General features: G+C 40.6%; 1 protein-coding gene across 1 annotated transcript; it reads left to right on the top strand.

The window, feature by feature from the left end:
- Positions 1-11,305: 11,305 nt before the first annotated feature.
- On the top strand, positions 11,306-50,389 carry LRFN2 (leucine rich repeat and fibronectin type III domain containing 2; the record flags this gene model as incomplete). The annotated part of the gene is made up of 2 exons (XM_082307723.1): positions 11,306-12,678; positions 49,471-50,389. 2 exons carry the CDS (start codon positions 11,306-11,308, stop codon positions 50,387-50,389), a joined length of 2,292 nt encoding a protein of 763 aa, XP_082163849.1.
- Between the last annotated feature and the right edge of the window lie 21,700 nt (positions 50,390-72,089).

The raw sequence follows: 72,089 nt of genomic DNA on the forward strand, positions 1-72,089 counted from the left end.
CACTATATACGAACTTAGTACTGGTGAAAGCTGACACTCTGAGCTATGGTTAAGTCATTGAAGTAGAAGGATGTGAGATGTCAGGAAAGCGGGCAAAGCTTCTTTTAGGAGCTTCTGTGCTGCACATACTTGGGGCAGCAGACGGGGCACCTGGGACTAGAGTCACTTCAGCTGTGCACAGACATCCACTGCCTCTGACTTCTGTTGACTGCCAGCCATGGGATAATAATGAACCAGTGACTGAGCTAGAGAAAGGGCTGTAAAAGCTGTCTTTTATCTGCAATCTACCTTTCAGTGCCGTGACAACAGACTTCCACATAAACTGTCTTTACACACACCCACGGTCTCCAGGTACCTTGCAAACAACTGATTAGTAGAAGTCAATAGATATATTTACCCTTATCTTACAGGGGAGAAAGAAAAGTTAAGTGAAGCTCATCCAAGGCTATGCATCAAGACAGTGGTAAAGTAATCCAGGAGTTAGCATTAAGGCCAGATATCTTCCCCAGAGACGCAGGGTCATAGTGTCTCCTTTCAATGTAATTACACAAACACTGTCCATGACACTAGATTTGTATTAACAAATTGTACAGTGACATCTTATGTGTGGAAACATCACTGTGCAAAGAGAAGGTATGAGAGTTGAGAGAGCTGGGTTTTGCAGGAGGGACTTGATGAGTAACCTTGGGCAAGATATTTGAGCCAGATTGTTTCTTTTCTTACTCACCTGTAAAAACGAGCTAGTAGTAGTAGTAATCTCTTCTGTAAAGTGCATTAAGAACCTGATACGAAAGAACAGGTATTATTACCAAAAGTCCATGCCTCCTTTCTCTTTTCTGTCCAGTGACACAGTAGTTTGGAAATATATAACTGTATAACCAGATGTGAAATGGTCTACAACTTTAAAACCCCAATATTCACACAGTAGAAATAATGGAAATATTAAGTCCTCCAGAGAAACAGTGAATTATCCTCCTGCATGGGAATCAGAAATTGAGAGTGACTAGAAAGAGATTTAACTGACAAATCTATTTCTGTCCAAACTAAGGGACAAGAAATTACAGTAAAAAGTTTACCAGGCTGAAGAAAGAGTCCGGAGGCTGCGGAGACCGTGTGTTGTGTCATGCAACAGCATAGCAGGGGTCACAGGTTTCCTTCTCAGACCTCTGCTGATTTCTTACCAAACCATAAGCCAACCACAACAACAAACCACTGGGGTTGTATTCCCTGTAACAGGGGACCTCTGCTACCAAATGCCCATGCTAACATGCTTAGGAATCCTAATCTGGGACATTCAGAAATTTTGGGTTTTTTGGGTGGACTTCGGTTTGCTTTGTCCATGTTTCATAACATCTCCAAATCTTTGCCTGTGACTTTCTGCGCCCAAATAAATTTATGAGAAACATCAGAAAAAGATCTTTTTGTATGTATGCCTTGTTTTTCCTACCAGTGCCTCTTTGAGTGTAGGAAAGGAAAACTGCAGTCCGTATTGCAAATAAAGAATATGTCCTAAGGGGTACTGGACAAAGTTTGTCTCTAGGGCTAAATGAAGTGTCAATTAAAAAAAAAAAGGTAACAAACCCAGATAAAGAAGAGAGTCCCAATTATAATTATCCCCTTTTTACTTTGATGTGGAAGGAAATAAGAATATATAAAGGTTTTTATAAGAATTAAGGTAAGCTAGGGATAAAGAGCTACCTGAGGAACTGCTGTTATGGCTCAGAGATGAGGGGAATTTGGATTCAGATAAGAACAGGCCTTCAATTGTATTTGCAGAAAGCAATAGGGTCTGTTGATGGACATTTATGTTTTACACCGTAGGCAATATCTCTGAGAGAGCTGTATCTGTGCAGCTTCCCTATGTGTTCAAAATGAGTAAGAGATGGAATAACTGGTAACTTCTCTATTGTGCTGATAAAGCAAAATGCAGGATTGCTGTAAAGAACCAGATAAATAAATGAAGTGGATGGCTAAAAATAGCAAAGGGGCTCAGCTCAGCTGACTCAGGAATTTGTAGGTGAAATCTGATGGATACTGGCACACAGCATTAAAATAGGAGGCAAAGGTAAATGTTGGAGGGCATTAAATGAACAAACAAAACTGAATGGACCTGCAAATGGTCTGGGGGAAAGAAAAAAAAAAAAACAAAAAAACAACCCAAGCCATTTCTAATTAATGCTGTTGAAAATGCTGTTCTGTGTTTCCTGTGTCCCTCTCATTGGGAAATCACCATCCTCCACAGATGTGGTTGCACTGGAAAGCTCTAAGAAACAGATCAAATAGACCTGTTGTTGATGCAACACATGCCCATGCCTGGGGAACGGATTATTTATTCCCCTGGGCAGGAGCCACCAGGTAACTGCTCAGCTGCTTTGGGGCTTCTCTTACCCCCCACCTGCAGCTTCTCATCAGTTGACTCAGGCAATTCAGGGACAGTGTCTTGCCCCTGAAGAAAAGCAACATTGCATGCAGCTGAAGTAAACACAGATGCACATGCACCTATCAAGTGGTGTTACCTAAGTCTATCTGTTTACTGAATGCCTACACTTGGATTTTCTAAACGGACTCATTCTCTTCAGTTTGTTTTTGTATGCTTACAAGTAACTGTCTGCATGTTTAAATTTTGTGCACATTCAAAAAACACGCAGGTAGCTAAGCAGTTTTTTTTCCCAACAAATCAGACAGTTAAAGCCTGTTCTTTCCAGTCAGTAGAAGATAGAATAATGAAAGTGCAGCTATTTTCACAGGTAAAATCACAGTTGTCAACAAAATCTGACTATGATTATTAAAGTTATAATGTACCACTGTCATGGCTTAACCCCAGCTGGCAACTAAGTACCACACAGCCGCTCACTCACTTCCCCCCGGTGAGATGGGGCAGAGAATTGGAAGAGTAAAAGTGATAAAACTCGTGGGTTGAGATAAAGACAGTTTAATAGGTAAAGCAAAAGCTGCATATGCAAGCAAAGCAAAACAAGGAATTCATTCACTATTTCCCATCGGCAGGCTGGTGTTCAGCCATCTCCAGGAAAGCAGGGCTCCATCATGTATAATGGTTACTTGGGAAGACAAATGCCATAACACCAAACATCCCCCCTTTCCTTCTTCTTCCCTCAGCTTTGTATGCTGAGCATGATGTCATATGGTGTGGAATATCCCTTTGGTCAGTTGGGGTCAGCTGTCCCAGCTGTGTCCCCTCGCAACTTCTTGTGCACCCCCAGCCTGCTCGCTGGTGGGGTGGTGTGAGAAGCAGAAAAGGCCTTGATGCTGTGTACGCACTGCTCAGCAGTAACTAAAAGATCTCTGTATTATCAACACTGTTTTCAGCACAAATCTAAAACATAGCCCCATACTAGATGCCATGAAGAAAATTAACTCTATCCCAGCCAAAACCAGCACAGCCACTCACAAGTCCTGGCTAGAACCAGGTAATTTTTTTGATTTGGCCGGAAGTTTTACCCACTGATATGTGTCAGTCCATGTTGACAAAACCTATTTGTGAGATTGTTCAGGTTTCATGAGACCACTTTAAAAAAAGGTATTAAATGAAGCATTCAAAATATTTGTTTCTGAGATATAATGTTTTCATTTTGAAATGATGTGTTTTGTGTAGGTATTTCCATAAAGTAGCATGACTTTTAATGAATTAGTAAATCAAACATGCCTATTGGATTCAAGCTACAGGACTGAATTAATTTAGTTACCACAATCAGCATTCAGGAATTAAAAATTGAACCATAAGCTTCAGGACAGATACAAATGAAACTTACCTTGGCATTGAAGGTAAACATTCTAGAGTAAAAATTTCCATCTTCTGCAGAACAAGAGACTCAGGCTAATTGCTACATGGAATTTTCAGCCCATGTTTCTTTTGCTCTGTTCTCTGTGTTTGCATGAAGGCTTTTCAGTCCAAGCTTCAAGCGGCATGATGCCAGATCAGACAAGGTCTAGAGATTAGTTGTAATGAAGTAGTGTCACCTGTACCCTTTGGGTGTAAACTCTCTTATTTTGTTGACTAGATCACTAAATAATACTCAGATTTGCATGGTGTGTTTGCAGAAACAGCAGTTTACCCCCACTATAACAACGGTGTAGCTATTTCCACAGAATGGTGTTACGGTCTAGTGCCAGTTCTTTAAAAAACATCTCAGGAACATGGACCTTCAAGGTGCATTGAAGTGAACCGGAATGTGGCATCCAGGTTCCCTGAATAGTTTTCCAGGTCTGCATCCTCATCAGCATTTACATCTCTGAGCTGTCCGGAATGCACTTTCCTGTGGAAACTAGTAGAAAGTCTGGCTTCCAAAGGATGTGTGTCCCTGACTGACCTATTCCTGGATTATATTAAGACTGCAGAGTGAGTTTACTGCTTATTAGACACTGGAGAACCTGTACAGCTCAGACCACCTTAACAGCAGAGTGGACTGCCTCTTGTCTAAAAAGGCTGAACGCGGGTTAAAGCCTTTTCAGCAGCCAGGATATTAATAATGTCTGTCTTCCATGTGGATTCTCTGATGCCCAACAAGAGGTGGACTCACAATGCATTATTTCCTTTGCAGAAGTCTAGTAAAGCTAATGAAGTGTCTCTCCTCTGTTTTCATAAAACTTACTCTATATTCTTGAAATGTGTGAGTAGTAAATATTTCTGAGACTTCTGTACTTCAGATTTTATCTGAAGTGATGAAAATGTCCCAAATGTATTGTGGGGAAGTGCTAGACAGGCAGATGCTCAGAAGTACACAGAATGTGTTCAGTAAGTTTTATTTTCTCACAAAATAAATCAAAAGCTTGACTAATTTTGCCCATTTCTTAAAACTGAATGGCTTATAATGATGTCTTCATCTCAGCAAAGTGCTAGTAAAAGTGAGGTGGGATCTAACAGACTTACACCTGGTTTCCTCTTGACTTAAGATTTCTTGCTGCATTTTCTAGGAACTAGAATGTAAGCACATCCTAGGATGTATGTGCTCTAGGGGCACTAAGACTATTAGATGCACATACTGTCCAGGAGCCAGGCGTCCATATCTTCAGCAGAGAAGCTACAAATATATTATGTTTCTCCTGGAGCAAAACCACAGTGAAAAATGTAAGTCTTCATGTATGCCACATAGGTGAGCACATACACTTTTCCATTAGTGCTTAAAATGCCCTTTCCAGGTGATATCTATATACTGCAAGAAAGAGACTCTAGGAAGGGAATTTGTGCCATGTATTTCAAGAGCTCACCTAAGCAGCACTTGCTAGTAGTTTAACTATGTCAAACAGAAACAAGATGCTGATATTTTTGACTGACTCTGAAATTTGTCTGATAAGATTTGGGGTTACTATTGTCCTTAAAATATTACAGATGTTAAACCTTCTTAGAAATGTCTAAGGTTCTTTTTTTTTTTTGCCTAAATAACCTGAAATGTGAAGAGGTGACTAATTGCAGGGGTTAACTGTGCTGGAACATTAGCATATGGATTTGTTCTTTTAGGGTGTATGGAAAGTACTGCTTTTAATGGAAGAAATGAGATCCCTTAGTGAATTATGAGAAATGAAAGGATGAAAACATCTATCTGCATTAAAGCCTTGAGGCTCCTGTGCCAGACAGCATCAGTGTTATAGCCCTGTACTTCAGCAGAAAAGCTGCTGTGAGGTCAGAGCTTCCCCTACCAAAATCCCGCAGTGAACAGAGGTTTGCAGTGTGCAAAGCAGTGTGTGTTCCACCATGCTCATAGCCTGGTGATGCAAGGATGCTCAGGTTGTAAGTGAATTACATCTGACCTAGCTCTGCACCTAAATAGCTACATTGATAATTTGGGCTTTTGATAAATGAATTGCTTCAGCCTTGGGAATGGTAAAGAAATTGGGTAAAGTTAATACTTAAAAAAGGAAATAACATGACTAGTGTCAGGGAAATATCAGGAAAGAATTATGAAAAATAAAGAAAAGCTTCCCAAAAATGCACACATAGACACAAGTTTTGCCAATGAAAGACTGAAAGAGACCGATATCTTCCTGTGTGTGATAGCCCTGCCTAAGAAAATATTGGGTTATTTCCTTGGGGATCTGTTGGATGGATTAAATCAGCCCTCAGACTGAGCCCTCTTGAAAATTGCCTTTTATGGATTATCCTTACTTCTGTTCTGGATCCAGTTACAACCAGTTTTTTAAAGACTGCAAGCATAACAGAAATGTTCTTACATTTAAGACCATCATATGAGTCAATTTCATTTGAAAGCATACACTTCTTTAGCATAGCTCTTCCTAAATACTACCAAACTAACACTTCTTCCAGGGCTGGGGAGCACAGGGCAGGTAGGATAGACCCCCAGCTGTTTGGAAAGGTGAAAACAAGGGAACAGCACTCAAATGAAGCAAACTGCATAAATGAACCTCATGCTGGTACTGGGGTAGTAAAATATTTTTCATTTCAACCTTGTTATGACTGCAGTATTCAAGAAAAAGTTGTACAAAGGGCAATAAATTTGTTACAGTTCACCCAGAGTTCCTTTTTTTCTGTTACTATGGAAGTAATATTGGTCAAATTAATGTGAGTGGATCTTAGTAGAGGAGGCCACAAATTCCAGAAGAAGTGTGTGCTTGTAAATGTTCCCCCTCTGTGATTTATAAAATGTAAGGTGGCTGGAGAAACCAAGCACTTCACATGTTAGAGCTATTAATTCTTTTCAATAAAACTAGCTCCTAAAGAGGCCTAGCCAAAATCTAAGTTGCATTGTACATATACACACCTGATGATAAACTCCTTTACCCCCAAGGAGTGCAGCAACCTAGGCAAACACAAAAGACAAAAGCTATATGAAAGTAGTGTTAGTTATCTTGAGTTTGGGCCTGTAAACACATAGGTACATAACAGACTTTAAACACCTGAACGGTCTCACAGATACTCACAAAGCTAGCAGTGGCTTAATACCCAACCCATGTTTCAATGTATGTAGTACTGAGGACAGATTCAGATGCTGTTGTCATCCCTTGGTGAGTTAGGCATAAACTACCTGCACAGATCAGGGAGTACACGAGACCTACCTTTCCCACACAGTTTTTGGCAATGCAAGGGATTGAGGAGTAATTTTTGTCCTGATAGGCTCCCACCCCCTTTTGCATATTGTAGATTAAACTGCTTCAGAGAATATGCATGGAACTTCACCCATCGCTGCAGTCCTTCAAGCTTTGTAGCTGGGGGATAGATTTCCTAGTCACACAGGTTCACTGAAAATGGAGGTAATAGAAGGCTAAGAAAAATGAAAAGTGCAGCTCACAGAAAAGAAAATCCAATTCCTCCACAGCACCTACAAAGCTGAAGAAAAGTATGTGAACTCACCCATACAGTCCCTGGAATCTGGGTCCCAGGGCACTTGGAGACAGTAGAATCAGAGCTGCTATCCATCCATCTCTGCTTTTTTTTGTCTGTCATTTTTTTCCCAGCCTGTATGCTGCAGCTATAGCTTATTTGTCTGACAGTTACCTTGTACTTGGTGCTGTGGTACGCAAAGGTTATTGGAATTTATATGCAAAGCTCAATGAATATAGAATTAAAAAATGCCTCAGAGACATTCCTGAAATGAGATGCCAAATCTCAGAAGTTGTATCTTTATGAGGAAAATTTGAATACAAAACACCAAGGTTTATGACTCTTGCACATATTAATTCATACCAATCCATGTTATAGGAGGACTAAAGGGGCTATTTTTCATCTTGGGCTGAGACAGGAACTCTGCCAGATTTACTGACTTGCTGTGAGAAATCTACTTTATCTGGCTGATAGATACCTTCAAAATGTAAATCAGAATGGTGAGCTTATCACAAGGCTACCATTAGTAGCCCATAAAATGCTTAGTGTTGCAGGTCACAAGAGATTTTGGGGACCAGGTGAGCAAACTGGTCAGTAAAAACAGACCCTAAACTTAACACTTTATTTTCTGTCTTATATGAAAGTTACTAGAACTGAAGTCAAAACAGTTTTTATTATACATCCATCCCCTTGGCAACTAGCAATTACCATAACTTTGTATGAAAGTCTAGATTTTAGAAGATACTATTATAATTGTGCAGACTCACAACTTCTTACCTCATCTGTGGCCTAGGTGTTTTGTCTGTCTGGAGAGAAAAAGGAAAACCAGATGCCCTATGAAACCCCCAGATGTTCTCCTTAAGGAGCCCTGCCCATCTCTGTTCTCTCCAATGTCCTGTAGGTAGCCCTTTGGGTTTGTACGATATTTGCTGTGTTGTGAACTGGTCACTTCAGGACTGCCTTGTAGAGAAACCCAAGGCTCAGAAGCTTGAAGTACTGATGCTGGCAACAGATCACAAAGGCTAGAATTTTCCTCTGCAGACAATTAATATTTACGTTAATACTTTCAAATGCGTTCAATAACTGGAATGACAGCAGCCATAGTTATTTCCATCCTAGCATGGCTGTTACTGATTTGTCCTCCTGCTGGTAAAAGCACATATTGCACTTGCTGTGTCTTTTTCATGCACACATGCAAGCACACACAAGCAGATGATGCGCTTTCAAGCCATCTGCAGATGGTTTCCCCGTCAGGGCTTACTTTGCCATTTAGATCTCCTGCTTCACAGCCTCCTCTCGGTGTTGCAGTCCTTATTTTCTGTAATTAACTTCTGTTCCTCCCCCCATTTTTTTTACAAACGCTTTTCACTCTGATGCTTAGAGTCAACCGTCTCCCCAAAGCACTGTGATATTTAACAGCATCCGGAAAAAATGTGGTTAGAGAATTGGGACACTTAAAGGAGACACTGCTCTCGTAAGTGTGCATTCACATTTTTGAATAGATATTCAGAGGGTGGGAATGTAGATGAGGGAGAAGCTATGAAAGGGCTTATTACTAATTAACTGTATCTATTTCTCCCCCTTTTAAACTGCTTTTTGTTTATCATTTCAGCTGGTAGGGTAATACACTAAATTAAAGCTGCAGAACACAATTATAATTAAGATTCAAAAAGCCAATTGCCTGTTAGTAAACTACCAATTGATAATAATGTAAGGGATATTTATAGCTCTTTGCTAAGTATGCTGCAGATTTGCATCAATAACATACTTGCTAATCTCTAAACATTTTATTCGGTAGCCTTTTATTTACTATTGAAGGTAAGATTACTCTTCTTGAGCCATCCTTTCTAAAAGTATATCGCTTTCATCTTGTTTGCAGAGTTCAGCAAACACAGATGCTTCAATCCTTTCCTCTCCTATGAAATAGTATTAACGGTGTATAATTACTAACATCACACCATGCAGAAAACCTTGCCATAAAGAACATGCTATACATAGTTCAGCACTCATGACATCTTGCATTTCTACAGCTCCTTCTTTCTGAGTCTTCTCACATATTCTATAAAGGGGAAACCAAACCACCTTACAGAGGAGAGGAATTGGCCACCTTTGGACAGAGCCCCAAACATAGTTCATTCCTTTCACAAAGAGGTGGAGCAAGACTTGTTTAAAGAGTTAAAAAAAGATTTACTGAAGTGATAGTGTTTGGTGTGTGTTACTGGGGGATTAATAACTAACCTTTATGATTTCTTTTAATTACTATAAAACATCTGCGTAACTGTTATTTCAGCTGTGTGATGAAGTGTAAATAATTGTGATGTGTGAAATATGTTTCTTGCATCATATGTTTGCTAAGGTTTGAGTGGCCTCGCAGTACTACTTGTTGGAGTAATTATGAGACACTGTGTATTATCCCATCCTGTGTACAGCAGTAAGAGAACCAGCTTAGGTACAGGTGACTGTCTGCCATCCACTGTGTAGGCACTGGAGGGGCAATTGATGAAGCATGAGCGCGTCTCATCTCTTACCATGTCATAACTGTTCTTGAAACACGGGTGCCAAAAGCTGCTAAGCATATGAGCACCTGGGTGATTGAAAAGGGATATGGTGTCTACCAAGGACAGGGATGCAAAGTTACATGGTGGGGTGATGTAGGTTAAATTGAGGCAAAATGGCCACATTGGAAATTATAGCCTGAATTGTTCCTGTAGCTACCGCCACAAGTGAGGGGCTTGGAGACTAGGGCACACCATCTTGGCAAAAAAGCCTGGCAGACCTTTCACAAAAATATAGCTCTTTGTCAGCCTGCCCCTTTCCTCAAAGGGAGAACGAGGGTTAGAAATTAATGATCTGCACATTCCTTGGCCCTCCTTAATAGCAGGGTCTGGGCAAGGGAGAAACAGAAAGAAAACAATTTTACCTATACTCTGCATGTGTGGGAAGAAGGTCAGCGAACCTATGTAAGAAGATATTCCCAAACCTGAAGCAGGGCTACAACTTCTCCCAGCCACAACTGGCCCTCTGAGTCAGCCTGTAATTACATTTTGTTTATTCTTCAAAGACACATACCTTACAGCTCAAGCTGGAAAAGCATGTGAGAGCTGGAAAAAAAAAAAAGGGAGATAATGGTGCAAAGAGAAATAGGCAGGATGCAAGGGAGGACTGTGGACGCAGGTGAGAACCCCGCTGTCACTACAACAGAGAGGATTGCAACATGTGAGCATGGGGGCATCAGAAAGCTTGCCAGGAGCCTAAGGTAGCATGGGTTTCCCCTGCATCTCTTCTCTTTGGAGCTGGACGATGCCATCCTTCTCATAGGTTGACTGAGCATAGAGTGAATCCAGGTGACAATTATGCAAGTGATTTCTGCTTCCTATGCTGCCTATCATGAATTTTATTATGGGTGGGCAAGTGAACTGACTCGCCCCAGGACTGGCCAGATAATTACATGGTCATTACTAACCACATTACTGAAGGGTAAATATGCAGTTATTTTTATCCATAAAATCAGCTCTTTCAACCCTAAGACTAATTCCACATTATTATGCAGCAGTATGTAATTACTATAAGACAGCTTCTACCCTCAAAGAAGCAGGCACTATTCCAAATGAAATCTTTCAGGGTTTTAAGTAAGCCATGCAATCTGACAGCAGGATTGGTCCTCTACCAGCTACCCAATAAAAATTATAAAGCTGCAATGAGAAAATAGGTAGTCACAAGACACTATTACCAGGCGTAAGCACTAACAATTCCTACCCCATTCAGATTTGGAACAAAACCCACTTTTTTTAGAAAGAAATGCATTATGTGGGGAAACATGTTGCTATAACACTTAACGTTCCCATGCCAGAATGCTGATCGCTTTAGGTGTGACTCCTGAGAGGAGGTACTGCGAAGTCTCTCTGGAGATAGATGTTAGGTAAAATGTGAGAGGAAAGGTATCTATATCATAACTGCTGATGTTTCTTGTAACTCTCTTCATTTTTTGCAGGTACTGTCGCTTGATTTACCATGGAAAAATTGCTCTGCAGCATCCTGGTGTTTGGAATGGCTGTCATGGTCAACGCTTGTCCCAAATATTGTGTCTGTCAGAACCTGTCTGAGTCACTGGGAACTTTGTGTCCCTCCAAGGGTCTCCTATTTGTACCGCTAGACATAGATAGAAGGACTGTTGAACTCCGACTTGGGGGAAACTTTATTATTAATATAAGCCGACAGGATTTTGCCAATATGTCTGGACTTGTTGACCTTACTTTGTCCAGAAACACCATCAGTTACATACAGCCCTACTCTTTCACTGACTTGGAGAGCCTTCGGTCTTTACATCTGGACAGCAACAGGCTGCCTGACATTGGAGAGGATATTTTGAGAGGCTTAATTAACCTTCAGCATTTGATTTTAAACAACAACCAGCTACGCAGCATCTCTGATGAAGCCTTTGAGGATTTTTTGCTGACATTGGAAGACTTAGACCTTTCCTACAATAACCTTCGAAGCATTCCGTGGGAATCTATACGGAAGATGATAAACTTGCACCAGCTCAGTCTGGATCATAACCTCATAGATTATATTACAGAGGGGACGTTTGCAGATCTTCAGAAATTGGCCAGATTGGATCTAACATCCAACAGACTTCAGAAGCTCCCCCCCGACCCTATATTTGCCAGATCTCAAGTAATTCCATTAGCCGTTACCCCATTTTCTCCACCTTTGTCTCTCAGCTTTGGGGGCAACCCACTGCATTGCAATTGCGAGCTACTGTGGTTAAGGCGACTTGACAGAGATGACGATATGGAAACTTGTGCTTCTCCTCCAGGTCTAAAGGGAAGGTACTTCTGGTATGTACGGGAGGAAGAATTTGTTTGTGAGCCTCCTCTTATTACACAACATACTCACAAGTTGCTGGTTTTAGAAGGGCAAACTGCAACATTGAAATGCAAAGCCATTGGGGATCCCACTCCCATCATTCACTGGGTGGCCCCCGATGACCGTCTCATCGGGAACTCTTCAAGGACAGCTGTTTATGACAATGGTACCTTAGATATCCTTATCACCACCTCCAAGGATTACGGGACTTTCACATGCATAGCAGCCAATGCTGCTGGAGAGTCCACAGCAACAATTGAGCTCTCAATTGTTCAGCTCCCCCATCTCAGCAATGGCACAGGCCGAGCAGCCCCACCGAAATCCAGGCTCTCGGACATCACCAGCTCCAGCAAGTCTAATCGAGGTGAAACAAAAGGCCCACCAGAAAGAGCTGTCCTGGTGTCAGATGTGACCACTACCTCAGCTTTGGTCAAGTGGACGGTGAGCAAGTCGGCCCCTCGGGTAAAAATGTATCAGCTGCAGTATAATTGCTCGGATGATGAAGTCCTGATCTACAGGTAAATGCAATTGCTGTTTTGTCCTCTGATGGTGGCAGGGGGAGGAAAGCAATCTTTTACTCTTAGGTCACTGATTTGACTTTGAACTGAGGTAGCACTACCACTGCTACCGGTAGCATTAGCATTGTCTTGATGTATCAATTTGCATTGTGTCTGTCAGTTTATCTGTTGGTCTGTTAATCACTTTTCTGTCTAAGTCATATGTTACAAATCTTTGTAGTATTCATTCTCTAACAACAGCTGTTTTCAGTAAAATTTCCAATTTAGGAAAAAATAGTACCACAGTTGGTAGCCTCCTTACTAGGCTTAACAAAGAAAGAAAAACTTGACAGGCTAGAAGTCAGAAGTTTTCCTTTCCGCCTCCTGTAGGTGGGACTGAAACATACTACTGAGAGAGGAAGCGAACGTGGGAGGAAGTTTGTGCTGTCTACCCATAACACAGGCTCCAATTATTCTGTGATTCAAGATTCAGGGTTGTTAGCAAGAGATTTTTCACCTATATGAAAGAGCTCGTTTCTTACTTCACTAACATCTGTTTTACACAACTGTAATGGCTGACAACTTTGGAGCATTTAATGTTTTATAGCATAGTAAATGCAAGAAGAGATAGAGATAATTTCAAAAACAAGCCCTGAATGTTCATTATGCTCCTCCAGTTCCACAATTCCTCCAACTTTTAATGATGTAAAAAAAGAGTCGTTCTTGCAGTGATCTTAACTATGAAAAAGAAAGAAGCAATACATTTTAGGGATTAAAATTGGGTAGGAAGCTGCTTAACAGAACAGGAAAACAGTGTTACTGCTATTTTCTCTATCTTGGAATAATGATTGATGTAGTAGGTTCATGCTAATGATGAATCCCTAGAAACTGCCCTTTCCTGCTTTTTTATTGCAGAGAATTAATTTTTTTTATTGCTTATTATTTATTTATTATTTTATTGCATCTCTCTTTGGATATATGTGAGCTACCAGCAGAAGTTAGAATCTCAGGGCAAAGTAGAACCAAACACATAAACCCCTATAAGCATCCTGAAGCCAGTGAAGAAAAATTGGATCTGGTAGAGGAATAATGGGGTTTGGGTTTTGACTATAATTTGAGAGCAATCTCTGGCCAGAACATAGTCAAAGCCACTGATGTCCTCGGTAGTCTTGGGGTTACTATCTGCTGGCCTGCAAACTACTCTGTCCTTTTCCTACTGCCTGCAGTTAGAGCTGAAGCACCAGTCAAGTGATGGTACTCAGCCTCTAGATCCCAGAACAGACCTTTCTAGTTTCTTCTTTACCATAGCGTAGTTTTCTTTAACCTGAGAAAGTCAAAATGAGAGGTAGTAAATGCTCATGTGATGTTTTTCACTCATCTTTGTCCTACAATGAAATCTAATTTTGAAGTTGTTTTCAGAACTGAATGTTTAGTTGACATGGACAAAATTTGGTACCAGAAATACTTTTATCTCTATCAGTTGTAGAACAGAAATAATAAAAAGTGATTTATTTAACTGCTCCAAACTTAGCTGCTCTTTGCCAAAAGAAGAAATACTGACAAGCAAGTCCAAAGAACATTTTTTTAAAAGGATTTTTATTTAAATACTGGAAAAATCTGAGGAATTTCAGTTCTGTTCACTTCCATTCCTCAATTATAAAAATATGTTGAAATAAATCAATTAGCAGGTGCAAATTATTTGCCTTGTTCTGGCTAACGTACTGTGGAATTGGTGTATTAGCTTTGGGACTCGCAACTATGTGGAGTTAAGTAAAATGAAAGGATAAGATAAAACTAAGTAATGATAGAGTAATAGGAATAGAATGAAAGAAAATACGCTAGTGTCAGTTTTTCCTGAGGCAAAGCTTTTGGCAAAAAACTCAACCAATTTAAGATCTTGAGCCCGGTGGAAGTCTGAAAAAATACTCTGAAGGATGTCATATGACACCATATAGTGAATTTGGCCCAGTGATAAGGAATATCCCTGCAGCCAGAAAGAGATGTTTGTGGAGGCTGTCAAGTGTTGGAAGTGATTGGACGTGTTGATTTGCTGAGGAGGAGGATGGCCAGGGTAAATAAAACAAAAAATGCGGAAGCAATGACATGAAATCTAGTAGCTGGAGGGGTGAGAATCGGGTGGCATGGGCAGAAAGGAGTGAAAGATGCCATCTTGCCAGCCTGGCCTGGAGGAACAAGTGGCTGTCAAGGTGTTAGGCAACGCTAAATTCTTATCCTGTCCCCACTGTTGCTTCTCAGTGAGGTTTTGGCCCTTTGTTGCTTTACTTGGTTGTGGCTCAGTTTTCCAGAAGCACAGTGAGGACAGTGCTATTTCCATAAATCTCCCATTGGGGCTTTTTGAGGATTCATTGATGATGTGTAGCTCTTTTCATTCACAGCTCTCAAAAGCACTTCACCAAAGAAAACAAATTTTATTTCTCTACATTTTGCACCAGGGAAAAATGAAGCATAGGAAGATGAAGTGAATTGTCCAGCATCTGAGAGTTAATCAGTGGCACTCATAATATCCAACCCAGCTCTTATGACTTTCAGCCAGGGAACCACTCAGACCCTTAGAGTTAATTAACTAAATCTGTTTTGCTTTAATTGGTCAGATGCATGTCACTGCAATGAGCATGTAGAAAAACCTAAGGGAAAAGGATTTCTACAGCACTCTGCTCTATAAAATGCTGTGTATGTGCTAAATGGAATGTGGTACTGCTTAGCTGCTAAAATGATGGGCACTTAATATAAGTTAAGATACATTGGTATGCCAGGACTGAGGCACACTGGCTGTGCTCAGCTTGAAGGAATCCTGCCTCACTAGTCAGAAATGTTGTATGCACAAAAGACAAAAGTTTGCTGCATTCTCTGCTAAGAATTTTTGATGAATGTTGTACTCATAGCGAAAGAGTGAAAGCAGAAGTTCATCCCTCCCCATTGATATTAACATCTGTCCTGATCATTACCCAGGACACCAGTCCCATTCTCTCTTCCATCCCAGCTGTGGTCTTCCACTTGCAGGAGCTGGAGATGGTGCAAAGGGGACTGCAGTGGGATGCAATGGTCCCATGAAAATTCAAAGATGTGGGAGATAGTGGCAAGTCTTGTCTGTTGGGACTCCTGATTTCACTGAGTTGAAATGGTATCAGAATCTGAAGTTTGGCTCTGGATACACCAGTGCCATCATAATGAGGATTAGCAGGAGGAGCATGGTTTGTCTGATTCCCTCATTTGACCTTCCCTTGTATTTGCTGTCTCAGGGTCACTGCTGAAGCTAACAGCAGGTTTTTATCTCTTTTGGTGGATTCAGGATGCATGTTTCTGATACTGGTCTAATGAGCATGGTCCTGGATCAACACTCTGTTCCACACAGCTTCCCAGAGTGAGAAAGAGAAGCTGGAGGGAAGGGAGTGACAGCTTGTGCAAATGTCTCAAAGAAGCAGCTTGGTCAATGTCAACTTGCAAAGACAACAACTGCCCCTAACACTGGCACCAAATCAATAACCTGAGGCTGCTCAGAGGTGACATGCTATGTTATCTTTTCCACATAATTGGCAGAAGGGAACGTTCCTTCTTTAACGGGGCATGCACTTAACTCTTAGTGGTATTTCAGAGCTTCCTTTCTGTGCCTTGATCTGTGCTCATATTGAAAAAGATCCTACAACGGGGGCCTGTGTTGGAGTTGTGTGCCACACACAGGTGAACACCCTTGCTTTACTGATCTATGTGTGCTCCCAATGAGCTCTTTCTCTCTGACTTGTCCTTGCACTGTTTTTAGTAATCCTGCTGTCAAGATAATGATATCGTTTCACCTGGAACAGAACCAGGATTCCTCTCTTTCTAGGCAGTGCGAGGAAAGCTTGTTTTGCTTTTTGGTTTGTTTGGGTTTTTTTTTTATTATTTGCTTTTCTTGGTGTTTTTCCTTGTTTTGTATTTTTTCCCTTTTCTAATTCATGTTGCTTATTCATTCTAACTCTTCTTTCCTCTTCCTTCTCCTTAACTGTCCTACTCACCTTTGTGCCGTTCAAACCCATACTACCCTGGATGGAGAAAATGAAAATTGCTGGTAACATTATGAAGCCACATCATGGCCAGTAGGTGCCACAGAGAGAAAATAATAGATTGCTATCTATATCTTCTCTTCATATACACAGGTTATGAGAGCAGGCCCTTTTAAAGTAGAAATTAAAATTTCTCTGAGAACTGCAAGTAATTTTTTTAAACTACTGTCACATAAGTTCCCTTGTCTGGCACATGTAGCCATGGGTCACACTGCTCTGATCCAGCTAATTGGATATACATGGGCACTGATGGGATACACCCACAAGTGCTGAGGGATCTAGCTTGATGTCAGTGCAAGACCGCTAACTTTGAACAATCATGGTACTTGGGAAAGATACCTGAGAACTGGAGGAAACCAAATATCAGTCCTGTCTTCAAAACAGGCGAGAAGGAGGACCCAGGGAACTCCAGGCCAGTCAGCCTCACCTCAATACCTCCTGATGGAGCAACTAATCCTGGGAGCGATTTCCAGGAACATGATGGACAAGAAGGTGATTGGGAGTCATCAGCATGGATTCACGAAGTCATGCTTGACAAAACTGATAACCTTTTATGATGAAATAACTAGGTTGGTAGACAAGGTGAGAGCAGTAGATGTCTACCTTGACTTCACTACGGCTTTCGACACTGTCTCATAGGATGCTTGTAGAGAAACTGAAAAAAAGCAGCTAGAAAGCAGCTTTGCAAAAAAGGACCTGGGGGTCCTGGTGGACATGAGATTGAACATGAGCCAGCAATATGCCCTTGCCATAGAGAAGACTAATGGTATCTTGGGCTGCATTAAGAAGAGTTTTGCCAGAAGGTCAAGGAAGGTGATCCTTCCCCTCTACTCAGCACTGGTGAGGCCACACCTGGAGTACTGTGTCCAATTCTGGCTCCTCAGTAGAAGAGAGATATGGGCATATTGGAAAGAGTCCGGCAAAGAGCCACTAAAATGATTAAGGAACTGGAGCACCTCACATATGAAGAAAGGCTGAGAGACCTATGACTGTTCAGCCTGGAGAAGAGAAAGCTGAGGGGGAACTCAATGTATACAAATATCTGAAGGAAGGGTGTAGAAGACAGAGTCAGGCTTTTTTCAGTGGTGCCCAGTGCTAGGACAAGAGGCACCATCTGAAGGTGCATAGGAGGTTCCATCTGAACATCAGGAAATACTTTTTTACTGTGATGGTGATTGAACACTGGCACAGGTGGCCCAGAGAGGTGGTGGAGTCTCCATTCTTGGAGATATTAAAAAAACATCTGGAGATGGTCCTGGGCAACTGGATCTAGGTGGTCCTGCTTGAGCAGGAGCATTGGACAAGATGACCTCCAGAGGTTCCTTATAACCTCAGCCATTCTGTGATTCTGTAATCCTGAGTGCCACTCAGGTGGGCACTTCCTTTGACACTGTGAGCTAATCACTGAAGAAAATATATTTGTAACTGTCCCTCTAGAAAAGTACAATACAATTTGCAAAGGCCACAGCCAAGTGAATTTGGGTATGCTTAGGCAGTTATGTGGGCTTTAATGCAGCAACTTTTCCATTCTTTCATCCTTTTCTGTAATATAAATCACCCTTAAACACACACCAATGACAGTAAATGTGTATTGTACCCATCACTTTTATCCAAGACCAGAAGTTCGCTACAAAATGAACAACTGAAAATCACTTCTTATTTGAAAGAAAAACATACGGGAAGAGTAACCAATGTCCAACAGAGAAAGGAATGGAAGAAGACCAGATGTCTGCAAAGCTATGTCTGTCCTTACACTCAGGGTTAAAAGAGCAAACACTAGGAGACCTGCTCTATCATAGAAATCCTACCTGCTCCTGAGAAAGTTAAGAGTACATTTTTCTCAGTCTAGACTCTCCTTTAAAAAGTGTGTTAGGCATTCAAGAGCATCAGACTTACAATCAGTGCAACATAGGCACTGGCATAGTTAATTCATTTTGAATAAGGGATTGAACTGAAATACAAAAATTTGGAAAATAGAATCTTTGGGCCTCAGTTTCCCATCCACAAGCTGGGGTGACAGCACTGCCTTGCCTTATAGGGATAAACACATTAGAAAATATTATGGAACCAGGAGCCCACATAAATGAATAGGGAGACCGTTGCTTTGAAGTCATTGTGTGGTCTGCAGCAACAGGGATAGTCATGAATGATTAAGATGGAGCATTACATAACTGCAACATTTGAATTCAAGTAAGGTATCTGGGGACAGAGATTGCTGTTTTTTTATGTGTAGAGCACCCTACATGATGTGGGACCAAATCTCAGTTTTGGCCATCGGGCATTGGTGTAATATATAAATTCACTACTATTTCAAAAGATGAATAAATCTGCAAGTGTTTTGCAGAACTTCCCAGGTCATACTGAGCCTGCTGGCTGTGTTTTGAATTAAAGCAATGATGCAGCCACTTAAAAATGTGCATCTGAAGTGCAACATTGCCATTATATTTATGAGAAATTTAGGTCTGTTTTATTTTGTGGTATTTCATACTAAGAGTGATAAAAGCAACTGTACAAATTAAGAATTACTGTAGCACTATAGTCTCCCTAGCTTATAAATTCAGCACTGGGAAAAAAAGTATTTTATGTATCTCTGAAAGTTTGTTTTTTCCATATATATTTTATGTAGCAGGCAGTCTAAGTGAATAAATGGCTCCACATCTGCAGTCTATTTAAACAATGGTGCCATAGATTTGATTACTTAAACAATATAATAATGATTTACATTTATACAGCTCCTTTTACTGCAAGTGGTTTACAGACTGGCTGAACAGAGATCACTCCACCAACCACCACTATCCTGTCACCTCTCAGTTAAATATTAGCTGCAGTTTGGCAGTCCGGTGACAGTGCAACTCCATTTTATGAGCAAAAAATAACTTCAGCATTTGCACTTATGGATACTTTAACTGAGGTAGGATGTAATTAACTGAGTTTGAATTTCTCACAGCATAGTGGGATAAATATACCCGTGCACTCTTCTAGTCAATTGCATGACAATAAGAAAATGCTTTATAACTAGGGTCCTGCAAACTTCAGAAATATCTAAGTTGTGTAAGGATGTTCTCTCAAACAGCAGTGCCACACTGAAGATCAGGTCATGCATCAGAGGGAACACCGCTGCCTAGATTGCTAATGACTCTTGCAACAAAAGTCTATTGTGTGGAGATCTACCAGCTAAAGACTGAAAACAGAGGAAGCCATGACCTGCTGCTGTTAGGGCAAATAATCTCAACATCATAATGCTGTAGTAAAGCCTGGTTACATTATTTTCTCTCTGAGGAAAGTTAGAAATATATAATTCTGTTAATTTTAGAAAAGACAGAGGATTCATTTATTCTGAAAGACCCAAACATCTACTCTTACTTCTGATTTGGACAGTGGGTTCATACAGATGAAGACATGGGTAATTGCCTGCCACTCTTCTATCCCTTTTTCAGTTCCACCCTTGTCTCCAAACTGGCTAGGCACTGACCTTCCTCTGTGGCTCACAGCTTGCGCAAAAACCTCTCCTCACCCTCAATACATGAGCTGAGCTATTCCGATTGCGTTGTATCCAGGATACAAACCTTGATTTGTCCAAAGCATTTATATATTTAAACACTGAATAAAACAACCATTGGGAGGAAGGACATCACATGAAGACATTAATCACCATGTATTAATCATTTGTATTTGACAGGTTGAGACAGCAACAGTATAAAAATAAAAATGTGAAGTCACAGTCCCAAAGGGAAGCAAAATTTATATAAGCAGAGCAGGGGAAAATTTGACATGGACATTTGGTACTTCAGGAGTGGTTTGCAGCAGTAGTATGTATTGACTTCTGGAGAACCCTCAGCAAGTACAGGCTTGCTGAAAGGCATCAAACATAATGAAAAAGATGCTTCACAGAAGCATGTATTCTGGGACTGTGGGGTTTTATTTGTTTCTGCTGAAAAAATTTTCATCTAGCCTTTTCTTTTTATTTTGTTCCTCTTAATGGGAGAAGTACAGGGACAAAGGGTATTTTAGGGTTGTTTTTTGTTTGTTTGCTTGTGTTCATTTTTTTCTTCTTTGTTTTTCCCTTTGCAATATGAGAAATCTTTGAAAAATAAGAAAGAAAATGTGGTGAAAATGACAAAAATTACACGTATTTCTCGATAATGAAGTGGAAAATAGAAATATAAATTATGAAATAAATATAAATATGATAAAAATATAAATATAAGCAAGAATTAAAGTAAAGCAGATGTACTTCTTAGTATTGTCACTAAAGCTGTCCTAGATTGTTGTGACAAACTGTCATTCACCTAATGCTTGTACAGGAACTGGTCAAAGCCAGTCCAATTCATCATGAGCAGAGGCAGACCATGCAAGCACTACACAGACTAATATTTTCTTGCTTGATAACCATCACAGAAGGCCAAAATACTAAACAGCCAGTTATCTCTACAGGATATATGTCCCTTTATGTGAAAAGTATGTGAGAGCATGTGAGAGGGCACTTGCATTACTGCTGCCCAAGCTGCAGTGCCCTAGCAGAGCAGAGAAGGGCAAGCAGAAAAGGGCAGGACAGCACCTTTCGCTGGCTTGGAGCCATTCCCATTTCCTTCAAAGTTTAACAACTGTCAAATAACATTTAGTGAGGCATGTGGAGAGGTTGTATGCTACAGCTCTACCCCTGAGCTCTGCCTCAGGAGCTGAATACAAAGGCAAAGAGCCTGATTCTCATCTCAGCCCCTGTTGTGCTGCTGGGAAGTAACCCCACCACAGCCAAGGGTGTTGCAGAGGGTGGAAAGGAAATCAGAATCGGTTTTCAGCATAAGACAGCAGTACTCCCATTTTATCTCTGCTGCTAATTATTTATTTAGCTCATCAAAGGCTCAGCATTTTTACTGGAGGGGAATTCGGGATGAGCTAATGCTTGCCCATAACATCTGCCACATCCTCTCTCTCAGCTGCTCTGAACCCAAATGCCAGGAGCTGTCCCCAGCCGTCATTGCAATAACGAGCTATATATCTGATGCCAAAATGAACTTTTGAACATTCAGGTGAGACAACAATTTGATGTCTAAATGAAAAGTTTTAACGTATTCAGATTCATACCATTCCTGAATATTAAGAAGCCAGCAAACAGCTGCACAGTTACAACTATCTTTCCTATTTCAAATCTAGGGCAGATTTATAGCAGTTCATGCGCTGCTCTGTGCAAAAAAACTGTTGCCACTTGCTGACTGCTTAACAGTAACAACCTCCCATGTCATTCATAGTCATGCAAAGTAATAATAGTTAGCAGTGATAGTGACACTGTTCAAATGCTTGACTGAAGACTTGACTCAAAGCCCTCAGAAATGAGTAGCCACCATTGACTCTGATGGGCTTTTGTTCAGCCTGAAAATCTTGTATTTTAGGGATTACCATGATTTTCTAGAGAGACAGATGGAGGAAGAAGGAGGTTAAATAGTTTGCTCAAGGTAATTTAGTAAGCCAGGGGAAGAAACGATATGCCTACAGAATCACAGCTGGGAGTAGTTCTGATTTAGCTTTCAATGTGTTCCTAATAAAGTCCTTCCTCACATTTCAAATCAGATAATTTCCCCTCATAATGTCATGATCTGGGCAGAAAATATAGCATTCTTGGTGTTGTTACTGTTGTTAAATATAGGTTATAAATCTGTTTGACTTGGGAAAGTCATCTTCAATAGTATCAAACTCTGATTAGGGCTTCACTGTAAGCATGTACCTATACAACAGAGGTGTGTCATCTCCTTGAAGGAATAGTGAAAACAATGAGGCTTGAATTCCTCCATAGTTTGTATATGTAATGCACATTTAAGCACCCAAGATGCTCCGCTTGATGTCTGAGTTTTCACTTCTTCAGGTGGTGCCTGTAGCATGTTCCCAATACTCCTTGTCTCTCCAGTGCTGATCCATTGAGTTCCAGGTGGTGTCAGAGATCCACTCTAATTCCTTCCTCATTTTAGGTCACACCTACTGACATCTAGGTCCTTTTAGGAGACATGCAAAAAGTATCCGTGACCACAGAGCGTGACAACTACTCCTAGTCTTTCTAAATCTGTATCTGAGAACTTCCTCCCTCCCTCCCCTCACTTCACCCTCCGTTTTAACTGGGACACCAGCAATCCAGGTAATCTCCAGACTATTAAGAAATCTTCTTTAATAGTGGTGACCCTATAGTAAAAGTAGTAGCTGAAAACTACCTGCTTGAAGGAGAGGATGATTTATTTTTATCCATGGGTGTTTTACAAGAGAGTTGTAAATAAAAAAGAAAAATTTTAAAGCATGTTGTATTCCTAAAACATATTGAGTTCCTAAAATTTGCCTTGCCAGTTTGAGATCATTCTGCTTAACTTAGCTCCCACTTGCTCACGCGCAGGCTCCAGGCTGTGGGTAGGTGAAACAGGGTGCCTTGACAGCTCCTGCCTCCCCAGCCATCTGACACCCTACAGGCCCCTCTGAAGTCACAGGAAGCCTTTTACCCATTTTAAAGTTGTCTTTGTTTTAGATTTTTGGTAGGAGGTACTTGGAGGAGGGCACCTGCTCCTCCTGCAGTAGGTTCCTAATACTCCTTGTCTCTCCAGGGCTGACCAGTTGAATTCTGACTGTGGGCATTGTTTTGGGATTTGTGCAAGAAATTACGTTTAATATTTTATGTAGGACTATTTTATCTATCAAATACATGAGACAGGACAAGGAGGATGGCAGAGGGAGAATAACTCAAAGGTACAAACACAGCCAAAACCTAGTGCCTTATTTCACTGCCATAGCTGCAGATTCACCTGTCTAATTGCTTGTTCTGAATTTCCTGTTATAGCCTCTGTCTTTCATACCAGGCTTTCTGCTTGTATGCTCATGTTGTTTTCCAAAAAACTCCTTTTTTGCACAATGACTGAACTGGTTAACCCTAACCTATGATAGCAATGATAGAGCTTGTTTCCTTAGAGAAATGACTTAAGACTTATCATTTGAAAAATATAGAACTGAAAAAGAAGCAGCACTGGAAAAATAAAAAAGAGGAATTATATTATAAAGTCTTCATTAGATTTAGCTCTTACAAACCTGGTTATTTTTGGATTTGCCTATAACAGGCAGATTTTCTGAGCAAAATCTATGCACTCAGAGTGAGAAAAAATCATTCTCCTCAGGTGATCCAGTACAAGGTGAATGCAACTTTTGTTTCTCATTTAAACCTATTTCGAGGTTTTAATTGAGATGTTGACGGTGAGTAGTCTTTGTGTTAATGCTCTGGTCAGGGAAGGATGAAAGAGGAGGATTTCAGACAAGCTGAGGAACTTAAAACTTGAGGCATAAATCAGATTCATACTCCATGTAATTTTTTGAGTGTTGTACTTGTAGGTTTTCAATGAAGGCTTGTACTACAAGGGAGTCATTTATCCTTTCTTTGTTCTTAAAAGGGCACAGTAGAAATGTAGCTCAAATTTTCAATGGTAAAGAAAGAAAATGTGAGGTAATGGATGTCTTTGAAAACATGATATGGGTTATTTCATTGTCATATTACCCTTTTCCCCAAAACGCATCTTGTTTTGCAGTCTAATATGAGGGCATTACAGACATGTACCCTGTAATCCATAATAATCTGTAATAGGGCCAAGGACAAAGGTAATCTAGTCCTAGCTGAGAATAATAGGCTAGTACTGCAATCTAAAGAAACCTTGAAACTATAATGCCATTGAGAAAATTTTATGTTTAAAATGAAATGTTCTGATTTTCATAGCAGAGAAAAAACAGCCCAGCCAGCAGGCTGATCTGCCCTGTTGCCACAGCCCTGGTGATGTCTCAGAGTCACAGCATGATCATATTAGGTCCCAGAGCATTTGACAGGAATCCCACAAAGTGACGCTGCCCAGAAAGGAAATGGGAATTGGCTTCAGCCTTTGGCAGAGGGCACTGTAGAGTGGAAGCAAAATCACCTGTGTGCCACAGCAACAGAAAGGAATGCACTGGTGCTGGGCAAGAGAGGGAGATATCTAACCTGGCATCCTGGATGGGAAAGAGCTCATCCACTAGAGGCTACAGCCGTGCTTTAGGGTGGCTGAAAAATCCCTGTAGACAGCAAGGTAAGGCTATACTGTAACCCCTTTCTGTTCAGCTGCTCCTGGTTTACAGATTAGTTTATTTGCAGAGATGAACACTTTGAGACAGCCAGCACTAGGTGTGAATTTGTGCTGAATTTGCCCATCTGTCCTCCCTCCCCTTTCCCTTGCATCGCTTTGAATTTGCCTATGTTTAAATTTTGTAATATATCTATTACCTCATAATTTCCTTAATTTTTACAAGAAAACAAATAAAAGAGCTATTTGCTCCACCCAAACCTTTTTAAAAACTATCTATTTGTTTATTTAATCAGCTTGGATTGTGGAATTGGTTCTTATGTAGATATCCCAAACCGTGCTCTGAATTTTTCTCAGAGTGGGAATTGCACAGGCAGTAGCTGCCCGATAGACATATGGGCAGCTGACAGCATCAAGGCACCCCACCAGCAGCTCTGTCATCTGGCAGATTGCCTCAGAGAGTCAGGCTTGATGAATCAGTCCTTCTGCTGGTGCTAGGAGGGTGGGGGATGCCTGTGCCTCTTCTCCAGAAGGCTGCTGCAGAATGAGAAAGATAAATGGCAGTGATTGCTGAGCCTCCCCACATGTTGTACTGCAGAGCTGGGATGGCAGTGTCCAAGTGAACTTGAATCTTGCTAATTTGAGTATGTAGAGGCAGAATTTCAACTTGGTTACTCTGGGGCAAGGATGGGTCACTAGCCTGGTGCCTGCTCTTCTCTGTCCTGTGTGCAGACGTTCATGGCCTGGGAGTGCCATGGGGAGGAATTTGACAGCGCTGCCAAGGTTGGGCAATGGGAGAGGGGAGGAGAAATGAAGGTAATTTACTTTAAACTGTCCTGTCTCTCTGTGCCTCTTCCCTTTCACCCCTAAAAGGGTGCCACATGTTCATGTAAGCTGAGCAGACAATAGACCCGAGGACCCCTGCTTCTCTCTGCTACCCCTTGATCCTTGCAGCCTCTTCTGGTTGCTGTTTCAGTCAACGACGTGACAGTGCCTTGGTCTCTGAGCAGGCAGAAGGAGGAACGGTCACCATGGAAGGAGTCACCTTCAGAACCTGGCTCCTCCCATTCAGGGCCTCGTATCACCTGGGGTAGCTGCTGTCACAGGCTGCTGGCTGAGCAGAGGGCAGCGACAGCCCCATCTTCTCTGGGTAGTGTCAGATAAACCTCCTGCACCCTCATTGGCACTAGTGATGTTACAATCTCTCTGCTAGAAAAACAGTGAAGAAATACCTCTGATAGCTGCTTGGCTCTTGTATGTTTTGCTTAGGGAGATGAGCCACATTGAGGACACAAGGCTATATGTGTAGCTAGCAGTTTAAATTCTATTTTCTTTCTCAGGGGACACTAATGCCTTTTATGAGGTAAAGGACTGTTTGCAAGGGGAAGGATGAAATAAACACTGGGAGCAGGATTCATGCCTGTGAAGAGTGTTAACAAAAGCCTGATGGACTGCAACAGTCCCATTTCAAGGCTCAGTACTACACCAGTACTACTCCAGGTTGGAGTGAGAAGAAGAGGTGGCGAGACCTTGTGCTATACAAACTCTGCCTAATGGAAGCATACGAGATTTTCGCTGTTTGGTGTTTTTTCCCCACTAAAACATAACATTGTTGTTTGTTTCACCTTTTATCTTTGTTTTCCCCATCCAGGCTCTCTCATGGTAAATAATTGTATTGGATGTGTTTTCATTAGTTAATTATGCCAGAGCTGGAGTATTTTTCAGAGTAAATCCTTTTATTTAGTTGTTCTTAAGCAGCTTCCGTTTGGGTTTTCTTCTAGAATTTTCTTTGTATTTCCTTGTGTGGTAGCACAGGTATTTATAACTGGTTTCATTGGGGTTCATGAATATGCTCGTTATCCAAGTGGAGTGAAAGGAATAGCACTTTAGAGGGCAGAGGTGGCATACTACTGGGAGTAGCACACTGACATAAAACTTCCTGAAAAATTTAGCTGATGTTTTGGCTTTAGAGTAGAAAATAATAATAATGATATAGCTTTACTACGGAAAAAGTGATTTTAACCTTGATATTAACACCTTTAAAGGACACATTTTATCTAGCAAGTATAAGGCTTTTTGAATTTGGCCTTTGCGTTGCCAAACAAAAAAAAAATTCCCTTTTCCTTAACAGGCTTAGCTCATCAGCATATAAATCTTGCTCCTGTTGCTAGCTGCACTGTAGGCAAAGATTTAGGTGCTCACTGAAGTGCTGAACTAGAGGTTACAGGTGAATGGAATCAAAACTGTATGGTCTTTCTTGAAAAACCCAAAGAAGTCAAGGAGTAGCACAGAGAAGCAAGCAAGGAGAGCTGCTCCTTGGCCTGATTAGCACACATAGTGGTAAGGTTTATGTTGCTGCAATGTGGAATTGTAACGTGTTTTTTCTAGTTGTGCCTAACTCCGGCAAAGTCCTAGAACTTCCTATCCAAATCCATATAACCTTGTAGTGGCAATGGCCGATCACATTTCTTCATTCCTTGCTATTTCATAACTCTCCATTTAGAGTCACTAGATGTTGTTTAACTACCGAAGGTGGTATTGAGCAAAGCCTTAGTAAGACTTTTTGCTGTCTCACTGCTTTCACTGTGTGTATGTGGGATTGTGCTGTAGACAATTTTATTTATTCTTTCGTGGCACCCCTTCAATGTGGCTAATCACAGTAACAAGGCCAGCGCTTTGACAAAACATTTGGGAACCTGCATTTGCTATGAACTTAGTCAGGATCGCACTCTAGCTCAAGGTGGCCAAGCTGCGACCTTACAGCTGCATGGTGCTGAGAAGTTTCCAACTTTGCTAGTCATGGGGACCCACCTCCTGACAGTTTGCTGGTCCTCATATCTCCCCAGTTAAGACTGGGTCAACATACTTGCTGAGCTTCATGCCCATCAGTTAGTGAAACTGTATATGTCTGCACTAGGTTAAAACCTGTTTTCTACTGCTCTTTACATGATTTCAGTCCAGAAACTTTCCATGTTTTTAGGGTAGCAAAGGGAGCCTAGGAAAAGCCATAGAAGCAGAGTCCTTCTTCCTACTTAAAGAAAGTCCCTGAGGACATGATCTGCAAGTGTTTTCCTGGCTTCTGCCATTTTCCTCTCTTTCACTTAACCCTGGTTAAGCTTGTTGATGACAGGGAGGCATATACTCAAAAGACCTGCAGGCCACTTTTCAAATCAGGTCACATTTGCTAGTTCCCAAACAAGAGATGTTATCTTGGGGAAATTTTTAGGCTAGTGCCTCAGTTTACCCAAAGCAAACCTTAATCTGCCATATAATGGGACAGAACCACAAAATAATTGATTGCTCCTTACATTGAACAAGGAGCAGATTTTAAAACTAATTAAAAAAAAAAAAAAGATCCACACTAGCTGGCCTCACAGTCATTGCAGCAGCATGCAACATCTGTCTAGCACACCCTCCAACCACCTGCCTCTGCAATGGCTATGAAGAAGCAAACCATATATCAACTCAGTTTTATTTTCTAGCCCTGTTTAAAATGGAACAAACACTGGAATATCTGTCCCATGGGAAATTCCAATATTGCAACATCTGTTTCTGTCAAGAATCAGGCTGAAAATTCTCCATAACTGTTGTTTTGTTTGCTTATGGAAAGAAAACATTAAAAGTATTTCATTTGGAAATGTGGAAATGTTGCTATCAATCTCTTTGTGGTTGTTACAGCTTTGGGAGTGACAGCCCCATCCTCACCATACATCATGCCCCTTGGGGAATTATTCTCCTCCTGGAAGCAAAGCTCCCGAAATTCATCACGTTCACTTTGCTGTCTCTCCCCTCACCACAGAGATCTTCCTTGCCTGCATATTGTCCCTGCTTTCAGCCCCTTCAGTGGTGAAGGGATGGTTGTGGTGTACAAGGAGAAGGGGCAGCTGTCTGTGGGGGAGTGGGAAAGGAGCAGAGGATGCGGTGGAGGAGCAGAGCAAGGGCTTGAAGCAGAGCACCGCTCACAGGTGCCAGGGAGAGGAACAGCATTGTGGCTCCCTACAACTATAGCTTTCACTTTAATTTTCCTGACAAGAGACAAGAAGAAAACTGCATCTAGCAGAAAAACCTATTTTAACACTAAAAATTCGTTTAATTTGAGTTATCCGATCAGCTTTGCCGTCAGAATACTGAGGTTTTGCTAGACGTATCTAGCGTTAGTGCCTGTAAGAGCTTTGAACACGTGGTCCAAGAGACATCCAACTAATGCAAAAGACTTGTGCACTTTACACAAGCTCTCTCAGGGAGGGGACGATTTGGCATGAGTAATGAATCCCTCTGCCAGACAGAAACCAAATGGCTCTGCCTTACGCAGCCGCAGCTGCAAGAGCCGAAAATCTCTGGCTGACGTTCATGTCCTGGGAGCCATTGCTTTTTTCAGTCGTTCTCCAACACTAGCAATAGATACCACACTTGTCCCATCCCAGCTACACTCTCCCTGCTAAGGTTTGCGCTTAAGTGAAACAATAAGCCCCTCTTACATTTTCAGATGTTTTGTTCAACTTTGAGTGCATGATGTTTTGTTTTTTTCCTTGCAGTGACAGCACAATTTACCAGGTGACACGCATTGCTGTTTATCTGCAGTGCCGTCTCTTACATGTTGTTTTAATGACAGTTAAAAAGGTAGAGAGCTGCACAACATTTAGCTAAAGGCAGAAGAATGAAGATGGAAGATACAATATGAAAAGGGTGACACATGTGAGCACATAAAATGGTACATTAAAGCAGAGGGATCAATTTTGGGGGAAAAAATTCTTTATCTTTCCTCCCCCTTTCCATTCCCAAATATGAATTACATGTAACTTTGCCTAACACAATCCTTATTTCTTTTCATTTTGTTCCCCTATGGATTTTTCTACAAATCAAGAGCTGAGTAGAGCTAAGTCACAACAGACCACTTGTCAGGACTGAAACCTCTTTTTCCACTTGTGATTTAATCCATGACCAGACTGAGATTTGTTCAGCTTTATTTTCTATTCAGAATTATCAAGCTGGAGGTTTTGTGAGACCTTTTGCTAACTAGTGTAATTATGAGAGCTATGACTTTTTTCTGTGCAGAGATTTTTTGGTTTAAATGTTTCTGCTAGAGAAATCATTTGGGACTGTGTTTTATGATTTGACTGGCTGTTTATCCTTTTGCTCTTTCTTCTCACCCCACTATTTTGAGATACCTTTTATGCTAACCATTATTTTACTGAGCACAGGTAGATAAATATATGCTTAGGACACAGTTTCGTCAGTCAACATAGGATGTTTCTGATACATGTATCTATCATATACATAATGACAACTACACTTGAGATAATCACAGGTGGAAGCAACCTGCCATGAGGACTCAAAGATAAGAAATGCAATGTTGGTTTCAAGGATGGGTTAACATACACAATTCTCTAAAAATTCAGTATTTTCTCTACTCCAGCACAGGGGTAACATGAGGTGCTTTCTTTTGCTGTAGAGCAGGCCAGGAATGGAAGCAGAACAGCCCTTTCTGTGGGTTCCAGTCCTATTTTGTATCCTCAGGAGCTATGGAAATTTCACTGCTGTTCAGTCAGATTTGGATAAGCAACAAAACTTTTCAGAGACTGTCTATTCAAAGAAATATTCAAGCTTTTCTTAATTAGGCCATTGCTAATTCTAAATATCTATAGGTAGAACAGCTCAGAAAATTTTAGATCTTTTTCTCCCAAAATTAAAAGTGAAATTATACAACATGCAAGAAAAATATGTAGGCAATAATATTCTATTCCATTAAAATTTTACAGGTTTTCACTGAAAGACAAGCAGTAAAAAAGAGCTTCCTAAGTTCTGCTTTTGAAAATGGATAGCTGAAAAGGCTAAATTTTTTTTTCCTTGAACCTCTGAAAACTATTATTAAAAGATGCAAATAAAACTACTTCATTTTAATTTATTTTTTCTCAGCTTCTGAGAACTAGGGGAGACTTTTCTGTTATGAGTCCAGAAAAGCTCTGTTAAACTTCAAAGCAGAACTTTACAGTGTGTAGCTGAGAATTCCTAGAGTTAGTATTTTGGCAATCTCACGTCTTCTATTTTGTTTACGAAAAGTTGAGTGTAGTTGACAACCTACACAAATAGACTGCCTGGCTCCCCAGCAGAGGTTTCCATACCACCTAGCTCCAGCATCTAGTTTAGACAGTGATTGCAGAGGCAGCTCAGAATGGGTTGCCCTTCCTTCTCTTGCCAGCTCCAGCATGCAGTCAGAGCAGAGTGACAACTGCTCTCCCTTTCACTGGGTCTCACGTCTCAGATGGACCCATGAGCTGGACTCACCACAGCCGCAGGCAGCAGGGCTGGCACCCCACGGTGCCCGGATGGGAGCAAGACCTTGCCTCTCTGTAGTGGTAGATTTTGAGCTCTGGCCAGCCAGAAAGGTGGAGCTTTTAGTGGCTGAGCCATTTGCAGATGAGGCACTAGCCTGAACATAGTCCAGCTCTCTCTGATACATGAATTTGTTCTACAGAGATATCAGAAATAAAAACTTTTGGTGGCTAAAATCAGCAGATATATCTCCAAATGATGTGACTGATACACTACTCCCACAGGCAGTCCTTTTGAAGGCTGGTTCGTGATGTTATTATACAGCTGCTTTTGGGCTAAGTTGTGTGCTTCAGAATGCGCTTCCCAGCACAACTGCAAATGAAAGGACTGACGCTGATGCAGATACTGTGGACAATAAGTGATGTCTGCCTGTCTGACATTTTCTTCCTGCAAAGTGAACAACAGTGAACAGAGTATAGGAAGTGACAATAACCAGCCTTAAGTTACTTCTCTGATTTCTCCTATCGGTGATCTGGTTTCCCCCTTCTTGTGTTACATGCACATATTAATCTGAAAACTATAGCCTGACTTGTGAAGAAACTCCTAGAGAGCTGACAATTTTTTGTTGGCTTGGAAGGATTTATGGATTTATCTGTTCCAGGGATGTTCCATCATTCTCAAATGCTGAAGCTTTGAGTGAGTTATGGCCCTGAGGAGAGTAAAATGCAACTATTAATCATTGGCAGCAATGGGATATCCTCCATGGGCATCATGTGCCATTGTCAGTAGATCACAGAACTGCTGTTGACCTTGAGTGGAGAAAAGTAAAGGATAAAGGTCATCTTTATTTCATCTACACAACAAAAGTTTTGAAAATGGCTTGTCATGAAAGCATTAAAGATCTGCTGCACAAAACCCTTGGGCTGAATGATACTGGCTTCCCCTACAGACTTTCTGATGATCAAAGTGATAGTAGAGGCATCTTAGAACTTAGTAGTACTGTAGAAACTGTAACTAACATGCTAAGCTGAAAAGGCGCTGGTTTTACGTTCTTCTGTGTTCATGTGGTCCTGTGACCTTCAGAAAAAGCTTCTAAATGTTTGGGTTTTTTTCCCTGTGTCTCTTTTAATAGTGATAATAACACACAGAAGTACCTCACAGTCACAGGCACGTTTCAAGTGGAAGTGGCTGAATATGAAACAAATAACCTATCTCTGGACACTCCAGAGCTGGCTTTAAATACCTGGGACTACCTTCTTTTTCCTTTTACACGTGAAATGTTATAGTATACCTTTTTCCATGGTGTCTTTGCACCCCCTTCAATTTCAACAAGTTGTCCTAGGTCTTTTCTCATAAATAAACTCTGGATACTTGTCTTCATTTTATGATGGCCTTGGGCAGATTGCCTGTGTCCACCTGGGTTTTCTCAAGCCCGTCTCTCAACCGTATTGTGAGGAGCCATTGACTATGTAGACAGTCATCTTGGCCAATAACAGACCATCCATCACCCATGACATTATTCTTTATATTCCAAATCTCTGCAACCCCTGCCCCCTCCCCCAATCATAGAAGTTCATACCATCCTCTGACTCTTCCAAAAACAAAATTCACAACTTTAATAATTCACAACAGCTTTAAATAAATTAACTTTGCCTATATCTTGCCTCAAAATCTGTTGTTTGCTTATTGGTTAGTCTTTATATGCAGATGTGTAAACCACTCTCTGTATTTCTCAGGCTGAAGTGAAGACCTATACATTCAAATTGGAAATGAGCTGTGAAATTTTAACCTTGTGGCATGAACCAGTAGGAGGAGGTGGAGTCACCAACTCCTCATCCCCCAAGAAATCCTTAAGACCATATGTCCAGTAAACTGCTGCACTGGGGCTCAGTGGAAGAATTCCTGGATAAACTCCTCAGCCTATGCTGGACTCTGCTGTCCAGAAGATCAGACTAGATCATCATGACTACCCGTACTGCTCTTAACATTTGGGAACCAGCCCCCTACAAAGGCAAGAATGTAAAAGCAGTCAAACCTTCAATCAAAGTCTTCTGGTAAAGTCAGCAGGTTCAATAAAGCTGAATATCTCTGTGTACACTAATGCTACAATTGTATGCATTAAGATTTCAATTGCCGTAACTTTTGTGACTGTGAATACTCATTACTGTTAACTGGCAGTCATGTGACAGCAGTCATATGCTGAATGGATCTTCTTAGGCTGTATCAAAAATAGGTTACATGGCCTCGTCTTCCTTAAGAACTGAGAAGACCCTTTTTAACTGACATGGTAGAAGGCTGTCAAGCTTTCAGTCAGTGCTTGTCTCCAAGTACCAATTCTCCCCTTACAGTCCTGAAAGTAAGGCTGATAGAAACAACAGGTACTGATCATTTCAGAAACTCCTGGTCTAGAACTCTGTTAGGAAAGATCCTACGAAACCTTAAGCAATGTCCACAGGTGCAGAAAGCACATAGCTGCATCAAAGTCTCTCTCTATCATTTTTTATTCCTTGGGTAAGCTATTAAGCTATGATCTATTAAGTGTCTCCAATCCTGTTCCTCTGGAATCTTTTCAATGGATTTTCAATGGATACTTCTTTCTTGCTTGACTGTAGGTATGCTCTTTGCTGGCCAGTCTCTTGGACAGTTGCATCCAAGGATATTTTGAGCACTGCAGACACATATCTCTGCCTTTCAGCCTGCCGTCTGTGCTGTTAGTCATTGTGGAAGAGGTCTAGATCTGTCTTTTTGGGTGTATTGTTGTCTGGGATGGTTAGTGGTCACCGGAGCCATTCATCAGTGTCTTTCTCTTTGCTGCTTCTGCTGGTATTATTGATGTGCCTGTGTCAAGGTCTCAAGTGCTGCAATGCCAGCAGGGCTGCAGTTGAGAGACTGCAGTATCAGGTTTCTCTTAAGAAATAATCCCAGACTCATTCCAGTGGTGCAGGTTTGGCCAGGTTTAGTGAGCACAAGCAAAGTCTTAAAACACTTCTGCTGTTACTCACTGAAGGAAGAGTTAAGGCATAGTGTGCTGGTGGCTGGGTGAACAGTCTCAGTACCAAATGGCTCCCTAGGACCACTGCGCTCATCCCTGTGACTCTACTCTGATTTAAACCAAGACGAAACCAGCTGATGCATTTGCATTTTTGCTGTATCATCTTTTATGGCCATACTGTCCCATATACTTCCAATTCACCTTTATCTGAGTCATCCTGCATCCATGGTAATCTTTTCTTCCTCCCATCCTTAATAGTGTGCATTCCTGACACCAGCCATCCTCAAACTTGCAATTTCTGCTTAGGTAAGGGATTTGTGTTTCAGTCATGTTTCCTAGCTAGGTCCGCTTTTATCATGCCTTAGTAAACTTTTGTGTGGGTAACTGCAGTAGCCATTGCTCCACCAAGCCTTAAATCTATTTTAGCCAATGCACAGAAACATTGGAGGAGCCAACTCCACCTGTATAGGATTGTCTTATAGCCAAGAATAGAGCCAGGAGTTCCCTCAACTCAGAGTAGCTGTCTCTTGAATTTTATAAAGGGTTTCCTTTAGAGTCTATTCTAGTTAGATACTTTTGGATATTGGTTGAAGCATTCTGAAGTCCTCAAAGTATTTGCCTAAAACTATAGTGAATTCCTGTGAAATAATGACCCTTTGTTTTAATCACATGGGTCTCTCTGAAGATGTTTATGGGTTCTTGAGGGAGACAAACCTTGTAATCTGAGAAGATTGCTTTGGGATAAAATATCATGCTAACAACTTCTCTCTCAAACTCAGAGCAGCATAGAAATTTATAACTTTGAAAATCTGTCTTTTCACGTGATTACAGGTTGATCTCTTCAGAGACAAAAAATTGTGGCACAATGTCACCAAATACTGCAGAATCTGAATTTCATTCTTATGGGTAATGAACCTAGACAAATCTAGGATGATGAACACAGAAAGGAGCATAACTTTTGTATATTTGATTTTGCATCTTATGCAACTAGTCTTTGGCAGCAGACGAGATCCAAGTTTGCTGAGCAATACATAAAAGGCCAGTTGTAATGGGAGTGGATTTTTCTCTCTCAAGGAATCATTAGCATGTTGGAAAACAGTAGACAGAAAAATGCTGAACATGAGCAGTTTGAGAAAGAAAAAGAGATGCTATCTCTTAAATCCTCCATTGGGGAATGTGTGATAAGTGATCCATACAGATACACTCCTACAAGATAACCTTTTTTTAGGCCGTACCATATGTTCAGGAGCAGAAATCACATTTGTCTTCGTGTTGGAGGGAGGGTGAAATGATTCATTCCAGAGCAAGGTAAAAAAAAAATAAAAGTCCACAGAACAGTGGCTTCAGAAATATGTCTATGAATGTTCTGGGGATATTTCAGAGAATAAAGAGGCCAGTATCTGAAGACAAATCCAGAGTGCACATGAGAAAACAAGACCTAGGCAAAACTTGTGGCAGGCCACCATGTATTTACACTATGGAGTGATAAATTGCACTGGTGGTTATAAAAACATTTCTGTCCATTCACCTTTTCTATGGCACTGCAAAAAGTTGCCAGCATGGTCATTAAAAAGCAAGTAATTTTCTGAAACATAGCGGTGAAGTTTAGTCATGACAGAATAAAATCGTTTCTGCTACTGAGGTGTTAAAACCAATTAAGCATTCTTCAATATTTCATTGAAATTTAATCACTGTGAGTCAGAGTTATATCTTCATTAGGTGCATAGCCACATGAATTTAGGACAAGACTATCTTTGACTTGTGACTTATAGTCAAGCTAATGTGGAAGAGAGAAATACACGTATTGTGGAGAATCATTTGGCTCTGTCTGTAGTTTCTGTTGGCTGAGATAAGTTAATTTTAATCTGCCCACGAGGCACGTTAGATACCAACTTCTCCAAGTTATGTAAAAGGCAGCAGCTTGTAGAAGTTTACTGCAGTGCCACAGCTATCTCCACTTCATCCCTGAATGTAGAACTTTTCAATCATCAAATAATGATTTGTAGCACCATCACAGTAGGGCCAATATTTCCCAAGTCAGGTCTAGAAAAAAGATTCACCCTGAATGTGGGGGGATAGTACAAATACACACCTGAAAAGACAGTGTGCACATGGCCAGGAAAAGACTATGCCCTAAATGTCTCTTCTGAAAGCAATCCTGACTCTTAAAATGGATAAAAAGCCCTTGAGGTGCTTGGACACAGGATTTTTCTTACCTTTATGATCTGCTGAGAAAGGCATAAGGAATGAAACAGGTGTGTTCTGCTTGAGATGTCTCCAGGGACTGTGGAAACAAAGGCAGCTCCAAAGCAGACTTTAAGGACAAAAGACAGCTCTTGTTAGGCCATTCCCATTTTGCTGCTTTTGCTACATCTTTTGGGGGAAATGTATGCATTCCTCTTACAGACACCTGGTGACAGCCACATCCTCCCCTCTTGTTTAGTCAGAGCTGCTGTTCAGCAGGTTTGCAGCTTCATTTCTTCTGTTGGTGACTCCCTCCTTCTGTCATTTTGGTGAGGCAGAGAAATAAGGAAGGAAATTAAACTTTAAAAAAAAAAAAATATGAATCCCTTCTCTCCAAAGCTGGCTGACTTCCACAGCAAGAAAGTAGGAAAGGTCATCTCATCAATCAAGATGCTCAAGTCTAGCCCTCATTCTCTCCAAGGGAACCTGGAGCCCAGCAGCTGTGTATCAAGTCATGCAGAGGCAAGTTTAGGACTCCTCCCGACCCAGCCCACTGCAGAGAAGCCAAAATCAGCAGTTCTGCTAGTGCAGACTTAGTAAGGGAGTAAAGTTCTTGTCTACTTTATTCTCCTTCTCATACACTCTGAGCTGCACTCCAGTACTTCTGGGGTGATCATTTGTTGAGAAAAGAAGAGAAAATGCTTTACTGAAGGCAACAGATTTTGTTCTTTCTTGACTGCAGAGGTAAGGAACTCTCCCAGCCCATACAGTGGTTAAGGCGGGACATGCTTAAGTTTCCTCTGGAGGATTACATTGGCTATTAAAAATATTAAAAATATTGAGTTGAATACCCTTATTGATAATACTCATGATAAATATATATATGGAAAAACAGAGTCATAGAACTAACGTACCCTAGAATGCAGTGCTGGCTGCGCTCTCCAAGAAGCCTGGAATCTTATATTTCTATGTAATGATTTTTTTTAGAGTATTTATCTTACCTTCCTTTCTAGAAATGATAGTCTGGCTTTTTACTCCTTAGTCTTTTTGGAGGGGTCACACTGAGGTTTTGATGCTGCTTGATGCTATGAACCAATGTCTAGCTCATCTTTTTTGCTCCTAAATATCAATGAACATTTGGCAAATTTCTACTACTGCTCATTTTGACAGGATGAGGACAGCATTCCCTTGTCTGATAATAGAGGTGACAAAAGATTCTGTATTCTCCAAGCAGGCAAAAATTGTGGGTTTAGTATCATTGTGTGTTTGATTTGCATTTTATTCCATGCTCTCCTTTTTCAGTTCTTAGGGTCATTTTTGCATGTCCTACTTACTTACGCTGTCTGGAGTTACATCAGGAAAGCTCAGAGAAGATTTTACAGAGTGAAGAAGAGAGAGCTTTGCTGGCTTTACACTTGAAACTCTGCAGAGGAGAGCAATCTGCCAGTCTCTTCCTTCATTACTCACTGCTTTGAAAGTTTTTCAAGCAAAGATAAAGAAAAATCCATTCTTTCATTTCACTTTCAACAGTACAGGGCGCTCTTACACATACAATTCCACAGTATTTATAGAATTTTTCAATGAAATTCTTCATAAGCTGTTTTGCATTGTCTGTAATGACCTCATATGGATGCATATAACATGTAGAGGCTTTTGTTCTACTGGTGGAAAATCAAACATCCATGACTACAAAAACCTTCAAGTATGATGACTAATAATTAATCATGGTAAAGAAATAATAAATCTAGCACATCTGGATGTAGCTATACCAACAGACTGATGGCATACCTAGAATTTCTTGTAGTTGGTTTTCATGTGAAAACTTATTAATTTGCTGATCAGCTGCTCATTGTCTGAGTCTATTTGATCCTAAAACCATATTCAGCAAAATTGCGTAACTTAAGCTGTAAGTGGGTAAATCTCAGGAGCCAGGTAAAACTTTAATCAATTGGAGAAGTTGAAACATGAGAAGAAATTCTAGTGTTTTCTTAATATTACACCATCAAACCTAAACAGATCAGTTTTGGTTCTCTGAAATAAAAGGGAGACACCAAATTTGAGCAGTCTTATATTTGTAAACTCATTTAATAGGTAACCTTGCTTAAAAGTAGGATTTAATTCCTTTCCAAGTACTTCCAAACCTTCTGTATACCTTCCGTGAGTGAGGAATAACATGAGGAGGGCCAAATATGTATTTGCAAAGTATATAGCTAGTACCTGGAAGAAGAAAATCCAATAAACACTGCTCATGCTTTCCTCTTTGCAATTGGTTCACTATTGGGATGCACAGGCTGGGATTCTGGACTGCTCACATTCAGTTTTTGGGTCATGCCATTAGCCTACCAGATGACTCATGACAGCTTCCTTCAGTTTTCTGGGTCTCATTTGTAACATGTAAGGAACTAGTAGACTACTTTTTAGTATAATTTGTTCAAGTACTAGAAATCTGTGACACTTGCCTAAGATCCTTTAGCAGAGAAACATTTCTAGGTGATAATATCATGCTACTATTGGAATCTGTCATTGACTTCTGCTTTTCTTCCTCCTGAGGTCATTATAAATTAAAACTTGTTTTCTTACTGGATGGATTTTACTTTCCTTTTCAGTAATGTATTTGTCACTCTTCACACAGTATGGTTTCAGTCCAGGCTCAGCTTTGAAAGAAGCAGGGTGTCTCTGGTTGCTGAGAAATGCTTTTATCTAATTTTGGTATCACAAACTGAAAGGATGTAACTGTGTTCTGGCCTTTTGTAGAGCATTCTGAAATTCAACGTCTCTATGTCTTTCTAGCCTATCTAGTCCTTGTAGCTTTCCCTTTCCTTTGCTTTACATGCAATACCCAGAAAGTGGCAAAATGTCAAACCCCTGCCTTAGGAAATGCCTTTATTACATATCTCTGCTACTTTTTTTTTTTTAACTGCCTTTTTCCCCCCCCAGGAGACAATGATTTTGACCATTAGTGATTTTTGCACCCTGTGTTCTCACTCTGCAATTGAAAAAAATACTTTTTTCCCCAATGTTATTGCAAAAGTCACCATGAATCATCCTGGTTCTCTTTACTTTGTGCATTGTTGTGCAAGTTTCTCAGAGATTTTTGTTGCAAAAGATTTTCTCCCTCTTCTAACTCAGAAACTAAAAGCTTGATGATTGATACTAAACGTTTGTTATTCAAACTTTCCCTTACTGTTTTTCAATAAGTTTTCTTAATTTACAAGAAGCAAGCAATTCTACTGAATCCATTTTACATACTAAAAGGTATTTCCAGTGTTTGCTGAGAGGCTAGATGCTTGGGTCCTCAATCCTACAGTTTTTCTGCTTGCTTTTCAACCTGCCTGTGATGGTAAAAATCTCTCCAAATAAACACCTTTTTATGTTTCTAAATCATGGCTATGTTCTTCTTTGTGTATAGGTATATTCTGGCTGTATCTTTGGTGAGTTGATATTTTTGGAGAATTGGCAAATTCTCCAAGTTCTCCCTTCCTGTCCACTGGGAATTAAACTCATTTTTTCAACTTCATAATGAGAGACATGCTCAAGATTCTGGTAGACAACCATTCCTGGTTTCTTGAGACTATCCACAACAAGTTCAGTCACTGAGGTGGGGGAACACTTACAGGATATTTGATTAAACTTTTTAATAACGCATAAATTGTGTCTTAAACTGATGCTGAAACACTTTTTAATGCAGACTGATATATCAGTGTATACACAGTTTCTATGGGTAGTGAGACCTTTGATTCACTTGACAAGACTCTTCCTTTTGGTTGGAATAGTTAGAATAGTCCTGTCAGCTGTTAGCTAGCACCACACTTCTCCCACCAGTGCACAAAGATTTTGTGACAGAAGAACCTGAAACAGCATGCTGGAGTTTGCTTTGACCAGTCAATTACAAAACACAGACGAACATAACTTCAAGCAGTGCCTGGAGTTTTTGTCATTCCAGCACTGCCTTCCAGAGATAAAATTAGCCTGTGTGATAGGACACAGAGTTTCTGCAGGACATGTGAGTTGCAACCTAGCATAAGCGCTCTGTGTAGTAAGCATGAATGAAATTGCTGGTAAGTCACTGAAGATCCTCCTCTTCACCTCAGCTCACATGAGCTCTTACAGAAAAAGGGGATGGGCAGCTGTCAACCACTATAGGATCCCAGTTAGCTCTCTTTGATCCTATCATTATAATTTGCACTGATTTCACTGCCTAGAAATAAGTGGAAAGCCCCACTTGTAACTCTCAAGAAAGGACAGCATACAGCTGAATCTCACAGCTGTGTTCTGCCAGGAAAACAGCAGAATCCCTTTTGAAAATTAATTTCCTCTGAGCTCCTAAATGTGCTCATTACTTCTAATGTTGCTTCTCTCTGGGAACCTCTGTTGGTATTGTAGGATGACTTTTCTGGTGTAACTGTCCAACTCTACCTAAAAGAGTTCAAAATTGTTTGAGTCAGAGGGAATAAGCATAACACTTCAGCCAAGTGGATGGGCCATTTGTCTATAAAAACCTGGGAAAAGAGTGTCCCAGGTCCCACACTCTGCTTGATGGCTTGAACACACCTTTCACGGATAACTTTTTTCTCTTCCCATTTTTAGAAATGGGGTAGTTTTAAAGTGTTGTTGCGACAATCAGTAGAATAACTTACTGACTTTAGATATTTTTTGATTAATCTCAAATTTGCTGTCTGGCTTTTTGAAACATTACTGTGAATTATGATATCTTTATAACTCTATATTAACATGATGCAGAGTGAATTTATTAGTATGGCTATGAATTGTTTCCATAAATACTTCAGCTTCATATTTACTAACAGGAATATTGTGTGGGCTTTCAATTACTCTGCTAATGAGCTTAAATATGTTTTAGCTGGATTTGAATTAGTGTGAGGACTTTTCTTCTGAGGCAGTTAGTATCTCAGATATATTGAGGTGAAAGTTGTTCTGCCTGTAGCTGAATAGCTTGGGTGTAACTGGATTTATCTTTTGTGCTGTCAAATGTTCCTAGGGTATGTCTGCATTCCCTTTAAAGATAAAATTTAATGATCAGGGCACTAAATGCCTACTGCTGTCATGTCCATGTGAAAGAAATGATAGCATAGGTCAGGGAGCTTCAAAGTCTTATTTTGTGTTGTTGTCATACCAACATTAACCAAAATGAGGTTGTCCCAGTGCAGTAGCTTGCACCTGGACAGCTGAACTGAGTACCTTCATTGATTCAGGGCATTACGGGATGGTTCTGGTAGTCTTCATTCATCAAGAAGTGCCTCACCAGTTCTGCCTGTCTGTGGCTCCCTATTGTTTGGAAGTATCTGGTTGGAAATAATAGAGAGATGAGCATTTCCTCTTGGAGAAATGGCTAATGGAGGGGAGCAGAATACCTTGTACCAAGGTTCCCCTTTCTCAGTCCTGTGCAGTAATGTCCCCTAGAAGCCTACGCTTTGTTCTGTCACCTGCTGAATGACTTCAGTACATTCCCAGGGGACACCATTCAGCAGCCTATCAGATATCACCAGAAATTTGTATTCTCTGAGCCAGTAGTTTAATGTTTGGGTTTTTTTTTTCCCCTTTCCCCTGTAGCACAGGGGATATATTCATTATCAGTATCTCCCTGGCTCACCATCTTGTGACAGACGTATCAATTGTTTTTGGCTCTGTCTTCTCTTCCCCACCTCCCACCCCACTTTTCCAAATGATCAGAAAAGAGCATAAGCAAATTAGGAAATAATAATGAAACGATATGTACTATGTGTTTCATTTGACAAGACAGATTCTCTGAAGGGCAGCTGGATGCATGAGTGATGAGGAGACAATATTCAGAAAAGCAGGAAGGGATTTGTGTTTAATAATAAATGTTCCATCTGAAGGCAAAATTATGATTGTATGTCATAAAACCCAAAAAAACTAATAAAATAAAAAATGCAGGAAATTATTCATGCTGGGTTGAGTCAGTGTTTACTGAACAAGTCTGGCTACCTCCTGGTATTATCTGACATTTCCTTATGTTGACATGACTGACAGAAGAATTACGCCCTGTTGCTAATACTAACAACTATCTTTTTTCCCAGGACACCAGAAATACAACTGTCATTTTTTTGAGATGCAGGCCACAATAGGTCTCTGTCTTTCTCAGATTCTTAGATTAAAAAATCTTGAAAAGATTCTTAGATTAAAAAATCAGGTGCCAAAAGACAGTGAGATCTCGCACAGAAATGTACTTGGTACTTTGTATTTGTTTTTTGATTCCTGAGGCTTTAGGATGATCTGAAGATACATGTTCAAGGGCTTTTTTAGAAATTTGAAGGGTCAGAAATTAATATCCCTTGTTAGCTTACATAGTTTTTAATAACATTTTAGATTCTACTCTCATCCCATGACTGCACAAACTGGGGTTTTCTGGGATAAAAACACAGCAAAAACTGACAGCAATATACACCATAAAACTTTCAATGAAACTACAAAAGAAGAATGCCAACTGTGCAGTCCAAATTTGTCAATTACTTGCTCTTACTCACAGGCAATACATCACCTGTGCCATTTTCACTGCAATTTAGATCCTTTTAGTCTTCCTTTGATCTTTTTTTGCCCTTTTCTCCAGCCTTCTTAGTCTCTATCCACCATCTGAACTCTTTCCACTGCCTTGATTCACTTCACTATCTTTCTAATTGTCTTGGTTTTGCTGAAAGATCTTCACCTATGTTTGATTGCACTCAACCATATATTGAGCTGTTTTTGTGATCTTGGTCCACATTCAGTGGCCACTTGGACTTCTTCCATCGTTTTGGTGATAGCCACATGACTGATAGCACCCTGCCAATGGCTACTTTGAACCTGTTTGTCTTTCTATCATTTTCTGCTGCTCTGACACTGCCAGAGCCACCAATGTTCATTATCCTCTTTTCTTCTCACATTCTCTCCAACTTCAGCCTTCTCTTCCTTATTTCCTTACCTGTTCTCAATGAAATAACACCTTATTACTATCTCTGTCTGGTAAGAAGCGAGATCTGTGTGCCATTGAGCTACATCCACCAGGCTTTCAAAGATACTTTGTGTGGTCCTTCTTCAGGTAATGAACTCTGTCCTCTGATTACTCACTCTTTGTACGTGCTCTTTAGCCAGTCTTTCTCTAGTGTGTCACCATTGATACTTTCCCTCTCCCCCTGCTCTGCCATCCTACTTTAATCTCACTGGGGCTGAAGGTGGACACTCCACCTGAAAAGCAGGACTTTATGAGACCCTTCTAAAATACTTTAAAGGAAGATTATCTGGAATCATCATTTTTTCAGAATTACCTGTGAAACTGGAACGAAGGAAAAAAACCAAAGATTTTAAAATAGGGGACAAAGTTATTGATGAAATAAATGAACATTTTCGGTTTGAGATTTTCACTGAAAAATGAAAATTGGTCAGATTCCAGTGTTAACCTTTTCTGGATTGATTTCTGATTCTGAGAGTAATCAGGGTAGTATTCTGCACTTATGTGAATTCAACTTTGTGTAAGAGGAAGATTAAGAATATGAATGTACAGTGAGATTGACATTTTCATACTAAGGTATTACTACACAGGAAATTTAGCGTGCTAGCTAACTGGAATATGATTTTACAGAACACTAGCTATTTCACCCTGGCACCCCTCTGCCTCTTCCTTTTCCCCTCTTCATTACAAACTATAGTGCATAGTGACAGTGTTCAGCACTGCTGTTTAGCAGTTACTTTGTAATTAGTTTATAAGCTACAGCTGTGCTGGTAAATTAATGAGGGCCCAGAAACATTCCCATGCACCAGAACCCCGTCATCTATACTGCTAATGTCTTGGTACAGTTCCTTGCATGCTTTTTCCAGCATGGTTCAGGAATTAATATTCCAAGGGCTATTTTTGATATACAGCTTTCTGAAGTCACTCTGGAAGAAAAGAAAATCTACCAGCAGAGACATGGACTATTTCTTTTGAGGTGTCTGCCTTGGGAAATGGCATGTAGACATAGAATCTTACAGGAAGAGTATGGGTTGAGCAGCTTAGGCACAGAAAATTCACACCCAAGCAATTAGGCTTTTTTTTTCTTTCCTCAGACATAAGCATTTAATAAATTAGCATGACTTTCCATTTTAAACTCCTAGCATTCACTTCAAAAGGAGAAATAGTATTGCAATATAGATAGTATATAGCCCTGGATAATACAAAAAAAGGACCATGAGAAAAGCAACATAGTCTAACAGGTCAGTATAAAACTGAGTCTTGGGAATTGCAAGTGCTTTCCCAAAGGAATTGCCTTGACAGCTCCCTGCAAGTTCTGTGATTAAAGCAGTTTCAGGCTAAAACTAGATGGTATCATACCCCTCTTGCGATGGAGAAAAGGAACAGAATTGCCTAGCCAATTAGCTTAATCTGTCTTTTCTCTAATTTGTCTGCTTTGCATAACCACAGTATTAACCAGCAGTTCACTCCTGCTAATCCCCAGCGCTACAAAGAAGAAAAGAACCCATTTGTATATTACAGTGTAATCATAATATCTACTAATTTCCTTCCATACACTATAGGCCTCTTTTGAAAGGAGATTGCTGGCATTATCCCCATTTTATAAATGAGGAGACTTACAGTACAGCAAAATGATTTCTCAGGAACTGAGAGTTACTGATAAAGTAGAGCCTGATATCAGTGTAACTGATAAAGTAGTGAATAAAACTCAGGTCTCCTAAATTCTCAGCACATTTGCTCCCTGCAAGCTTCAGTGCTCACTTGCATCTGGGATTATGAGTGAAGGCTGCAGCAAACCTTTTTCTCCTGCATTTCTAAGTAATTTATTTTCTAATTTTCTTAGTATCAATCACCACACACTGAATTGAGTAATTACAAAACTGCTTCCTTTCCATATGTTGCGTCTACAAGGATGTAACAAGGACTTTTTAGTGGTGGTAGAAAATAAGGCTGACTTCAAAGAAGAGTGCTAGCACTATCCTTCTTTTTTTTAAAAAAGGGCCTCATGGTCTCATTTTGGTGCTTTCATAAAATGAGACGTAAATCTCCATGGATTGAAGGGAACGTATTGTTTGCAAAAACCCTGCAAACTTTCATCTCAGCTTTGTAGCTCTTCATCACACATAAACTCCCATAGGAGCCTCTGTCTATTGCTATTCTATTTCAGACACTTATGCTATGCCTCAATCCTGGCCATAGATCTCCTCCTTTTCCAATAAGTGATGCTATTGTGCCAAAGCGTGAGCAAAGAGGGCTTTTTTGTAAATTAAGAAGGTCAGTTGTAAGAACCCAGAGAGGTCAGATCCATGTTCTTATATGAATAGTTTTCCTTGGAGCATTTTGATTTTCAGATAGGATTCAGAATCTAGCTTAAGAATCAGGTAACAAAATCCTGGCACCAATGTGGAGGAGGTTTGTCTGCTCCTCCTACCCAAGGAAAATAAACCAGAGGAGAAAGACAGAAATTATTGTCTTATGTGTCTGGACAGTGAAATTTCTGTAAGGAGATTTTCAAATTTCTTGTTGTCCTAGCTAGGACTACATTTACACTTACACTGTTAACATATTTGAATATTCGTTTGCTTTCCCAGTCCTCACTGTTCCCAGCCTCCTTAAACTGTACACATTAAAACCTATCATTAATTTAAAAATAAGCAAGTGTTTTGCTAGTTGATCTCCTCTCGCAGTTAGTCAACTGTTACTCTTTTTTTCCCTAAAGAAAGGCTATTACAAATTTCAATCTCTGTTCGTCTTCTGTAATAAGAAGCATCTCTGCAAGATCACACTGCCCTGAAGAGCAGGTAGACAATATCAGGCTCCTTGCCTCAAGATACTGCTGCAATTAAGTATGTTTGCTACCTGAGGGCTAACAAGTGAGCACTAGGATCTGAGTTTCAAAAGCTAACAACTTCCAAAAGCTGATTTTGATCTCCAGTGAACCAGGCTATAGATCCTTGCTACCTGGAACTAACTTTCTGTGTTTAGCTGATGAGTTGACTGAACAAAGCCTTGCAGGATGTCTGCCTAGACACAGTTTTAATGACCCCTTTTAGTTCTGTGTCAGCTCCTAGCTATTGAGTCCCAATGGTAGGGCACAGTGGTCCATGATTAATGGTGCTAGATGTACAGAGCAGCCATGAAAAGACTCCCCCTGATAGGCAGCAAAGCAAAGATTGAAGTGGCATCTTGCAGCTACCCATGTTGGGGACAATCAAAGAGTCATCAATATCCCAGAGTGAAAATATGTCTGCATCGATTTTAGGTGTGGGGAACGTTAAGAGATGTCATCCATCATAGCTGACTGGCATTGTGTTTGGGGAGGGTGGGCTAAACCATGGAGAAATGCCAAAATACTCTTACAATTTGGCAACTTCATGAAAACAAGATCATCTTCCCTGCAAGCTAGAAAACTGAGTCTGAGATTAATTACTTAACTCCTAGTACTCTTGAACTTTGTGCTTATTCCTATGCTCAGCTGTTCTTTTACAATAACATTAATTTGAATATTTTACAAGAACATTTGAAGTTTATTTACGGAAACATCGACAATTCTGCATTTTAGATGTATATGGAGAGTTGATTGCTTTTTCCGTAATTGGGATTGCAACTGTGATCTTTTATAAAGCTATTATTAGTGCCAATATTATCACAGCTGTAGCTTCCAGGACTGATTGGGTTTAGAAATTACTCGGTTTCTTTTAAAGGCTAAGATGAGCTTTTATGGCAAGATTCAATACAGTTAACCTGGTCAAGTTTTAGGACTGTTTGTGGCCTCACTGCTGTACATTTTAAAATGTACTGGCTTTACATTTTGTGCCACTATCACTACCTGCCAATCCTTGAAATAGTCCAGGCAGTTACATTTCCTTGGAAGCTTGTGTGTAATCGCAGTTGAAGAAAACAAGTTGTAAATGATTGAAGTTATCAGTGTTCACTCTATATAAACTGGCATAATGTGTTAGGCTGAAAGACTGTATTTCTATATACATAAGATATGTGCAAAGCTATATATTATATAAACCTAGTTGTTTGCTGTTTGCTTGGAGAGAATAGAGAGGTCTCTCTGTGTTTCATCAGTGCAAAGCAAAAGGAACCACTCTAAAAGATGGTGCTATAGCTCTGTTTTTTGAGAGTTACGACTCAAGTCCAAGACGCAGTTTATAGGGCTGACTGTTCTTTCTGCTAACAGTCCTACTGTTTTGTAATGAGGTTTCACAGTGAAATAACTTCTGAAGGACTTAGGCACTGCAGAATTCTTAAAGCACGTGGCTGGGAGTGATGGTGGAAAGTGAAGTATAGCACTAGGTAATATGGAAGGAGATATGAAACAATTGGTGAAACTGTTCAAGAGTTTGAAGATCATACATTTGAAGATCAATAGTGTTCTGTAACTCCATATATCATCCTTGGTGTGCGCATATGAAATTCCTTGAACAATTCAACAGAGTGCAGGATTGCCCCAGCTGCTGTGGCCAGTGGTGTGTTGTTCTCAGAGCCACAGGGAAAGGAGAACAATTAGAAATAACTTGAGACCAACCATTTTGACTATTAGAAACCATTTTAGCAACTGTGTCTAGAGTTTTCCAGGAGGGCTGCTTTATGACCTCTTGGCTCATTCTGAATAGCTCATCTATGTCTGTGCAGAACACCTCCATTAGGATGATAAATGTGCCAAGAATCTCAAATATAACATTGAGTAAACCTGCCAGGTGATGTTTATATTCCAGGTGTCTCTCAACGATATTTCTTTTCCTTACAGAATTATTTGGTGTTTGCTTTTTAAAAAGGAGCCACATCCTCACCTGTGGCCAGACTGAAGGGTTGTGTAAGTGGCGTGAACGCATAAATGCAAAGATGATCAGAAGCTCATTTTTGCCGTGCCTTGACGTTGCTGCTTCTCTGTGCAGGCCTGTTCCCTCCCAGTACACAGAAGGGCCTCTGCAGGACTGCAATTTATGCTAGCTGTGATGACAATTTGAGGCTAAGAAAGCCTGGCACTCCCACAGGGAGTATGCCTTTTTCCTCTGGCCAGGCCTTACCATCCCACTTACAGTCACACCAGCTTGCTGTGTGGTGTAAGTGCCTGTAGGGCTCCCTTGTTGCTGGTGCTAAAAATGTGCAGCTCTAAGTCAGAATGGTCTGGTTTTAATTTCAGCTTTTTTCTCTCACTCAAGCTTGTTAGGTGGAAGTACAAAGTAACGTGCATGGAGTACCTTTTTGGTTTTATTCTTGGCTACCCACCAGGCACTGAATCTGGGATTCTCCACTGTATTCCACTAATGTGCTGCAATTTTCACCAGTTTGAAGTGGGGGTAGACCATGTTCATTCCCATCTGCTAATTTTGAATGCTAGTGGTGCTCTAATATTGCATGAGTTCAAAGGACTGCTTAAGTTTTGTGGCAGCAAAGAATAATATCCATAAATGACCAAACTTGGAGCACAGCTTGGACCTAGCTATTTGGTTTTTGAAATTGGATTTGTATTTGAGTAGAATTTTTATTTTAAAGAAACCTTCTTGTTTTCATCCTTGCATCTTCCTACCTCTCCTCACGCTTCCACAGCCCATGCTGCCAATGCCAGTATTTCTTTTTCACTCACACAGAGGAAGGTGGTTGCAGGGAGAAATTTCTGGCAAAGAAGATGATAGCTGCATTTCTAGGAGATGTTTTCCACAGTGGGGAGTAGGAGGATGGGGAAAGTAGGTGGGGGAGTGGAGAAAGAGAAAGAAATGGCTGCTTGCCTTGCATTCTCAGGGAATGAGAAAACTAAATGTAGCCCCTTGTCTTCACAAGGTAAGCAACCTGCTGATGTTACACAGTAAATGTTCAGGCACCCATAAAGCGATGTGACAACTGCCAGGTTCAGGCTCAGCAAGTGCAAGGCTCATTTGCACACTCAGAAAGAACTGCTCTTTCTAGGCATATATTTTTATTCTGAGTTATTTGTTCAGGTTTGAATGTACTTAAGATTAGGACAGATGCAAGTGAGGATAAAAAAACCCAGACTAGTTTGGTCTGCTTTTTCTTATTGCCTTTATTGCACATTTGAAAGATGGCCCTTAAAACTTGTGCGTTACTGAATGCTGGGATGTTGGACCCACAGGAGCTGCGAAGCTTGAATGCTTGTTTAAATTTTATGGCTCTGACTCCTCTCTGCCAGTACCCAGCACAGTAAACACCACACTGTTCTTATGTCTGTTCTCCTCTCTTCCCTTAGTGTCAAGAGTAACCAATTTTTTTGTCTATTTTTTTTTCTTTTTTTTAAAGGATGATTCCAGCTACAAACAAAGCCTTTGTTGTAAACAACCTTGTTTCTGGAACAGGCTATGACCTATGTGTCCTGGCAATGTGGGACGACACAGCCACAACGCTTACTGCCACCAATATTGTGGGATGCGCCCAGTTCTTCACCAAAGAAGACTACCCTCAGTGCCAGTCAATGCACAGCCAGTTCCTGGGTGGGACCATGATTCTGATCATTGGAGGCATCATTGTGGCAACTCTGTTGGTATTCATTGTAATACTCATGGTCCGCTATAAGGTCTGCAACAATTCCCAGGGGAAGATGTCTAACGTCAGCAATGTCTACTCACAGACAAATGGAGCACAACCAGTTCAGAACGGAGTCTTGCCCCAGGTCAACCCCAAAGTGGTGGTGAGAAACGAACTTATGGAGTTTAACTGTCGGTCTGCCCGGAGCAGCATCTCCTCTTCCTCCAGCTCTGCAAATAGCCACGACTGTGATGACTATAGCCTCCAAAGTGAACAGGGCACATTGTCCAGTAAGTGGAGGCCCCCTTCCAGGTCAAAACACAATATTGACCGGCTAATGGGAGCTTTTGCCTCCCTGGAACTGAAATGTCAGAAAAAGGAGGAGATGACAGACTCCAGAACTTCCACAGTGGCCCGCCACTCGGACAAAGAGCCACTGCTGGGCCAGCCGGAGTCCAAATTTCGCAGCCTCCTCATGTTGCCTCTGGAGGGCAAAACTAAACGTAGCCATTCTTTTGACATGGGGGACTTCGCCACATCACAGTGTTGCACCTACCCAAAAAAGATAACAAACATTTGGACAAAGAGGAGCCTCTCAGTGAACGGCATGCTTTTGCAGTACGATGACAATGACCTAACAGGGGCAAAAGGGACTTTCGGGAGCTCAGAGTGGGTAATGGAAAGCACAGTGTAAATATCAGTGTCTCCCCGCCTCCTCTTCTCCCCTCATATGTTATAAAGTGTGGTTTGCTGCAGGGCCATGCATTTGGGAAGAGAGGGGAGGAAAAGTTTTCAGTTGTACTGGCCAAAAAGATAAGTAAACAAATAAGTAACAGGGATACTAAAAGAGAAAGAAGGTCATGAAATGTGAATAGGCACGTATGGCACCATTCTTGTCTGGCCCCAACTAAACCATGCGTGAATGTTTCAAGGAATTTGCTAGTTGTATTTAGCATTGCTTTCCAAAAGTTCCTCAGATTCTTGGTGAACTGTCACACAAGATTAAACAAGGAAGATGAAAAGGGGTTTCACAGCACAAATTTAATTTTACAGGGTTTCTTTTTTTTTTTTTTTTTTTTTTTAAAGGGCACCTCTTTCTTTTCTTTTAACCACAGAAATACACTTCTGTGGATAAAAGACTGGTGCTAGGATATATCTGGTTGTCATTGCAAGTGACTTTCTCAAAAGTGCAGACAGGGCATCCACAGGGACAGATCAGAGAAAATTGTTCAACATAATCTCATGGTGTTAACTGTGACATCTGGGAAAACAGTACTTGTTGTTGAGTGGGCTTTTGGTTGCGATTTAATGATTTTTGTTCTGGTTTGCCTCGTTACTGCTTTTGAGTCATTTTTTCCCCACAGCAGAAAGTATGTTTCCATGCATTTTTTGTTTTTGTTTTCAGTCTCATCCCAGATGAAAAGATATGTACAAAGGTCAAATTTCTAATGTACTGTATAACCCACCTCCAATACCACCCCTTTATATCCTAGGAAAAATTAAATCTAGGGGCTAATAAATTTTAAAAAAATCATCCTCCTTCTTCCATCTTCTTCATAGTCTCTGCTTGTCAGTGCTCAAGGCAGATTGCAGCAGCTATTGATATCTGTATGGGTGTTGCTATCAAAGATGGGAAAAATAGTAATCAAGATTTCCTATTAAAGGACAAAGGGAAAACAAAAGTAGTTCCCATGAACTCTCCACATTATGAATATCAACGGCTTCTGGCAAAGGTCACACTGTCACTCCCTTCAGCTGACAAAGAAGACACAGACTTTCACCTTATTTTGACAAAAGCTCTTTGTCTGTACAGTTGCTATGACAGGGCTTGACTGTATCAGTAGCACCACAGGAAATGTACGTTTTTGTATGTTTCAGGGGATCGCATATGTTCCCAGTTAGCCATGGAAACCGAGTTAAATCTGGGTGTCTCAGAGCAGGGGATCTCCCATGTGTCCCCTCCATTACAGATAGCCCTTCCCCAGTCCCCCGTGTACTCCTGCCCCCCGGTCTCTCACCCTCACTAATGTACTTGCTAACTGAGAACAGGAGCTCCTTAGGGCTTGTAAACTGATTCTCAAATTCTTTTTTGGGGAGCATTGCTGTGGTTGTGGAAATGCACATGGCCCACCCAGCTGACTTCATTGTCCTTAACGACTTTAATGTGATTTCCAGCATTCTGGTGGTTACTGCAACTGTCCTTTCATTCGTTTATTCATTTGATGGCGGCCAATGATCAGCTGCTGGGAACCATTCTGAAATTGCACATTGTAACTATGATTTTGTAAAAGACATGTGGAGAAAGGGTGCAAGGCTCAGAGAAAACAACACATGAAAAAAATCTATGTATATTTTTTTTAAAGGTGCAGAGATATATTGTGACATGGCTGTGTACTTGATCTTGTATTTGTCACGTTTCCTATTTGGAGTTTTAGAAAATGACATCCCTGTGATCAGAATATTTTTTCCTTTATTTTCTTTTTTTTTTTTTTTGCTACAAGATGTACAGTAAAAAACATACTTGGGGAAAAGAAAAGTACCTGCTTTTCATTTATTTGCTGTTCTGTGATCTGTTTGAAACCTAAGTAAGGAGCAGTAATTATTTTTTAAATTATGTTGAAAATTTAGATGTTTGCTTTCTCTTTCCGTCAAACTATATTTGACATCAGGATTTTAGGTATAAAGTAGGAATCAAGAAATACAGACCTTGAAATGCATGAGAAAAGAACTTGTAAAAAGGCATTTCACCTCATTTTTAGTGGTTACATTTATACACATCTATATCACTAATGTATTTTAAACCCTGATCCAAAATCCACAGAAATAAGAGGAAGCCTTTTTAGGCCTAGGTCCTGACTTTGTAGGCTTTTGCTCAGATTATCACTCACAGCCAACATTAATATATTCAAAAGAGATCCAGTCAAACTTTGTTTGCAACATCTTTCAAAGTCTCTGGTTTTCTTATGGTTTCCAAGAGGAATGACACCTCTAGTGCCAGAATCTACATCATCCAACTGTCCAGATGGCACCTTCATATTAGCCATTAATGACATTTACATTGATGTTGTACTGAAGACTCTTAAACGTGTTCATGTAATTATTTTCTTTTCCTTGTTATGCTGTGGTGCAGCTGGACTTTTTTACTATGTTGCTGCTTCACTTTGAACGTGACGTCTGGGTTGTTTTTAATTTAGCCATTTAGTTCATCATAAATATTAGTAGCATATGCAGCTGTGACTTTTCAAAAGCAATATCCTATACTATTTTCTTTATAAAAAAGGAAAACATCTCTTTCACTGTCTCATACAAGATTAGAAGAAGTAAGCCAACAGATGCTGTTTTAAGATAATGGATAGTTGCCAAAGAACCCAGGTAATAAAGTCCACAATCTAACAAACAGCTGTATTTATTACTGTTAACCATGATTTTAATTCATTTAGCTTTAATGAATGAGGCTCAATCCACATCAGCAAATTTGTAAATACTGAGCAAAATGAAATGAGTGCCCAGCAATTACCTTTGGTGCTCACAGCATTTGGGAGGAAGAGGACTCCGGGACTCATAGGTGAGGCAGGGAGCCCCACGGTGTGTCAGCAAGTGGCCAGCCCTGAGAGAAGGATGGAACCAGCCCAGCATGGTTGTACCAGTGCCTGGGCACCTCCTGGGTTGCGATCATCCTTCACGTGCCACCAGCCACTGCCCTGCTTACACAGCCAGCCAAGCAGACCTCTGAAATCATCCTGTGGTTTCCCCTTTACCACTTAGAGATCTGCTGAAGACAGCTCTGTCTTTTGGGTTACATCCTGAATCCATACCCTAATTGTTAATGCACAAGTGTGATCCCAGGGTCCTCCACACACAATCTGACCAATGTCTGCCTTGCCTTTGTTTTGACTCCATTTTCGTGTGTGCACCTCTCTCAGCATCTCTGGATTTGATTATTTTTCTGTAGTGCTGCTGCGTGGTAGGGATTCTTCCTTGCTCCACTTCTGAGTGCAACTGCATGTCAGTGGCTGGTGAAATGATGTATAGGTATCCACTTACCGGGGTGTAATAAATATTTTCACACATCATTGAGCTAGCTCTAATGGCCTAGTCCCCTGGCCTCACAACCCTACACTGAGAAATTTACACAGGCCTCAAGTAACAGGGCTGTCTCATAAATTAACATGGTAGTGTGGCATGCAGCTGCACCAACTATGCTTTGGATGCGAGTGTCAGGTAGAACAGATAGTAAGGAAGACAACAGAGATCAACAAGAGCCTTCTGAAAAAGGAGCCTATGAAATTAAAGGTGCTACAGAATTCAAAGTGAAGCCTGTGGGAATAATTAAAGACAACTGCACATGAGTGTGGAACTCCTGTAAGTTATTTTTTTTACATCTTTTATAATAGTGGAATAGGCTTTTTTCTAAAACTATGATATGCCATTTACTTGAAAGAACAGGATATGATTCCATGGTGAAATTCTGCACACAGTTAGTCCTGCTATAAAAAACAACACAAATCCTCAAAATATCATCCTGGAGACTATTTAAACAAGATGACAAAATGGAAATTTCTGAAATTAGTGATGTCGTGGATTTCATTTGATGTCTGCTAAGAACCAAATGGTTGTATGTAATGAAGATGAAATTTTGTGTGTGTGTGTGTATGTCTGCGTATGTATGTATGCGTAGCAAAGCAGACCATACTATTTGCTTACAATTTATATGCTCCTTACAGATTTCATGAATTGGAATATATTTCTGGTTTCAAATGTCTTTTCTGAGTTTGCCAGCTCTAGAGAACAGCAGCCAATTTGCTTGCCTTTACCCTTAGAGGAAGATAACTTTTTATATGTCTCCAAACTATACCCAGTACTTAGTTACAATTTGGATTAATTCACTCATAAAGCAATGCATAACAACAAAGCAATGAAAGGTACCTCTGCTCTGTGCGATGCAAGACTGAAAAGGTGATAGCTTTTCCTTTGCTAAACCTGTTATATCCCACATCATGGGATTGATTTTCTCTGGAAACAGAAGAAAATAACATTCCAAAAGACTCTGCTTGTTTCATTCTCTCTTCACCCAGCAAAGGGTTGCAAAGACAGATGACAAAAAAGAGCCCTTGGAGGTGTCTGAGCAAGTGCAATAAATGCAGCAACGATTTAAGCACTTTCTAACCTGGAGGCCAATGAATAATTCCATCTGATAACCACGAAAACATTTTAGTCTTTGAATAGCTTGAATGTCACATCTGCTTGCAATGCTTTGTACCCATTAACCCGTGGGTAACTCACAGCACACCATATGGTGCCTGCAGCACCCCCTTCTGCCCCTTGCAGCCTATTTCTCTGGAACCTTTTCTCAGCAATTCTCCCCTCTGTGTTCAGTGTTTGTAATTCAATACTTGGACAATTCTGGATGTGTAATAATATCCTGGATGTGGAATTAACAACTGACGTTATTAACACCTTACATGTTTCACCTTTAAATTCCCCTAAACATGACGAGGGGATCCCTCCTAAAACATTAAATTAGGTTTGGTTTTAGGCTGTAGGCCAGACGATAACTAAATCAAAGAGTACCTTGAAACTCTTGCTTTCAATATAGGAATTTCATGTTCTGCAGTATGTTTACCTTGTCCTAATTAATTACTCCTTTAATCCCTACAGGTACAGCATTCCCTAGCATCAGCTGTCAAAAGGCCCTACTATACAAAACAGTGCCAGATGTTTATTCCCAGTATTACACTCCCAACAGATGGCAAATGCCAGAGATATAAATATATATCCAGATATATCAGCAAGTGCGTGCATTTGTATTCATGCCTATATGTCCATGTGAACACATGCACACATGTACATGTTGTGCTCTTTAACTGTATGGTTTGTGATGTACAGATTTCCTAGTTTGGTAATAAAGGAACATTTACATATTTTATGAAATACTAATGGGAGAAAGGGAGAGAGAACAGAAACCTTCTCTTTCTAGGAAGCAGATTAGTTGATAGTCTGCATCTCATCCCAGCTGGGGGAGTTCAGTGCTTCAAATGAACTTAACTGGAGGTGAAAGGATTAATTCATTTCATATGACCACAGCAAAGGCTCAGCTCCTACATTAGGGCATTTATTCACCTGATTCTCCCACCACGTGCTGCAGATAAGCCTCCTGTCAGTGAGGACTCATGTTTTGCAGGGATGCATGCAGCCATAGGGAGCTACTCTTCTGTATTCACTGCCCCTGTTTGTGCTCTTAAATGTGCTGACAATGCTGTGCTTTAGTTTGTTAGTTGGCTGTTTTTTTGGGAGGGGGTGGTATCACATGTTATACTCAGTCATATGAGGAGTCTGGACACAAGGCTAGAGAAACCGGTGGGAAACAGAAACATTGAAAATCAAGAGCCTGTACTATGAGAAAGTAAATGCTGACTTTAAAATCCATAAATCTTAGTTTGGAAATAAGAGAGAATGCTCCATTAGTTACCTGTACAATACAGGGGTGGGCATCAATTTATTGTTAAAGCTGCTCAGCCATGTTTGCCCATAATATTTTTCATGCAATGAGAAATTGAATGGATGTCTTTTGTGACACTTTTCAAGTTCCTTCTGTGGGACTAGTTTATTTTAAAAGTATTAATTCTTCTATCCTCTTCCCTACAATGAACAATACAGGGATATTTTAATACTGAGCTGTTAATTACCACCTGTACCATTTATGAGTCAAATCACAAGATGGGTGTCTGCACAGGAAAAAAAGACTCTTGTTTCAGGGAAGTTGGTCCTCTTTGCCAATGTTATTGGTATATCGGTATAAAATGTAGGATCCAAGAAGGCATAGGAAGGGTTGCATGTGGTGAAATGTCTACTTTATACCCTGTGGTAATGAGGCTTAAACAGAAATCCAGAGAGGGGATGTGTTAATCTTCCTTCCTTTGAACATGACTCAGAGATGTGAAACTTCAGGTAATTAGGCTCATAAATCTGATGTACCATAGACGGAAAAATGGCACTCATTGGACTGATGTGATCCCAGTGTTACTGCAGCAGAGAGTTCCATGCTGGTCACTGGAGGAACTGGTGTCACTCACAAAGGCTGGACCTGGTGAAGCAGGATCCCCAGGAGGGGATCGCTGCACAGGTCACAGCACAGACAGGGACACACGGTGATGCAGGAACATGTTAGACCTGGCTAGTCTAAGAAATAGTTCCCGTCCTAGTATACTGTGATAGTGTTCAACACTAGTTACTTCAGAGAAAGTACCTTCAGGAAAACTTCAGAGAGCTCTGTCTCAAAGCCTCATGGGATGGAAGTCCTTATCCTATTCTCCATAAGGAAGCAAAGAATTTCTTCCAAAATTCACACCCTGACAATTAAAGCACAACTTAGAACTAAAACTGGGATCAGAACGAGCTCTGAATGACTCCCTGTTTTGGAGTTTCTGCCTCTGAGTCTGTCAAGCCTGACTTAAAAAAAAGACAGTCCTTGTCATCTGCGACTGGGTTGCCTGAGGAGCTTGGAAATGGACAGGTGAGTATTTGCAGAGATAATGAGAGCATTCCTCATTTGCAAGAAGGCCAGAGTGCACCTCCTGTGTGTCTCACTGTCGCTAAACACAGACCAATGTGTACAGCAACAGCAACAGCATTAAAGCCAGTAGCAACTTTATCAATCAAATATGAAACTCTCTGCCATAATGCAAAAAAAACCCCATCACCTCAAAAAAAGTGCCTTTCTCACATGGTTTTCAGAAACAAAAGACCAGATATTCTCTCTTCCATTCAAATACTCCTCTGGGTATTCATATAATACAAAATTGCTATAGAAAAAACATCCCATCTTCCAAGACACCATTGTACAGTACCAGGTTGTGTAGCAATATTTGGAGATGAAACAGGAAACACTTGGTAGAGCACAAATTTGATCCGAAGAAACTGATGTCCCTAGATTTGAGGTCAGTAGAAGATGTTATCATCTTATCTGTCTTCCTGTTTAATATAAGCCATAAGATGATGGCTTTCTAATGAAGAAACCCCACTGGGATTGTGGACTTTTAAAGCCGGGTTGCAAGGCCAGTGCAAAGCTCAGTCGGTGCATGAAAACACAAACAGTCCTGGGGCTATTAGTACAAATGCTTTTAAGAGCTGCCAGAGAGCCTCAGCTTCCTATGCATTTGGGCTGCTCCATAAACACATCCAAAATGACTACACAGACTCAAATGATGATTGAAATGCTACTGCCCATAATACACTGAGTGTTGGCTAATGGTTAACATTGTTTAGAAGTCATGAATACAGAGGAGAGCAATACAGTTTTGACTGCAGCTTCTGGGCTACAGTTATCTGCACGCTGCTGGGTGCCCAAATCACTGCCCTGCTGCCAGCCTTGGCCACCCAGAACCTGGGGGTCAGAGCCAAGTAGATTGGACTTCCTCCACAAGGACCACCAAGCATGATCTTGAATGAGGTTGAGGAACTTGTCCCTTCTTGAGGAATGTAGGTTAAAGACCCCTCCAGGAACTCAGTCCAGAAAAAGGCCCCCCCTGCTTCCGCCATCTAGATCAGCCTCTGAAAGCTTGAGTTTATTTGAGAGGGAAGGACCGTCATCTCTAGCCTGGTCTTCCAGGACCCACCACCTCCCCCTTCTCCCCCTCCCCAAGTTTCGTACCTCCTCTATTCCCTTTCTTCACTGATTTATCATTTGATTTCAGCAAGAGGCTATTTTTTATCTATATCTACCATACATCTCAGCCCAACTGGTGCTATGAAGTAACCACACAGCACAGGAGAATGGGCAGGCTGAATATGGCTGATGTGCTTTCTGGCCATACTGCTTTCTCAGTTACGCTGCTGCAACTTTGCTGTTGACTACAGTGACTGATGATTAGAATTACAGTTGTTTGAATTATTCAGTGTAACAAGACAATCAGATGAACTGAGCTCCTTCATCACTCACAGAAGACCCGAATTTCCTGAGACGCCTCTATCATCCTTCAGTGTTCTCCCAAGAGGTGGCATGAACACAGTTCAGTATTGAGGGCCTTCCTACATTTTCACTCCTGATTAGTAGTTTGGAGATGGCCATTTCAGGATGATTTATTCAGAACAACCACAAAACAAACAAACTAATCGACTGTAAATACACTGACTAAACAGACCCATTGGTTTGTCATTGTTCCAGTAGGAGACAAAGTATCGTCCTTAGGAATATCAAATTGGTGACCCAGTTTTCAAACAGGTAAAAGGTATTACTATGTCAGGTATGTTAGATTTACTGTTAATGCCACTATGTTTAAATTGCATCTGGCATTAATATGGATTACACCTGGTGAAGAGCTTCAGAATTACTCTCTAGGACAGGTGACCTGGATCTCATTTTAGTAAGGGGAGGATCTCATACCCTTCAGAAGCCTCATCCTTCCCTGGATATTTTTTGAGAATCTGCTCTATCTGTTTAATGAGCTAATTACTGTATATATTTATTTTATATATCTCTATAACTTCATCCCTATAAATATAAAGAGTGCAGTGTGGCATGTTCCCATTATCCTTACTACTTGTGGTGGGTATAGATGGGCCATACTGCTGTTCACAATAAAATCCTATATATTAGACCAAATACCCTCCAAAATCCACCAGGGTAAATCTCCAGTCTTTCAAGCATGGATTTAGTTTGGATTTATACCCCAAGCACAAACTGGAGTGGGACAATTAGAGCTAAACATGAAATAACTCTTGACAGAAATATTCACATATGCTTTCTGCAGAAAACTTCAACCCTGAATATGCTGAACAACGGTGGATCTGCATTCTTCTGGTCTTAACCTGCCTCATAACCCCCAGTATAACCTAGACAGTGCTAGAAACCTGTATAAATTATAGCAGTTCTACAAGTCTAAATTTTTGTCTCCTTTTCTCTCATCCTAAGCATACCCAGCAGGATTTGTTTAGCAGCCCTTCCCAAAACATCATCTGGGTGATAGTCTTTTCCTGCACTGGTAAGAATCCCCCTTGGCTGTTTTGTTCCCTGTCATTTTTCACCTGGTACAAAGCAGCTGATGAGGGAATGAGGGTCTCTTTACCACCTGTGTTGGTGAAAACCCAGCCAGACTCAAAAAGTGTTTGGTTCCAGTGTGGTTTGTCTATCCCATGTTATCTTCAATTCATAAATATTTATGTCAGTTATTTTTCATTTGTATGACTGCATGGGGAATGGTCCTTCTACCACTGCCTGTATTAGCATACAGTACTCCCGCATGAGTACAAGTATTCTCCATTCATTATTTGCGGTTCATCGTGTCTTCTTCATTATTTGGCCATAGAAAAATTTATTCTCGTCCAGCAAGGGAGTAGAAGTAATAACATTTGATCTACCACAAATAGCTATATAGGGAATGTAACAGCTGAAATTAGCAATATAATCACAAATCCCAGAATAAAATGTCTTTCTCCAAAATTATGTGCAAATGAGACTAAAAGATTTGCTAACATTAGGGTAGGTCAGAAGCAATTCATGAATGAAAACACAACAAGAACAAAACAAATCAAATTCTTTGGATGATTTATTAGGAAAATGTAATTCTAAGAGTTTTAATAGTGAGTTAAAATGGTAATGAATGAGGATGTTTCCTGAAGCGCACAGCATCTACTCCATATACATTCAGAACAAGAAAATCAGCTGTGAGGCTAATGTACAGTTATAGCATGCAGTTTGCAGTCCAACGCCGTGTAATTTCTAAAAGGGTTGTGAAATTCCTGAAGGAGGAATGCAATTACCAGATCTGGGATTAACTAATAAAAATTAATCAAATTTGAATCCTAATTGGAAACGTATGTCCTTAATGTCCCTGATGGAAGGGGAAAGGAAGGTACTGTATCTAAATGAGTTTTGAAATAAATAAATAATGTTAAAAAAGGCTGAGAGTGGATCTGCAATCCAGGCCTAATGCTCAGTTTGCTCCTACTCTCCAGATTATAGGAGATTATCACAGCTCAAACCCCTTTAACAGAAAAGAACCTTTTAAATCCACCTCAGCATTGCCCTTATTAGGAATGAAGGAGAGAGGTTCCTTCCACTGGGAGGAAAGAAGCCCTTAATTCATGGCTTGTCATAAGAAAGGTGCTTGCTTCAGCACTGAACCAGGTTAGTTATGGCCCTAATTTACACAGCAGCATGTCGTCCTGGTGGAAGGGACGACACCTTTAAGTAATAATGAACAAGCGTGCGTTGACAGAATAATAATCACGGATTGAAAAGGTTACAGCAGAGAAGGTGGTAAAGCTAACTGCCTGCTTTAATTCCACTGGGTGCCATAATATCAGGAGTTGGGAGCTGCACTTACAATATAAAATAACATTAGTGTGGCAATTAGTACTTAATGGTTTGTGGAGAGAAGTCTGCAAGACTTTATAAAAACATCCAAATTAGTCTGTATTCAAGTTTTACTTCACTCTCATGTTTTTCTGTCTGTATTGTCATCTCCCTCAGAGGCAGAGTCCCCTTAAAACATAGAGAAGAAATGCTACAGGCATCAGGGCAGCTTCTCAGTTTGGGTACAATCTCAAGGACCCTTCTGCCAATTTATCCCAACTGAAGAATCTGGCCTAGAGTGCCTATGAATGAAATTTCTGACCTAGAAAAACTCATTTGCTTGAGTGAGCAGACAAAATCAAATCACTAGGTCTGATGACCTGGTCTCCTATTCACAACATTTTGACCTCTCTTTAACTGCATGAGATGTCTAGTCCCAATGTTTAAAAATCACTACAGACAGCCTACACTGCTTAGAAAAGCATGACTCAAATGGGAGCCTTTTGAGTGAATTCAAACTGCAAAAATTTTGTTAGGACCTTCCCCTGGCCCCCAAAGTAGGAGATCACCCAGATTTCTGGGAGATAATCTGCATTTTTCACAGTTCTCCCAGTCTCTTGGTGGTCCCTGCCACCACGGTAGCAGGGTGCCAATGGCCTGGCAGCACTGGGCTTGGCAGGAAAATCTGGAGTGAGAGGACATGGAAATTTCTTGATGGGAATAGGAGGCAGGCAAAAACCGGGCTTGTTTTTTTGCAGTCAACTGCATGGCACAAGATTTTTAACTCCTGTGAAAATATGTTTCTCCAATAGTCTTCATATACGATATGCATTCAGGACATCAAACAAACAGTGCCCTACTGAGTGTATAGCTCTCAGGTACCAAAGCAAAAAAGTATAACAGCACTGTCTCCATTCCTGTCTGACCATTGCACAGTTCTGATGTTGTCTGAAGACTGGATTTACACATAGTCCTCAGATCACTGAGGAAAGACTCCAGCTGATTTACTTGGGCATTTCCTTACATTTACAGTAAGAACTGACAGAAATGAACTATGGCATCACCTCTTCATTGATCTCTTTTCCCTTTTCTTTCACACATACACGAATTTTCTGTTTCAATTTATTATGCTCCTTACCTCTGGTAGATATATTTGTGAGACTGTATATTCTCTGTCTGAGACTGAAAGCTCAGAGACCAGACAGGCCTATATTGATCCATGTACAGTGCAATTGTTTTATTAGTTCCAAGGGAGATTTCAAACCACTCCTTTTCTTTTAGGATACCCTTTATGGAGGTTTGGTGCGAAACAAAAAACTATACATATGTGCAGGTTTTTGTTTGCTTTCTTTCACTATGCCTATGAAAATATACGGGCAATTTGGAAATGTCTGGAATAAAACCAACCTTGATAAATAAAACTATGTGTGTATTCATATGTATGTATACATACATACACCCACATAAATATTATAATTCTGTCAGTCTCCACTACAAATCTGTTAAAGTATTTCCATGGCATTTCCTTTTTTCTGCAGCAAAGTAAAATGGCCAAGGTCACGGAAGGGGACAGTGTCAGAGGCAAGAGACTGAATGCAGACGCTGCACTAACAGCTCTCTCCAGTGCTGATTGCGCTGATCCTTCCTTACTAAATATCAGGAACTGCATTCACCACTGCATCCCACCAACTGCATTCCTGTTTTTAGAAGAGACAAGAACTTCAGACACTGCCCCTAACAGCACTTCAGGTATCTTTTCCTTCTTCATTTCAGTCATGACTGGGTACCTAAAAAGCTTCAGGGATCAGGATCCTAGTTTTGCTGCAAGATCGGCATGAGTCAGGTCAGTATGAGAGAGAAAAACTAGAATACAGCAAGGTGGGGCAGGAAAGGCGAGCTTATCGACTTGTGGGTGCATCATTGGCACTTTGCATAGGTGTCCTCACCTTTACATCTCATACATCCCTGTTACCACATGTCATCGCACACCTGCAGTCATCAGTGCTTCTCACAGGCTTCTTGCTGCAGGTCCAAGATGCTGAAGGGAGGGAATGGGGAATTCTGCTATGTTCAACTAAAATGGAGTGACTTGGGAAAGAGGGGTGCCTTTTAGGACAGCTGCTCCCTAATTTTCTCCTGCTACGCAGCCATGAAGCACCTGCCAGGTTACATTCTTTTCAGCTTTAGAGAGTGTTTTACAGAGGTGGGATTAAGGGTCTGCTTGTGTGTCAGGCTTGGTTTACATGAATTTCCCAGTACTTACTTCCCTTTGACACTGTGGGGCAGAAGAGTGAAATTAAACTCAGTAGCAATAAACACATTATGTCAGTGTTGGATCTCTAAAAGTTCATCCCCACCTGGTGCATTGGAATTTCAATATTTAATTACTGAGTTTATCCCTTTCTCAGATACACCTTTTAACATGGAACTCAGCTCTTCATTCCATCTGCTATGTTGGAAATGTAATCTCTTAAATTGATATATACTTATACATATATATGGCCAATGTATTCTTTTAAGTGGACGCCTCTGAAGCAGGAGGGATTTATGTATTAAATACCAAAGAACTGTACTCCCAACTCTGATCTCTGAATTAAGGGAAACAAAGTAGGCTTGTCCAACACAATCACTTGCAAATTACCTCACAGGGGAGCAGTGGGGGTTGACTCCTAGAGTACAGAAAGGTGGATTTGCTGAGTCTCTGGGAATTTGAATGTGTTTTCCTGTTAACCCCTTTGCCATTTCTGGGACAGCAATTGAACACAATGGTATTTGGGTAACACATAGGGAGGGAAAACTGGTAGAGAGGACAGAAGATGCAGTTAGTTTCCCTGCTTCAGTCTGTAACATCATGAGAGTGATTAGCTGAGGAAAGATAACAAATGCAGTCTGACGACCCATGCCCAGCCCTGCCGCACGCTAGTGGCAGAAGATATACAGTTACAGCTTGTGTTTAATGCAGCAGTAGCCATTCATGCAGAAATATCAAGATTTCATTGTCCAGAGTATCAAAAAACACTGATTACCCAGAGAACTAGCCCCCATCCTTTGGGTTAATGGCCATGTTATTGTGTCATATTTGTGGTCCCATAGTATTAAATCCAGTATATTTAGACCTATCTGAAAAGCTGGACCTGGTGCACGAATCAAGCAGCCCACTGTCCTGACAGGAAGGACTCTCTAATCACACCTTATTCATGTTTTTTCAAATTTGCATTATGATCACATACTTGTTAGGACAGAAAGGGCCTTTACAAAGGTATCTAGGCCACCTAATTGTGAAGACAAATAAAGAATAAGATTTACAAAAGCATCCAGATTATTGAGTCTGATTGCTTTTCAAATCTCTAAATCCAGGAGGTGACCCACGAAGTATTTATTTAACACTTGAGACATCTCATTGTTCATGTGTATTTGTCTCCTGGTCTCATTTTTCATGTCCTCAATGCTGTAGGAATAGAAGACTTACTTAAAAAAACTGTCTTGGCTCCCTAGTCTTTGGCCGCTGTTAGCATTCCTGTTCTGTTGAAGCAAGGAATTTTTTCTACCCTCCAAGACAGAGATCATAAACACACTTAAATTTTGTGGACTAGCTGACCTTACTCTGAACAATTAATGTCCAAAATCACAAACTAGCCTGATTTCAGGTTCAAATCTGATCTCTTTGATCCCATGCTTTTATAGCATTGACAGACCACGTGCAAAACCAAGTGTAGAATCCTGCGTAAAAAAAAAAAAAAAGAGAGACCACTTTAATTACTGCCAACAGGCAGTGACCTTGAAATTCTCAGTATATTTTAATTTTACGAGTTGTTCATATACTGGATTGATGGGAACAGAATAAGTACCTGGGCTGAATCCACTAAATTATTAGGGCTGATTTCTAGATGAAAATGTTTCAGTAAAAGGATTATACAATTCATTTAGATAAATAATGATAGGATCTGCAGCTACTATTGCTGGCATAAAAATTCTAAGGGCTGTCACTCTGCATGCTTCAGGGCAAAAAATAGATCCAGTGTCAGTGATTTTTATCATGACGCTGCTATATCTGGTGTCTTTCATAAAGGTCCTATACTTACATTATTCTGACAGATTGTCAGCTTCCATTAAAAAAAAAAGTTTTTACCCCTCCTGACTGAGGCAAAAAACCTCTTGACTAAATTTGAAAACCAGAAGGTAATGCAAATGCCAAAGTTAGCATTTTAGTACTATAATATCTTGTGATTGGGTTGGAGTAAGTCTTGCTCATGGCTTTTGAAAACTTGAGGCCATCCATCCTGTGTACCAGACTGAGTCAGACAGAAACCACATCCTTTCTCCCTTCAGAATAAAGCCCAGTTTAGGTGCAGCCTGTTGACTTTGTCTTTTATAGCATCTAGCAGAATTGACAAACAGCTATAGGACACTGAAACTAGAGATTTCAAGAGACCCACTAGCAAAGTCAGTCCTTCTCAGGGCCTGCTAGGGAAACCCATCACTGGGTATTTTCCAAGGATGCATTTAATCCAATTCTGAAAGAGGAAAACAGCGAGTTAACCCATTACTTCTCACCGTTGATTCAATGTCATCTCTCAGCTGAGCATTGCATGGGGCACCTGCAGCTCCTTGCCTCACCAAGGGCTCCAGCCTCTGTGCACCCTAAGCCACTAACCAGCTAGCATCCCTCCTCCACAATGAGGTCACAGGATTTTAAGGGACAGAAGAAGGTTTAAGGTTAACTAACCTCTTCCAGAAGATTACAAATAATAAGATGAGGCAGGCATGTGAAAAGATGCTCTGGAATCCTGCAAGCAGGGGACAGAGCAGGGGAGCCTCCAGCCCCTCTGGTTGCATGGGCAGCTGGGGACCGCCCCACTGATGGCGAGCAGGTGCTGGCGTGGGGAGGGACAGGTTTGTACTGCAGGTACCCCCATGCACAGCTCTCAGAGCCATCTGCTCTGACTTAGACCAGATTAAAGACACAGCATAGGCAAATCCCTTCTTGTTGTTTGTGTGACATAGGTTTATCCGATGTGAAATATGGCTTAGAGGCAAGGGCTGCCTTTCTCACATGCTAGGGAAAGAAGAGCTTCCAAAGCCAGGTAAAAGAAACACACACACCCCTAAATGAGAGACGACACTTTGGCAGGAGGTCTTTGTTGTCGTAGCCCCCAGCACAAAGCAAAAAATCAGGGCAAGTACCAAAAGCTCAGTGCAGGATTCTCTGCAGGCAAGGAAAGTCATGGGAAGGCAAAGCAGTCAGTACGAATAGCACTGGATTCATAATCGCTTTACAGAGAGGAAGGGTACTTAAGGGGAACGGGCAAATCTGAGGCGCTATGTCCTTAAGCACCATTCCCATCACACCTCTAAAGAAGACAAATATCTGTTTCCTTCTTGACTTTCTTAGGTGGTTGCCTTGGCATGGGAGCAACAACAACAACAAAAAGCTGTAGAGCAAGCCTGTTGTTAAGAAGGATTCAGGAGCCTGTACTTTTTGTACAGTTCACTATTTCGATTTACTTCTGCATACATATTAGTCTCTGAGAGGCTGTCCTGAACTCAGTTGTCATTACCCACCATGGCTGCCCAGCACTCAGGTTTGTGAGGCAGTAGGTGTGCCAGCTTACACCTGCACAATGCCCCCTTGGTGGAGGTAATCTTTTTGCTTGTTCCTTTTCTAAACAGCTGCTGGCTCTGCCTTAAAGGTGCCCACTTTTCCTTGTGAATGAAGGACACTGGAAAACATAAGGGAACAATCAAGCAATGCATGTCTAACAAACGTGTTGGTCCCCGTGTTTAGTTTAGAGAAACTAAAAAAATAGAGTTCCCAGTGAAGTCAAGCTCTGTACCTGCCTCCTCAAATAATGTACAGAGAAGAGCATGCTTTTCCATGTTACTTGCACCCACAGTTCAACTCTTCTGAAACAAAAGCTCTCCTTGCCTTTCTAATGTTTGGGAGCAAAGGAGAGGGAATGGTGAACCCAATGCCATGCAAGAGAATGGAGAAAGGTTGGAATAAAGAAAAATAAAAAGGGAGAACAGAAACACTAGAGACAAAGGCAGAGGCTAAAGATAAGAAAATGTCATAAAAAGAAGGCAAAATGCCTTTTCTTTCCAGATTCTGGGCAAAAATAGACCTTTATCAGAGAAGATACAGCAGTGTTATATCAGGAAGGTTGAATGATTTACACAGTTTCAAGGAAATTTTGAGAGACACGATACTGAGCTCTTTTACAATAGTGAAAATTACAAGCAATTAAAAACCATAGAATTATCCCAGACTTATATACATTATGTTGACTAGAACTGAAAGGATTTTTTTGACATTTCTTGTCAGAAATTACTGATTAATAAAATAAAAAATAATTTATAAGAGTAGGCCATTCCTCCTGAGGTCTTTTACTCATTTTTTCTGGAAAATATTGCAGAACTGTCAAAACAGAGCATTTCTGCTCCTTTTCAGAAATCAAAGGCATAGCTTTCCATTTAAAAAGGTTTTTTTCTGTTATGAAATGAAACAAAATACAATTCAACAATGAAAAAATAAATTAAAGAATGTTTTTTATTTGTATTCCAGTTGTAAAGGAATGGGATTTTTTTTTCACTATTAAATTTTCATAGAACAAGAAATCCACTTCCTATGAAGTATTAATAAAGAAATCTATATGGCTAATCAATCTTATTTGTTTCAGTCCCATCATTTTTGACATAAAAAATGCCATGCTTCCAAAAACTCTAATTTTATATGTCCCTTAAGACTATATCAGCCAAATGACAGTTTTTGGCAGACAGTATGCTGTGCTATGTCGTTTTTTTATGCTGCACAGCTTAATAGAAACTATGTATTTAGCATATGTTTTGGCTGGTCCACACATTGTTTGAACAGCTCTCTATATAATACAATTAAACTAGTAAAAAGTTATGCAGGCAAATCCTTTAAGTATGATATTCAGATTTTATGATCCTTGTGACAGGCTTCTGTTTTACTTCTGTATGGGCCCTAGTAGTGGTACTACACAGGTTTTCCTGCGCTTTACTGCAATATAATTAAGTTAACTGTATTACTTTGCAAAATTTGGAGAAAATGCTGTTGTCACATTCCAGTTAAATTCTCAGAATAATCCTGGAAACAATGATCAAAATATTTCTGGATTCTGTTCACGCTTGGCATCTCTATTTGTAAATCAAACAACAAAGGTTTTGAGAAAATTTCCCATATTTTATGGAAAGAAGTGAACAATTTGCCTGTTGTGATATTTTAATTGCCTACATGGCACCAAGATCATAGGTAAGTGGCACAAGTAAGGTCCAATGAGATTGCTTACAGAGTACAGCAGACATCAGACCGGATCAGAGAAATATCAGTCTAGCCTTACTATATAATCTCTGACAATTTTAACAGTAGTTTCACAGTAGCCCTGTCATTGTAAACTAAACATAGTCCCCTTCTTTGGTTTCACAATAAACTCTTTCTAACAGGTCTTACAGGCCTAGCTGCAGTCATAGTAAACAGCTCACTGAAGTTTATTTACAGTGGGAAAAAAAGCCCACACATGCAAGTCTTTCTGGCTGATACACAGGAGGAAAATAAAGTGAAGATCAGTTTGTCTCTTCCATTGAGCTCTGTTTACAGCCAATATTGGAAGTTTCTGCGGTCTGCTGCTAATTCTATTAACTGGCACTTCATAATTATATGTTCAGTCATCTGTTACTTAAGACAGATGATTGTCCTCAACAACTCTTAATAAAATTAAGACACACCTTTCTGGAGGTGTTACTCAGTTACTAATCTCGTGACATCTGTGTGATCTTTTTGATTCACTTCCTCCTGCTTATTTCTCTGATCTGGCTTTTCCTGCCAATGCTGACTGCTATGTGGCAAAACGATACCATTGTCACTACTAATTACCCTGGCAGGGAGTTCAGCCAAAGGCTGTCGTGGACCTAACGAGGTGTACCCAATCAGGAGAAAAATGCAGCTCCATTTCCATCCCCTGGGTGGTGACTACTTTGTAAGAGTGATCAGTTCTTGGTTAGGTTAAGAAGTGGAAATAAACAAACATGCATAATTACCCTGTCTGATCTCCTGCACAGCCAGGGTGGGGAGGGAATTGGGCAGCCAAGAGAAGCACAGGGAGATCCACGGGCTGAGTCCTTTAACCTGCTCTGCTGCTGGGATAGCAGCATCTGTCTTTGCTATTTAATACTTGCATTTGTACCAAACAAGAAGGAGCATTAGGTTTGATTCTGCAGTTATGAAAAGCAATCAAAAACTCCCACTGACTTCAAGGAGAGTAGAAGCAAGTGCTTTGCCAGGACATAGTGCTGCTACATGCTCTTTAGATGAGGTTAGAGCAGGAGCACTGTTAGGAAAAGCACATGGTAAAGAGGAGCAGAGCACTTAGGCTGGAATTCATCTTATTTTTAGCCATCTTAAACTTAAGTGCCTAATGTATATTAGTCAGTTAGGCTCCCTCTGCAGCCATTGTGCAGAGAGAGGGATACACTTCAAGAAGCTGATCAATCCTTTCCACTCCACCAGCAGTATATAAGGGTGTCTTTCACTGAATTAGGATGATGTAGTCTCCCATAAACAGGTCATGTAAACTCTCTGGGTGGCCACCAGCAACAAAGACGGTAAAATCCTTTTGGGCACGACCCAAAATCTGACTCTAGTCAACAATGACCGTACTCTTTCCATTGCCTTTAACTGGTTATATATTGGTCCATATTAGCCAAGGAATATATTAATACTGTCAGAGGACCTGGACGGACTACTTTATGCAAAAGATGTTAAATCTGAAGGTCCTGTGGAAATGTATGGGGGCATGCAAGCAGTGATGAGAAGAGAGTAAGAAACAGCTTGCTTTTTTGGCTTTCTGTTTCAGCTTTGATCTTTCCTGGCAATCTATTGGCACTTGATGATGTGACTGTGCAGGTTTGCCCAATCCTAATCTCAAGAGGAAATTCACTCTGTGTAGGGAGAAAAAAACAGGAATGCATGACACAGAATCCACATAAGGACACAGACAAATTCTTGGGGGCCTATTATATCCTGCGAGAAGAAAACTCTTTTTTTGGTCAAGTCAGGAAGAGTTTGAGAGAGATGTGTTTGTCCTACTCAAAGTAAGCAGGCCTTGCTATAAATCACATTTATCAACAGTCAGCCTTTACTGAATAGTACAGCTGTTTGAAAAAGTGTTGCATGGAGAATATTGAGACAGGCTTAATGCACAAAGCTTTATTAGTAGGGTCTGGAGGGCTTATACACAAACTTCAAAGTTACCAAATGTATTAAAAACAATGGGAAAAGAAAGAGAGAGAAAAGGAAAGCCTCTCCCTGTGACCAGCCAGGAGTCATTGCCAGATGAGCATCCCCCTCTGTGGTCTCTCCAGCACAGCAGGTTATGACAGTGATGGTAGTCATTGCCATCCTTGTCCCCCAGCACTTAGTACTTTCAGCCAGGACCTGCTCCAAATCCTATTTGCTGTTCCCATTCATGACGCTCTTCATGCTGACTCTAGCATGCTTAGTTGGGCACATGCATTGCACACAGATTAGCACTAAGCTTTTGTGTGTGTGTTTCATTGGATAATGCTGTCCAGGTATCTAGATGACCACTGTCTACTTTGCTATGCTCTAAGTTTTGGGTTTCCCTAACATAAACTAAAAGCCATAAGATGAGCTGTAGGAAAGGGACAGGAAGGGCGATTCTCCATGCTGATGGCAATTGCATCCCATAAGAACCACCTATACAATCGTTATGTGGGCTTGCAGGTACAAGGCCATGAGGGAAACCATATGAGACGAACAGAGTGAAACAACAAGGGAAAAAATACTGCCCTGGCAGCTCAGGAAAGCCCTGCCACAGGAGCCCAGGTGAACAGTTACAGTGAGCTGTAAGCAAAGGCAGGTTGCAACGCAGCAAATGGAAACTGCTTAGCTTCACAGTGACTGCGGCACCTAAGGCACTGTGCAAGAACAGAATGCCTTTTGGCTGGAGATTTCTATGTTCCAGAATTACTTCAAGTTAGAGCAAAAAAATCCACCATACAAAACACACTGTATTTTACAGCTCTGAGAAATGTGGCAATCTGGCTTCCAAAGTTTCCAAACAACAAATGTTTATATTTTCAATTAAATTAAATTGACAAAAGTGTCATATTTTCTTTCCCTCAAAATTAAATTTTAAGTGTATTTTTACAACACTTTCTATTTGTTTAAAGTAAAATGAAAACTGGAAAAAATATTTGTCATTTTCATTTCTGCACTTAAAAATTAAATCATTGAGCTGAAATCAGCTTTAATGAAACAACATTTTCTGTAGAGAGGGTTGTTATAATGTGAAAATATTGAAACATCTCTTTGAAGCTTATTCTTTTGTCTTTCCCACTTGCACATTTTTCACTTCATGCTTTCCCTTAACCACCTGCATTAGACCTTCAGATACTAACTTACACCTTCACATACACACATCCTGGTTTTTTACTACTATGTTATTCTTTTTCTTCTGATAATGTCCTCTTTCCTTCATTCCCTGCCTTCTTGTCAAGTTCCCTTCCCCTTCTTTGTTGCGCTTGCACCCTCTTCTCAACATGTCCAAGTCAAAACACTGGTAATACATAATTCAAAAGAGGCTATCTACACGTGTCATGGCCATAGGGATCTATCAAGACTTTCTAATTTCCATGAGAAATCTGAGCGAGTTATCTACTCTCCTTAAGGAATATGCTGCTCAATGCAATCCTTTGGCTCATAGGAATAAACTTCTTCCTTCTCACCCAGCACAGAGCTAAGATCACCAGATCTACTGTCTTACTTCAGAAGCTAAGTGGTAAAGGTGTGTTATTCTTCTCCTGCACATTTTAGCTTTTTCAGCTTTTCTTCCATGTTACTTCACAAATGTTCTGGCTCTTCAACCATGATTTCCCAAATTCTTTTGCTGGGCTCTGAGTGTGTGGAGAAGACCTTAACTGTGTTTCTACTCCCACAAAAAACACTCAGTCATTATGAGTCATGACTCATCTTAACTGCCCAGAATCCATTGTGAAGACACAATGCAAATAAAACCTGCCTCTCAGTTTATACAAGAAAGAATGCTTGCTTTTTAGCAAT

Source organism: Platalea leucorodia (genome assembly GCF_965183815.1).
Source record: "Platalea leucorodia genome assembly, chromosome: 3".
Taxonomy (NCBI): Eukaryota; Metazoa; Chordata; class Aves; order Pelecaniformes; family Threskiornithidae; genus Platalea; species Platalea leucorodia.